Below are 72,089 nucleotides of genomic sequence, written 5' to 3' on the forward strand. Positions count from 1 at the left end.
TTGAAGTCACTGGCCAATTTCCCCAAAATTCTACTGAAGAACCGAAGACATTAAGTTCTTAAAATTGTCAAAAAAAGCAGTGGTTGAGTAGAGGAAAGACATCAGAATAAAACCCCACACAGGCAAACACCCATTTAAATACCTGCACTGGCTGCACTAGCTGGTACGTGATCTGAACAGTTATTTGTCTGGTTTGGGCTCTGGCTGGCCAGGGTCCCCGCGCACAGGTCTGCCTGGCTGCAGTGCAGAATAGCTAGGGAAGAAGGGCCGATCTAGGATAGAAGAGGGAGCTGGGGGCTGGAGGACGTGAGCAAAAGTGGGACAAAGGAACCAAAGGGTCTGTGAGATTACAGTGCCTCGGGACCAGGGACAACTCCAGGGCACGACAGGGCCAGCAGCCTGCACGGTGTGGGTAAAACCGTTTTGTGGAAGGTGGGAGCATGAATGTATATCAGACAGTCATTATAGCAGGCGAGCCTGTGGAACATGCATGAATTCTACTACATACAGAATCATTTTCAATGACTACGAGTAGGCACTAGAATTTGGGGACTTGCAGCTGCCCTATTGAGCATGCTTTGACCAAATCTATGCTGAGATCAAATTCCTAAATGCAGTCGGTGTAACAGCCATTCATTATAAACTTGTGTGCTGGGCTGACCTGGGCTGGCTGCTGGATGCCCACCCAGACGCCTTCTCACTCCTCCTCAGCAGGACAGGGGGAGAAAGTAAGATGAAAAGCCCATGGGTTGGGATAAGGACAGGGAGATCACTCCATTCACTGTCACAGACAAAACAGACTCCACTTGGGGAAGATCAATTTAAATTTTTTGCCAGTTAATAACAGAGTAGGATGGTGAGAAAAAAGACAAAAACTAAAACAACTTCTCCCCCTTCCCCCCTCTTCCCAGGCTCAACTTCACTCCTTCATTCCCGACTTCTCCCACACCGAGTGGTGCAGGGGATGGGGAAAGGGGGTTGCAGGGAGTTCCTAATATCTCATCTCTGCCACTCCTTCCTCCTCACGCGGTTCCCCTGCTCCAGCATGGGGTCCTTCCCACGGGCCACAGTCCTCCATGAACTTCTCCAACCTGGAACTCTCCAACCTGGATGTCTGCAGGGCTGTTTCTCACTCCTTTTTGTCCCCTCCCCCTTTTGCCCTTTCCTAAATCTCTTCTCCCTGAGGCGCCACCACCACCTTGTCTGCGGGGCTCAGCCGTGCCCTGGGGTGGGTCGGTCGGAACCGGCTGGAACCGGCTGTGTCCGGCCCGGGGCAGCCCCGGCCGCTCCTCACAGAGGCCGCCCCTGCAGCGCCCCCCACCGGCTGCCAGCCCCTCGCCACAGACACACTGTGCAATAAGGGGATTGAGCACTTAAATACACCTAAAGATCAGGGTTTAGCGGTGTAAGATTTTTGAACAATCCAAAGAACAGCAATACCGCACAGAAGTAAACTAAACACTTTTGCAGGCGGCTATCAGGCAAAAATTCATTATATCCACAGCTGCTAGACCAAAAAGTGGCTGGGCACGGACTTTCTGGGTTATGTTTAGGGGTGGATTTAAGAGATGAGAAAGATTACAATGAAGAAAGGAGGGCAAGTGTTGCTGCACATGGTGAAAATGTCCGTGTCTCAATTAATGGAAGAGGAACTAGCTGTGCAGAGGGAGGGAGGGAGGCAGGGAGGAAGGAGCCAGGGCCACCATGGAGTTGGAGGGGCTGTCCCGCCTTTGGCCCTGCCACTGCTCAGGCCTTCACTTTGCTTTGTTTAATAACCTGACTAATAAACTTGGTTTGCTTTTTTGTTCTTGTTGCACAGTGAATTACCAGCAAGGAAGTCTCGCTCATCCCTGAGTCTGCCTATGCTTCCTTTGCAAAGCCTGGGTAAGCCTTCAATTATTTTTCATCTTTGGATGAAAATCTTTGAAAACGAAAATTCAATATGAATGTCAAAAGCTCTGCAGTGTGTGAGGTGTGTTGTTTATGCACCATTTTGGTAGACGAGATGAGCATATATTTTACAGTCCTTTTCAAAGATGAATATGTTACAGGTCTCACATCACTGAAGAAGTTTTCAGTTCTTAAACTGATTATTATAACTTAACACTATGAATTTCATTCAAGGGAGAAAAGAAAACGGAGACTCTACAGAACTTTCTTTAAGGCACCCAGTTGTTGTTTATGAGAGGTATTTTATTATTGGAAATAATTGCATTTCTTAGCAGAGAACATTTACTACTTTGCATCAAATCTAGCACTGCAGAAAGCTCAATCCTTTACTAGCCAAACAGAACTGACGATGGCAGACACAAAAGCATTAAGTCAAGGGATTTCAAACACTGTTCACATCACATAGACAACAAATGTGGCTGAAAGAAAAACCTAAGAAAAATTACGAATTTTCAAAACACAAAGCTATCTGATTTCACCGCTGTGGACCTACCCAGTAAACTACACATTTCCCCAGAAATTCTGTAGAAAACATAGGATCCAAGCATGTAGAAAGGCCGCACATTTTGTGAAGGTGTTGCGCAGTTCTCAGTCTAACCAACAAAAAAATGAAATTGCTCTGCCAGATGCTAATGCTCTGAATGTGGATAGAAGCTGTCTGAAATACCTTGCAGATGCAATACTGTGTATTGCTAATGGTTCTTCTACATCAGGAAACCAGCCTCAGGCTATTGAATTAATGATAGATATTGGATCAGCATTTTCTGTACTACCCCAATTTACTTACGATGCTTTAGAAGCTTGCTGCTTTATGAGCCTAGGGTACATCTACGTGAGGAATTCAATACCCATGTTTGACTTTCTTCAGGTGAATCTTTGGTACATACTGTTGCCGACTACATTTGGAACTGTGCATAGCCATATTTCCATCCTGGGCAGAGGCTTCTGGATTGCACCAGCTGGTTCAGGAGTTGGTGACCACTCAATGTCTTCAACTTCCTCAGTGGGGGCTGCAGCATCTGCTGTTGTAAAAGGCAGTACAACCCGCACCACCGCGACTTTGCTTTGCAAAAGGGTTTGTCTGCTAAAATAAAAGACAACCGAATATGACATTTGGATGACAAACTCCACCACTTGCTGTTCTCCATTAGAAATGGAGAGAAGTTTTACTTGAGAGGTTAAAGCAGCACAGTAAAGCACCAGTGAAGAAACATCTTCTCCTAGTTCTCAATGACAGCTCTACCCCCAAAGCAGATGAAAAAAAAGACTAGGAGTATTAGTCTAGTTTTGTGGATATAGAGCAAGGGTGACTGAGAATCACTTACACATGTGAAATAAATCTTTTTAAAGCATTGTGGAAAAAATTTGTTTGTTCATTTCACTTCCAAGTTATAGCATTTGAACCATTATATTATTAGGACAGCAGACACCTGACAGCATTTGTTACACCAAACTGCTTGGTCTTATAGGTACTGGAGAGAGTTGTACTCCATACACTTTAAAATGTCAGTAATTGTTTAGTTTGGATCCAGTTTTATCTTGATGGTGTATAAGATTTTAAAAAGCTTACTATAACACAGAAACCACTGTCTGATAAACTATGCTGCATTAGTCCTTCTGTAACTTTGTTAAATGTCCTGCCAGAAAACTCGTTGTCTTTTTCTTAGTGACACATAACTTTTGTAGACTGCCTTGAAACCTTACCCATCAATGTCTTGCTGTTACACATATACCACTGAAAGCAAAGCATTGTTTTTTTGTCTTCAGTCTTTTATCACAGGATGCAAAGTTGATTCATAATTATGCTTCAATTGCTTAACTCTCTAGATCACCGATTTGTAAAATTTCAGGCTAGTCCTGGGTTGCTGTTGTGGAAACTCTGTTGAAAGAGTAGAGCTCAGTCAATAGCAAGTCTAGTACTATTTGTTTTGGCACCCATAGTTGGTACAAATTAATCCTCTGATTAGGGACTTCTTGTCCAGTGGTGGCAGAACCATTGCAATTCATTAAAAAATGTGAGCGAAGAGGAAATAGAAAATATGATGTCCCCAGGCTAACAGATGAATGGCATGGAGGGAACTTTTACATTCATTACAAGTATGCATTCAGCAGTACAATTTAGATTTGTTTGACGCACTGATTTAAGAGAAACTACAGAAATGCCTCACAGTCCACTGGCTAAATGTTCTCAAATGCCTTGATTGATCTTTAGTACAGTTCTTGATACTAAGTAACCAGTTTCTGTCACAAGGTGGATGTGTGATATCAGATGTTCTTTGACTCACTATCTTAAATGGCAAAATGTGCAGTAGTACTGTTGGTCTGGACTGGATGTTGAAGTTAAGGCTGCTCTTGAAGGCTGCATGAAGGTAACGTTATGGGACAGTAGACGTGTGTTGCACTGTCATTCCAATTTGTCCTTTTCCCTAATTCACTGTAAGAAAAACTTGTGAGTGATACCAGGGTGCCATTTCACCTTGTGGATCAGACCTCTGATAAATTACTTCAGGAAGGGATCAGACATAGTGCTTATGTTACCAGTCACTTTCAGCAGCCATAAGTGAATTCTCCTTTAGGTGTCCTGTGGAGAAGAGTTAGCGTCTGACACCAAATAGCAATATACATCCTCAGGATTTGAAGCTTTGCTGAGAGAGAAATATTGTATTGTAGAAGATTGTCAGTATGCTGTTTTTAAGATGGTGGAGGAATTGAACACTTCAGCATATGTTTGGAAGAGGTTTTACTGAAGCTAATGTAGGAAAGCCTTGAAAAACTTATCTGCTGATTTCCTCTCTTCTGAGTGAGAAAATTCAAAAGGAAGGATGAAAACTTCAAGGCTCTGCACTCTGGATCATGCCAGTTTTTTCACCTGACTGTCAGCTGCACAACTTCTTCTGGGAGTAAGGATAAGGACCACTCATTCCTACCCCGTCCTAAATGAGTGTCCTAATCACAAGGTCACAGTGCTGGCATCTTCCTCATTTGCTCAACTTTTGATCCCGTGACTCTTGCTGCCTGGTTTTATACTGACGCTGCTTTGGCAGGAGGGGTGAAACACCTCCTATTGTTGTGTTTGTCTTCTGGGGGTTTGAAACATGTCATCTGGAAGAGAGCCTAAAATGCGTTTTGTACTTTCTAGATGAGTGACCTAACCACAGTGCTATTCTGGAGAAGGCAGAGAACTGCACCAATGCCATTACCTCTCCTCCAGTCCTGGTTTCAAAAGTAGATGTGATAAATTAAGTAACCACTACTAGAAGGTAACTCAGGCTCCATAGAGGGGTGGGAGAATAAAGTCAGCTACGTCCTCATGCTTTGTTTTCGCAGTCACTTTTTGGCAGTACCTGGGAAGGATCTTACTTTGTAAGGGGCGTTTGAGGTGTCAGACTCCTGTAGTTTCCATTCTGCTTTGCTCAGTACTGCAGTCCTAAGGTTCAAAGGTACATAAAAGTCATGGAATATATTAGAAATGAAAGGTTTTAATTATGCTGGACATTCCCTAGCCTATTGCCATCAATGGTAGAGAAGTGACAGCAATATGCATGGGAATGCCAAATGTAATTAAAAATGTTGGTTTCAAGTAGAATCTGTGATTTTTCTGGCACCTGCAATGTCACAGTCTTTAAATGGATCTCATCCCACTTGAAGGATGACAACCTACCTGAGCCTCAGGAGAAGAGAATCAACTGGGATAAAATGAGAACTGTGCCAAGTTTTCGCTGTTTGAAATTCACACTGTACTTACTTTCTCTGAAATCTGAAAACGTTCCATTCACACATTCTGCAACTGGCAGTAAGCTGGGACTGTGTGTTTTTCCATGGCACCTAGATAGTGCTGGCTGGCCATGACATAGGCAAGAAAAAACCTGAAGGATTCCTTGCTCTTCAAGTGGAAATACAAACCAAAACCATTCTACAAAACCACTTCTCTAATTCTCCATTGACAGAGAGTTTTTGAATGGATGCAGTAGATGTCCCAGAAATGTTCCATGGGCATAACACCTGGTTTCAGAGATCAGTAATGTAGACAAATATATCTGATGTAGTCAGCCTTGACTCCCGTGACAGTCAGTAGGTAGAAATAGATGCACTTGCAAGTCTTAAGTTGTCTGATCTATTTTATGTGCATACTTTAGGATGGGAAAAGTCCCACTGCAGAAGAACCTATTTCCCCGTTATAAACAGTAAAATTTACAAGTCTAACATAACTGTAGATATGTACATTGTAAACATTTACGGGGTGAATCAGATGGATCTAACCCCATGTCTATGTGTGGTATCTTCAACCAAACTGGTGACGGCTCACCTGAAATCTCTGTGTTCGAACTGTATTAATCTACAACAAAGTCACTGTATATACTGGAATCCCTCTTCATCTAAAGTTACTCTGAGTGTGGTTTTGAACCCTTTGCTCTAAATTCTTGTATATCTTATATAAAAGAGCTTGGGATGATTTCATCGTCTTCCTTTCTTTTGAGAAATATTAAGACTTAGTTAAGATATTGCCAAGCTGGCATTGGATGGACTTAGCAGGAGTGAAAGTGGGGAATGAGGACCCACAATGGCATAATATAATCATCTGGACTTATGAACAGACGAGTTAGGATGGAATTAATGCAGCTACCCTTGCAGCTTGAATGCTGACAGGGAAGAGGCATCATTCTTCTTGGTGACTTGTATGCTGCTGTAGGAAGGTTAATTGCATCTTTTCAGTTTCAGCCCTGCAAAATGTTCCTCCAAGGCTGCCCCAGAACAATGAAGCCTTACAAAGACATCGTATCGCCTCCCATAGCAAAAGTTGCATTTATGCTGGTGCTCTGGTCATTTCAATGGCAATAAGTGAGGTCCTGTTTAATATTGTTCAAAATCAAACTAAACTGTGAGTATTTTTCAGTATTTCTGGGTTTATAGGCACTTTTTAACAATTTAAATATTGCAGGAGGAACTTGACTTGATTTTAATTATCAGACAGTTATATACACAGTAACTAGAATTATTTTTTTTTTTATTATTTTCAGGGGGTAAAATTAGCTCTTTAGCTGTTACTTGAATTGCATAACTTCTGCACCATCTGACTTGCTAACGAGCTTGTCACCTACATACATTAATGCCAAAGATCTGATGTCAAGGACACACACCATGTTGGTACAGGCTGTGCAGTCCAGAAGCTGATATGCTCACTCTCTGGGGTAGGCATCTGTCTAGCCAGTGTAAGCAGCATGCCCTGCTGTCATTCCAGAGGGAAAAAATGCTAAGTGACAGCTTAACAAGAATTGAAACAGTGAGTGAGGAAAAACAGAGAACAGCAGAAGAGAGAAAAACATAAAATATGGTTCTTCTCAAAAACTTATTTTGCAAGAACCCAAATTTAAATGAGTATATTTCTGCCTGCCTGCTTGCCAAAGAAAATTAAACTCTTGTCTCAGAAAACAGGTTTGTTTTACAGAGAAAACAGTGCTATTATTAATTCATTTCCTTCTTAGTAGAATGTGCCAGACAGAGATTATCATTAAAACAATACATTTATTGTTTCCAGAGTATTTCATCATTCTATCCAACTAGCTAAAGAGGTCAGCAGGTTGTAACCTACAAGGTATGAGGAAGGACTGAATGAAAACGTGGTCATTTGACAAAGCGGTGCCGGAGAGGGCTGACTAGTCAAAGAGAACAAGGAAGGAGCACTGGATTCCATGCTGGAAAGCATTTGGAGAACACTCTTTAAGCCAGATCCAGGTCCAAAGATGGAAGTGAAAGAACTGGCTAATCATGGTGCAGAATCAATCCAAATAGCTTAATGATGAAGGGAAAATAGGGCAGTTATTAAAAATTAATTAGGATATATCGGGGTTTGGTTTGGTTTTTTTTAAGGAAATCATGCTGCCTGGACCAGTTTCAGCTAACCTGGCGTCAGTAGTCATTCTAGCTCTTCTCTGACTTCCATTTGTTCTTCATCTTATTTGCATAGTTTCTTTTGGTACTAAAATTTGTTGATCATTATTATTTTCTTCTTGGCATCATGATCCTACAAAGCCTTTCGCTTAAGGCTGCAATCCAAGATTTACCCTGGTTTAATACTGCCCTCTTTTCAGAAAAGTTCCTGAAAGAGCCTGACTCCTTCCTCTGCCGCAGGTTTGGGCCAGGAAGCGGCGCCTGGGTCTCTCACTATCACTGTGGCACTCACTCCTTGGGGTCGTTTTGTGCAGTGCTCCAGCAGTCCGTCTCAAAAGCCTTTCCTGCAGGCCTTCTTCTGTTCATCACCAGCATTCTCACCTGTGTTCAGTAGTTTAATTTAAGTGACTCACTTTGGTGATCGTTGTCCCCATCTTTGAGCAAAACAGTTTATTTGTAGTGTAGACACAGCAATGCAGGCTTTATTCGAACGTTTGCAAAAGCCTGGCTGCAGTATCATGGTGCTCAGCATATGGAAGCAGGCAGAATTTGTCTGCTTTTGCTGGGAAAAAAAGCTGTGGTTAGACTGCCACCAATATTCGGGCTAGTTAGTTAGTAAAGTATAAGCTACAATGATGTCAGTCTGCAACTGCAGTGCAGACATAGCTAATGTCAGATTAACAATTCATGTATGTGGAAAGCTGAAATGCAATGCTGATTTTATTTGATATTATTGGTGCTCTTTGGAAATCCACCTCCTGATGGGGCATACTTATTTTTAAATAAATATCATGTATTGCAGAGAACTTGCACAGCAGGGAGTCACAACAATCTCTCTCCTGGTAGCTTTTGCTAAAAAGGCTGTGGGCACACATCCATTTCTTATTCACAGTCATATTTTATTTACTTTGTTTTCACTTGTGCCTATTCCTTATCCTAAGTTTTCTTTTATTGCTCATTTCCTTTGTGTCAGTTGTAATTTTCCAGGTCACTTTGTTCCGGCACCTTTTACCATATGCAAAGAGACTCTGCAAATAGGATACACACAACTTACAACTATGGAGTGGTTATTTAGTGGCTAACACAAATACAAGATAGCAATGATTACCATGCTATTTGGGTGAGCGTTAGTGGGCTCACCACAGAGCCGTTACTGGTCAGCAGTCATCAGTCATGTGTGGTAGGGCTGGACTTCACTGCTCAGTGGAGTGCATCCTCAATGGTGGTGAGTTTCTTCTTTCCCAAATCCATGTTTTCCTCTTTAAGATTTTATACCTTCCAAGGTTCATGTTTTTCCTTTTGAACTTTCCTCCTTGAGCTGCCAACAACCTGTTTTGACATCCCTGTGTCTCCAGTTTTGCCTTCCTTATCTTACCTGCTTCTGCACTACATATCTTCTCAGTGCTCCTTCTCACAGCTTCACAGGTTCCTCAACAGCCTGAGCCAAAGTTACAAGGCTGAGCTGTGTCAAGCTGGGCCTTTCATTGCAGAGTGCCAAATCCCTCAGAGGCGTGGGATTCACGCTTCACCACATCACTTCTCATGTTGGAGCATCTGGCCATTTCTAGGAACAGCTCATGAAGGGCTTTGGAGGTTTTCCGGGGCAGGTGTAGGCTTGTTAAGAAGATAGGTACTGGCTTTCAACAGGTTCTTTTCTGAACTTGCAATTCTTTGTGGTTTATTATTCACTGCTAACTCTCTTCCTTGGGCCCTTTTGCTTATTCTTTAAAATGATTCCAAATCCAAAGTAATCACAAGTATTCCTCCTTCAAACAAAACGGTTGCTTGGCTTATGTTCATTTATCACTGATGAGAGAGAGCGTATAGGTACCCAAATCTTCCCCCAGTCTTTGCAGTTTACAAGTCTAACATTTCCTTTACCTCTTGCTGGAAAGGAGAAAATTTTGAACTCCTCAAAGTACTTGGACTGCTTCTTATTTCCCTCTGTGGAGTGGAAGATGACTATGTTGGGATTCGATGAGATTGCAGGATGTCTTTTAATCAAGCTGAGGTACTTATCCACCTAACAAATCCAAATTCCCATGTAGTTCTGTGGAGGCCTTTCTAAAGCTTTGTGGGAGCACTGAACTAACAGGGTTGGAGCTGACTTTGGTATGTTGCACATCCTTCTAGATGTGGTTCTGACCTAATGCAAAGAGGGAGAGACTCCTTGGAGGCTTCCTCTCTGCTCACTCATGGTGGAGACAAGACAAAGTTATCCTAGATCTTGATCAACATAAAAATCAGTTTTCCTCTTTATCTCTCAGTATGTTTTATTTCAGGACTCAGATAGTAAATTTTAGGTAAAACAATTTTTTTCAGGTCTTTATGTGAGATTTGGGAAAGAAACTGTCTTGTGTCAGTGTATTTAGGACATGCATCTTGTGTTGTGTCTGTAAAGTGTCGTATTGGACCAAATAAATGGCATGTTGGACCAATTAGACTTGGTGGTTTCCTTCCAGAAGGAAGTGTCTTATATATTTGCTTGTAGACATTCAGCTTCCAAGAATCTCTAGTTCTGATTCCACTAGAGACAGGTCTTTCAAAGGATCGTAGAGATAAAAGAATATATATTTTCTTCATTTCTGCTTGAAAGACACAATGCAAAACTAAATTGTATTTACTTTATATTTAACTGAAATGGCACTTTCCTGACATGTATTGTAATCTATAGCTGCCTAGATTTAAGAAGTGTTCCATGTATTTCTTTTCACGTTCTTCTATTTTCCCAGTAATGAATTTACTCCAAGGGACCCATCAATTTTGCAAGCCAAAGAAAGGAAGGACTAACTCCTTTCTCAGCACATGCTATAAAAATGTAAGGAATCAGGTTTCAATAATAAACAACATTTGCCACTGTAAATGGGCCAAAGTGCCCGTACAGGTAAATGCTTGACAATCACATGAATCACCATGATTGAGTGGTCTTATGCAACCAGACACTGTGCTCTGGAAGTGCTTGGGCATGCATTCCCTTCTGAGACGGATTTGTAGTTAGAAGAATGGCTGGTTGCTACTAGTCATCAGCGTACACTGTCCATTCTGAGCAGTGAAGTCAGAGCTATTCAGCCTCAATGAATCCTGACAAGCAGAAATGAAGCCATATTCTATTTTCTGAAATGTCTTCTCTCATTACACATTGGTGCTCCTTTGACAGCTTCTCTTCCTGCTGTCATAACTTCTTCTGTCATCCAGCTTCCAATGGACTCAAAACAAAACTCAGAATTTTTTATTAACTAATGGCTGCTGATGTTCAGGTCTTCTGTACTCACACTATCAATGCAGAGTTCTCTTAATTCCTTTTTTATGCTATATGACGGCTAAGATGCAACTATTGCAGTAATGAGTTTCTTTGGATTTCCATAGGGCATATTGTATGTTGCAATGGTGTCCAGAATTCATATTTATCAGGTAAACATCACTGTGAATAGAAGCCAAAGCATTGCAGCAGGAGGTATTTGAGGTGCTACACCCAATCTGAGAATGACTGGCATCAATCATATCTCTGTCTTCAAGTAAATAACATATGGAAGTTTAGTTCATTAAAAAAGTAAACAGAAGTTGAAGCCTGTGTTTTATACCGGTTTCCTTAGACATTGTAGTATTGTGCTCTAAATCTGATGAAAAGATTGGAAGGTATATTTGACAGGGACTTTTTTTTCCACATGCTATCCTGGCAGCCGTATGATGTATCAAGATATGAAGTCACAATAACAATTTTCCAGGAAGATATAAAAATTAGTATTAAGCTGAGTTATGAGACAATTCCAGAAGTGCTGGTGTTGTCCTAACACTTTCCAGCTTTGCCATTATAAATAATCAGAGAGTCTTCACTTCTGGGGTTAAACTTCTTTAGTGAAAGAACATCCTGTAGTCAATACCTGAGAAATCTTTAAATTATTTTACAAATCTTCCTATACTTTTGAACCACTCATGTTAAACTGTTTTTTATGGATGCCAAACATTGCCACATATTTCTATTACTTGTCACCCCTGTACTGCCACTTCAGATCTAGTCAGCGGTTGACATATGACCTGAGGAAATACTGTGATCAGGAAACTAATCACCAGAAAATCTACAGAGTATGTTTAAAGATGTTGCTATAACCAGTATGAATTAAAGAAGCAAGCAAGTATAGGAAGGGAAACAGAATACTCTGCACTTAGATGTGGCTTGATTTTTCAAGGATTTCAACATTTGAAGCTCCATTTGGCTTCAGTAGGAACCAGGGTTATTCAAATCAGTGGAAGTCAATCCAGCAGAAACGAGACTGTGACAGTCAGTATCCATTTGTGGCTGATTACTTCCCAAATCGCGTTACAGAATAAAACAGTATTTAAAAATGAGTCATCTTTCATATTCAAGGAAATGCTTCATGTATTTTTCTCTGAAAAATTGGGAGTTTTCAGTCTTCCTAAAATAAAAAGCTATACAAAAGGTCCTCCTGAAATATGATTAATAGACACAAAATTCGGTCATATAAAAATAATAATTACTTCCGGCTATTGAATTACATAATACAGTGGAGTATCACATAATGTTTAGACTATGACAACTGGAAAACAAAGCTAAAGTTTGGAACCGGTAAGAGATATTTCATGGAAAGAAGGCATTGAACCAGCATCCTAGGATTTTTTGGAAGCTTGGGGTCACAAGGTGTTCTGCACCAACTCTGGCAGGGTGAGGTGAAGAAAGAGCGAGAGACACTGCAGGATCCTTTCTGCATCTTGACGAGAAAGTCTTGACAACAAATGGCTTAATAAGATAACTGCTTCAATAAAACAGAATGAGAAGAGATAGATAGTGAGTAAATCTACGTCCCTTCAGACACTGGGCACCCCACCTTTGTGCAGTGTCAGACAGAGGCCGGATGGATTTTCCCACAGTGCATGGATCCTGTCCATGGAGAGGAGCTCTCCCTTTCAGCCATTCAAGCTATGACATAATTTCCTTACAAGAAAACAACTCTATTTGTAAAAGATGTTCTCATGAAAACTTCTTGCTGCACTGCTAGGCAAAGGCAAGGGCACACAGGTGGCCTTGTTACAGTGAGCTGAGCTCATCGTGCGGCCGAGGATTTGTGCAGCACAAGGCTGGCCGGCTCCTGTGCAGGTTAACTGCTACGTGGGTCACTAGCTCCCAAATGTGTAACAGTCTCCTGAACAGGATCAATACATGGGGTTAGAGTTAGGTCTTTTTTGGTCAAGGAAGGGCATCTAACCTTTACCATCCCTTTTCACTATTTTCCTAGACTCAGTAAGGCTGGAAATTGATCAAAGGAACGTACAGGTTTGAATAAATACAGGTTTAAAGTATTAATCTAAGAATTTGCTTCTAAGCAAATTGAATTAAATTATAGCTGAAAAATTTAGAACAGAAAGAAACGGACATCACTTTAGCCAATGCAATTTTGGGTAATGTTGAGTAGTATGATCAACTACATCTGGCAAAAAAGTAGACTAAAGCCCTTTAAGAGAGATATGGCTGGAGAAAGAGACAAATAACCAGAGTCTTAATTGTTGGGATTGGAAAGCTAATTATATGTAAATAATTGGAAGAGAAAAAGTAAGTGTGCATGCAGGTACCTTTTGTATATCAAAGCAGAAGATCAAGAGTTTGTACGTGTCTCAGAATACAAACACAGGAGAGACTTAGTTGCTTTGTTGGAGGGTTGAAAGTGCTGAAGGAGCTGGAAAATGAGAGTAACAGAGGACTGCAGACATACTGGATTCACAGAGATGGCTAGAGAAAGCGGCACCTTTGAGGGAGGTAAGGTGCCTTGGTAGCACAGGCATGCTAAAGCCATGCTGCTGCAAGCTGTGGAGGAGGGGAATGTGGACTGCAAGAAAGTTAGGAGGCCCTGGGTCTGCAAAAGTGGTTGGTTCCTTACAAAGATTCCTGTGGTCTTCTGCTGCTCCCCTATGATGTTCTCAAATCCACAGGGGTCACAGGACTGGAACGGATAATGAGCATAGCCTACCTCACCCCCCTCCTGATGGTGATGTCGGGAGGATCTTCAAGAGATTTCCCCTAAGGTATGAGGAGGATCTTGAAGAGATTTTCCCTTTTCTCCTCTCCAGTGAGTTTTGTTAGTATTCTGGACTGAGGTACCTAGATGAAATAACACAATACCATTGTAAATGCTTGTTATACACAGGCACTGCAGTAACTCAGCTATCAGTTATTGATAGGATAGAAATAAGTAGGAGCTACTGGGATGCAGTTTAAAAGGGTGACACAAGTCCCCTAACTGGCTACTTTTGATGTGTGCAGAAGTCCAATTTAAAATGATTTACAGGAACAGAGAATGTGACATTGTTGATGTGACATTTTGAGTTTTTCGTCTCCATGTCTGTTCTGTACAATGATTGTTGAGTTAGTCTGCTTGCGTATGGTGAGAAAAAGCAGATTTTTTACTCTAGCTCTAAGCTACGCTGCAGGCAGATGGGAGTATTTTCTTGAAATAGAAAATGGCTGTAATAAACAAGGAAATATAGATGAGGCTAATCATGATGGCTTCCATCAGACCTGTCAGTCCTGCACTTATTGCCTGATTTATCAGAGCAGCATGGATGTTTCCTTTTCCCCAAGACAGCTGGCTTGCAAAATAGTCGGTGGGTAATAATTGATTTTGAAAGTTTAAGTTAATTTTTAAAGAGAAGAATTCCAGCCAGTAACATTTTGGAAAACTAAATTGTTTTCCTGACTAGCACTGGGGCGGTTTATTCATATCATAAATATGTCTAATCATTGATTGTTCTTCCATATAGATTCCAGTACTGTAATTATTCCCATTTAGGAGTCTTTTACCCTGATTTGTTATTGATCATAATGTTTTTACACATTCATTCCTCCCCCTTCATCCATGAATCCTTGAGTATTTAAATTAACTAGAGGTGGGGCCAAACCACAGATTTGAGACTCATATCTGAGTTTTGTCTCCTTTCTCCCATCCACTGTGAGAGCTTTTTCCATAAGGTTTTAGTTCAGCTACATCCCACTAACCACACATAATCATCATTTCGACCAATGCAGAAGCGAGGAGGAGATGTGATATAGGTTTGTGTTACAGGCAGCTGCAGAGAGAGCCATTCTGGTGGGGCATAGGATCTGTATGGATATAGATGGAGTGTCAGTAAGAAATACGTCCCTTGTTCATTCCATACTTCCTAGCGGTATGCCATGCACTGTTATGCTCTGATACAGCACCAATGAAAAGACCTGACAACAAAGGAACAGGTATCAAGACTTGTTTCTTGCCTCCAATAATGGTCTTTACTAAATGCTTCAAAGGAATGAGCAAGAAACCTTGAAGAAGAAAATCACAGCACAATCCATGCAAAGGAAAGTTTCTTCACAAAAATTACTAGCTTAAGGATGGCTTACAGAGAAAAAAGGTACTTTCAGTGATTTTATTTGTAAAGTAGAATTTGGATTCATAAGTTGTAACATTAATTTTAGGATTTTTTTCTCTAAAAGCTCTTTAAAAAGTGTATCAAATTTACATTATTAACATTGAGAAGAATTTTCATTCAATGCCCAGAATAAATCTTCTTATTAAATTTATTTTTAAAAGTTCCGTTCATGATGGATATTAATTTCCTTTGTTTAGAGGCTTTAAGTTTAATTTTAACTTCACCATGCATTTATCCCTCAATTTAGTTTTATATTTATCCCTCAAGTAATGTCTTTTTGTAACTTCATCTTGTATTATATAATCATATTGTTCATTAATTTCTAATATATACATTTCATTAATAACAAATCCCTATGTTTCTAAATGCATTATTATTATTCAGTATTCCAGATAAAAGCATCCCTTATTTAATAAATCATAATGATATTCTGACAAAGGCTTTCTTAATACACCTTATTGTATTTGCTATTTTTAGTGAAGAAACCAATATTTGATTCTTTTCTGAGGGAAGGTGAGAATGGGAGGACAGAATCAGTGTTATTCAACCTAGATTGTATACTGTGCTTATCAACATTGTGTCTGTAGCAATGGCTGTAGATAAAAGCAGTTGCATTTTGATTTATATCAATGTTTAAAATAACTGCAATGGCCACTGATTGATTTAAGCAAAGGTTCAGATAGATAAGCAATTTATCATAGTGGTAAACCTTATATTGCCAGAGGAACATGGAAGCAATTTTGTTGTTTTTCCAAAATCAGACTTTTCTCATGGCCAACGTAGTGTGGCGTAATGAGTTGCTGTGCGTTAGCATGCAACAGGTATACTTAGATCTCAGTGAGGATAGGTAATGCCAACTCCACGTACCTCTCACCTGCAGCGTGAAGAATTCTCTTGCTATATTCCTTCCACCACTCCATCCTGAAGCTTTTCCTGTGAAAGGAGATGACCTCAGACTATGCTACGCTTGATGTGACTACAGGTACTCTAAAGATATTAGCATGTCTATTCTGCCCTGCTTGTGGTGATTTGGAAAATTAAAATGAAGCAGATCATCACAGGAAGGCATAGATAACAGCACCAGTATTTTGGGATGTTTCTTCATTCTTCCTTTTTTTTTTCCCAATATAATTTTTTTTTGATTCTGAGCAAGATACAGAGTTGAAGTACCAGATAGGAGAGAAGCTATGACCACCTTAATAAAGACCATGAAATCTGAAAATCTTAGAAAATCCATTCCTGTATCATTTTCAAACAGGCTTTGACTGTATGTATTGGAGAGTTTACATAAACAGAACCTCAAATGTGCTCATTTCAACGGAATATTTTTGACAAGTACCTTGAAATTACCTAAATTCAGATGAATCCCAGTTCTTGTTTTTCTTCACAGGTGCTGTACTTGTGCTGGATGCCCAAGGGGTTAAATCATATTTTTGAAGTGCCTCTGTGTTCTTGTGATTACCTGAGTTTCCCATATACTCTATTTTATTTTCACTGAGTATAGGAAGAGCATGCCCTTTTTTCTGTCAATGGGTTTTGTAGGAGGACACTTAACAGTGGCATTAATGGCTTGCAGCTTGGAGAAACTTTCTCATCCCAAGGGCACTGAGTATTACAACGATTGACACAGAGGTGCTAGCATCAGCAACATTGTGCTTCTCACTTTCACTGCTAGTGGCATTGATGGCCAGCTTAGAGGGGGCTAGAGAATATCAAGTGAGGAGCCTGGGGACTGAAGTGGCAGCTTTTCTTCTTTTTTATTTCAGATTTATGCATTTTAAGTCACTCCTCATTGATGTCTGGGAAAGACTCCTAGGAGAAAAATACACAAGAGAAAAAGCAAAATTGTGGAATGCACCAAACAAGAGTTCCTGGTGGTGACAAGGTCAATCCAAGAAAATAGTTAATTAAATACTGCAAGTGCCATTTTTGTTTCCCATTCCAAGCTGGTGTTTTAACAATGAATTTACTATGCTCAAGAATGTGTCTTTGCAGAACGGGAGGATCAACGGTTCTCATTCGTTTCTTTTTATTCTTTGTAGAAAGCAGGAAGAGTCAGTAATAAAGTTATTCTCGATTCTCCAGTAAGGAAAGATCAACCAGAATTTGCTTATGTCTGTTTTTCTCGCGCTCCCTATATATACCACAACTTTTAAAAAATTGTCACAAATGACAGATGGTGGTGATAGATTCACCTATAGGCCAGATGGACTAGAGGCCTGGGGCGACATAAACTAGGACAGCATGGAGTAGTCAAAAGGGGAAAAGTGATTGCCTCAAGATTATAGCCAGCTTTGCAAAATTTCACTCCCCCAGTCATCTGGGGTGAGTGATTTATTTATCTTTTTTCCCTAAAGAGTGGTAGATTATCTTGAAAGCTTCTGCTTTTTGCCACAGTAACTGAACGCAGGGATAGTACGACATATTTTCCAGCACTGAAGCATATGATGCAGATTTTCAATTAGGAAAAGCAGGTTCTGTTCCCCTCTAAACACATATTTTGTTCATCATTTCTTTATCAGCTAATCATATGCATGATTTAATGTCTTGTGGTTCAAGAGAGCATAACAAATATCAAAGTATTACTTATTCTAACGATCAAAGAAGAAAAAGATGAGCATCTACGACTAATAGCTCCAGTTCCCCTTACCCTTGCTTGGTGGTGGTGTGTGTTTGCTACGAACCAGAACATGATTTTTGTCAGACTCTTGAGATTGGCAGCATCAAGTTGGGCTGCTGTGTTTACTGTCAGACCGTGGCAGGAATGATGGACATCCGTGGCTGCAACCTTATCACGGTGTCAGCAGGGCGGGAGTCCCGCAGCCTTGGACTCGGGGTAGGGCAGAGGACTTGTGGCAAGATATAGGACCTCTAGAGCTAAAGGAAGGCCCTGTCAGGGCTTGAGAAAAAGCATGAAGAATTAGGTATTTTGTGATGCAGATGTTCACCGCTGGGCTACAAAAATACCTGGAGAGTTAAGGGCAAATATTTTCAAGCTTTCAATAAACGGAGTAGAGATTAAGACAGTTTTTATTTCTCCTCTGGATGACAGAAAGTGTTATTTGATTAGCAAGCTATTTTCTTCATAGTGACTTCATTTAAAATAAAACAGAAGAAAATAACTCTCTTTAAATTAATTCTGGTTATTAATTAATAGCCAGTACTGGATATTGCTTAGAGGTTTTTCGTATATTGACTTTTCTGAAGTGAGGCATAAGATGGGTATAAAGCAGTTTGGGAATTATTTTTTTTTTCTGTTTACTGTAAAAATTCATACATGAGCCAAACTTTTATGTGGCTGCCACTTCGGAAGAGAAACGTGTTGTGCCTATTGACTGGTGGATCAGCAGCCATTAGTGCCACTAGCAATAAACTGCCACGAGAGGAAGCTCACTTAAACTGTCAGCATGCTGGTGATGGAGAACCTTTATTTTGTAAGAAAAAGTTTTCCAAACTTGCTTTTCAGATCAGCAATCCTTTAAAATGTTGTGAAAGCCTTTTTAGCATTCAAGAGCTTTTACATTTGTGCTATTCAGATCAAATAATGCAGTAGGTGTCGTTTCCTTTCTTCAGGTAATTTGCCTTGGAAATTGTGTTGGGTTGCGGTTGCCTTAACCTGCTTGGAGACAGGTGTTTCTAAGGTTAGCTACCTAATAAAACAGCATTGCTTACCCAGGAGCATGGCAAATCTGCTAAGCAGGACTCTGGAACATCCTAGCGAGCGCCCAGCTCCCCTGCACATCCTCCTTGGTAGCCAGAAAGGAGTGGAGGGAGCTGTGAAGGCACCATGGAGAGGTGGTACCACACAGGCCAAAGGAAGCAGAAATGTCCTCCAGGGGCCACAGGTGGCACTGGAGGCTCTCAGACACACTGTGACTCTCTACAGAGCGAGTGTTTCAGGTATGCTAATTGATGTAAAACAAAGTCTAATGGACTTTGCAGAAGTTCACAATGCAGCATGAGGGTCCAATCCAACCACTTTCTGAATCAGTGTAAAGCAGAGCAATTAAAGAACAGGCAGCATCATTATTATGGTGATCTACACTGCTTTTATGTTCTCATAACACTCCGTAATCATAGTCCTGATTTTACACAGCAGCACGCACTGTGAATACTGACCAGTACATTTTATGTCACCTTCCTTTTTCTTAATTTGTACTGGTTTATATGGGAGTATACTGTGACAAAATATACAGCGACCAGTGTAACAAGCACCTTGACCACAGAGCAACTTCTGTTGTGGTGGATGCGGTCTACGGGCTCTGAATCACGTTTGCTGAGCAAGGAGTTGTAGTGGTTCAGGACACGATGGTCCTGGGCAGTGCTAGAGGTCGTCACAGCAGTTGCGCTGGCTGCCGGGACGCAGCCCACTTGCCTTAGCTGGTCCAGTTTGCAAACCAGCGTCTCAGCATCCTTTACAGACACAGTTCAGGCTGTTAGAAGCCCTGTGCATTAGAGTGGCTGATGTGGGAACACACTGCTTTTTAATGCCTTTGCTGTGGGAGTGGTAGCTTTCAATAGAGGCAGGGAAACAAACAGCTGAGGGTGATAATGTTTTAAACCACCACAGTGAGTTACCAGCAGTCATCTGTTAGAGCTCAAGCCCCCTACAGACCACAGCAGATGGTGTCACAGAAAGAAAAAAATCTTCTGTGGGCAGCAACGTTAAAAAAGCCTGATTTTCTACAGATTTCTTGTGCTGTTTCCATTAAACACTCCTCCACTAGCACTTTCTTACTTTCTTCACGTGCTCCAATGCTTGTCTCTCAGCCCTCAGTATCCCCCCACAAGGGACCTTCTGGTCACGTATTATAACTGTGATTGCAAATTCTTCCAGGTAAAAACTGAAAAACATTTAGTGAGCAGGAAGAACATTGTATAGCCTGATTCTTCATCTGATCTGATAGCTTGATGCCTTTATTAGATTTAAAAAAAATCTGTTGAAGTGGCTTTTTCAATAGTGTTTTTAACTAAATGGAGTTGAAAGCATCAGCTAGCTACTGAATTCTGAGCAATCTGGAAGAAGGAAGCCTGCTATGATCACCTTAAAGTTTATCTTGGCAAAATAGCAGAGGCTTCTAGTTTATTGTAAATAACACTGTAGAAAAAATGTATTGTTTTTAACCTTTGACAGAAAAAATACTTTTTTTTTTCCAGAGGAAAAAAAAGTATTTCTAACTAACTCTACCCAGTTTGCTTCTACTGAAATAAATAAATTTAGGCTGAAACAAAACTAGGAAAATAAATGGGGAAGGATGGGGTCTCATGAAGTATCCTACATCTGTCTAAACACACTAACTCTCAGAAAAATAGTGCCGCACCTTTTGTAATACCATGGTAACTCCACACCCGCAAAAAGAAATAGACTTGAAGCGATTGGTTCCCCCTTCTCGGAAGCTTGTTTTATAGCGTACTTACCAGCATGCAATTGTTTCTGCTTTTCCATACTTGACTCTTCGGAGACCAAAAGCTGGAAGATGAGACAGCCTACATTTTGACCCGGTGAGACTGGCACAGAAACTGGATCCCAGTGCGTGTACTGCAGACCATTTACTGAAACAGGCATTGCAAAAATAGCTTATTTATTCCTGAATGTTTGCTTTTGTATTAAGGTCAAGAATAACTTAAGTTAGTTTCCATTTCTGGAGATGCAGCTGTTGAATCTTCCAAAAGAATTGGAAAAAGGAAGAAAAGACGGAGAGGGAGAAAGAGAGGCATAGAAGAGAGAGAAAGAAGGAGGAATGTAATGTAATGGAGACATAAATTAAGACTGGTTTGAGACAGATGAGGAAACAAGCACAAGGCAATAATGGTGGAAGAGATACAAGAAGAGAATTTCCTAAATGAAAGTAGACAATAATGTGAAAGAGAAAATCTATGGAGAGAAATTAGAGAGAGGAGAGACACATAAAGGGAATATGAAAATAAAGCTTTGCTTGATGGGGAAGTTTCAGATTTAGTATGTGTTGTCTGCAGCAACTGACATGATCTGTTACCAATAATTTTTACTTCTATTACTTTAGCTCACAGTCATTGATAGAACGGCAAAGTCTGAAGAGGTGGGAAGACACAGAAGAAAAATGTGTCTGTGTGAGAGTATTTGCAATCTGAAGTTAAAACAAAAGACAACATATGATACAGACAAAAGGAGAACACAGGGAAATGTTTAGACAGCAGTAACTGAAGGTGTTAAACAGGCCTAACTCATGTCAGGTGTTTCTAAATGTCACAGGAGGATTTAAGGGGGAGTTTGAAGGATGGCAATGAAGTAGATTTGAAGACAGTTATTGGAAGGTCTTCTCAAGCATAAAGGTCAATAAGGAAGAAAGACAGACCCTGGGTGTAAAAGTTAAGAGGCAGTTGTGAATGAGTGGCTAGGGGGTCACAAGGAAACCAGCAAACGCATTTTGACAGTGTCAAGAAAGTGGGGTGGAGAATGACCTTGAAAATGGAGATGACTAAATTGTGTCTGAGTTTGAAGAGAAGAACATACTAGTGGAGAAACAGAGGGGTGTAAGGGCAGAAGGCTTAGGTTGATATTTGATTTTTGCAGTGCTAATCTCAATGGACATGAGCAGCAAAAAAACTGCATTCATTGAGATCAAAGAAACAGGTACTACAATAACAGAAATGTAGAATGATGAGAGTTGGGGCAAGACTTTCAACTAGGTGGTTGGGTGAGACCTGTATTGAACGTTTTTATGTAGAAAGAAGTATTTAGATGTAGCCTTGGGGCCAAATAAAGGTATGAGTCAAGGATGGTACTCTGTTTATAGCCCTGAATGAGATGAAAAGGTGGCACTAGAGGAAATGATTTATGAGGAACATAGTGAAGAGAGATCAATGGTGAATGTATATCCGATGCTTGTACAGCTTGTCTAGGTCTGGGGCCTAGTCCAAACACTGCTGATGTAAAGACAGATTTCTGCATTGTCCTCGCGGAATGGTATGCAGAAAACACAGACTATTTTCAACAGATGTGCCACTTTCTAGTGGAGTCATTTAGAGGCGTACACTATATTACTGTGACAGATTTGAACAGCCTTTCCTGATTTTTATCATGCATTTGAATCTTAGCACAAGATGGATTAATTGAAAAAGTCTTCAATGAAGTGACCAGAAGAAAACATGTTCACAGCCATGTTGGTGTTTGGACACCCGAGATAGTAACAGACGGTAGGAGCAGAAGTTGTATCATCTGAGGGCTATGTAGGGACTTGCTGTAGCTGACCTTGAAATTCAGATCTTTTGTTCATAGAAACAGCTGCATAAAAAGACACTTAGGCCCAGGAATCCTGTTCCACTCTTTCATCATCAGAAGAGTGATGTTACTAAAGCTTTATCAAAGCAGCCACAGATTTTTCCCAGCAAGTGAAGCTCAGAACCACAGACATTAAATGATTTTAAGAACTGGGCTGAAATATGCTCTGGTGAATATTTCTGACAGCCCTAAACGGCATTAAACATCACTCTTCTGTGTGCAGTGAAGTCTCCTGGAATTTCACCAGCAAATTGATTTTCTCATGATTATCAGGGTGTGTCAGGAGTTACAAGGCAGAGAAACTTTTTAGGCTATTTGGGCAAAATATTCTCAAGCCAGCATCTGGGGGCTTTGTGTGGGCATTCCTGCCACTAGCGGTATTGAAATGAAAATTTATGAGTAGGAATTGTGTAGAGATATGGTATATATGTGAGGCTAGACTGGGAAAGTAAAGAGGAAAATGTAATATCTGATGGCGTAGAAAAATGAAACTTGACTCTCTAAACTTGTGCTTGTTTTTAGAAGCTTAGAACTATTTTACTCTTTCTTAGCTTGCATTCTAAATGCCAAAGGAAATTTTAAATCGTAAAGCTCTGTGTGTATTCAAAAAACAGTTAATTCACTGAACAAAGCAGAAAATTAGTCATAGTTGAAGTTTTTTTAATAAAGTTTGGTGCAAAATTTTACTGAAAAAGTTCAAATATACTTGACCAGCTTCTGTGAAGAAAATTGAAGGTGTTTTGTTCTGAAAACTTGTACCTGGCCTTTTTTAGTCTTCAGATATTCCTATGTATTGTGCATATGTGAACTGAATATAATGATAAGACTAAGCGACTGCTATTTCAGTTAAACATAATGTTCTCTTAAAGTGGATAATTATCAACATTGTTTTCTAGATGCTACTATGGGTTTTGTTTTGCACTGTCACAATAATTTTCTTTGCCTGTTTTTCACTGCTTGTTTTCTAAAAACATTTATTCAGAAGTGACATTTTTAAGCCTCATACAACTATTGTACGTCATCATGTGGTTGGAAAACAGAGGCAGATAGGCATGAATTGATCATCCTGAACAATTCTGCTGTTCACTGCAAAATATAGGTAATACAGATGTGCAAATTCTGCACATTTAAAAAAAAAAATATTAGCTGCAGAGTTGTGTCTCAGATCTTAAAAGACACATTTGCTTTGGGTCTGCCAGTCTTCCTTTTGTATTTATTTTCAGTAGACTTTCAAGTACTTGAATTTCTGTGCATGGAATGGTCCAGGATTGGTCTATCACATGCCTGAGTATTCACAAATGGAGAGGTAGATCTTCAAGATAGCGGGAGAACAGGCTCCTCAGGACTAGTTCTTAAGTCCAGTCACCGGGACTGCTAAAACAGCTGTATGAAGTTCCTTTAGGCATTTGATGGACAAAAATATTTTCTTAAAGAAGTCACCAAGTTTAGCGTAGCACCTTAAGACTCACAGACCTTTTTCTTGCCTTTGTTCTGGTTATGCTTATGTGTACCCCGGCGTGTGCACACTCACAGAAATGCAATCCTGCACTCACTCTTCTGACTTTTTGCAGGTGCTCAGCTGAGCAAAGTCGAGAGCAAAGAAACTCAGAGTTACGGTTATTGTAGCTCCCTAGAACAAATGACTCTTGGGTAACAAAATAAGCCCCAGTTCTTGTGTACACATGTTGATCAACGCTAATCTTTTTTTCCAGTCTCAGGATTGTGAAGCCAGTTCTTCCAGACTCTGTTGGTTTGTAGAGGAAGAACCAAATTTGTGACTCAAACCCCAGGCTCCTGCTTTGTATATGTATAAACAGACCACTGACAAATCAGGTAATGTTTCTTTTTTCCTTCTCTGATAAAGCCATATCATTGTATTGCATGGAGAATAAGATGAAGTAACTGCATTATCTGTCATTATTACTTGTTACCTGATTTACTGCTTATAATTTACATGATTATGTCTAGATGAATTAAATTTGATAAAATGAGTGATTAAAACAGCAAGTTAAGTGAACCAGCTGAAGGGGAGCAATGAGTGTTAATGAAAGAAGATAACAGAATGCACTGAAATAATTACTTCTTATTTTCTAATGAAATGTTATTCTTTTCTTTCCTTTCCTCTTATTCTTCTTTCTGCTGTTGGCAATACCTTATTTAAATATTCTTGAGGATCATTGTTTGGTTTTAAATTGAATAAGGAGACAGAAGTGGTAGACATTTCTGTAATTAATCATTTGTACTTTTTTGTGAAATCTTGGTGTGTAAAATGGCAACACAAACTCATATATCATGTCTCAATAAATAAAAAAAATGGCTGTAGTAAAACCAACAGAAAACCTGTTGTCATACAGAGATTGACAGCATCTAGGAACTGAAATATTTGCAAAGCTTCATTACTTTTACCTTTATTTCCCCAGTATTAACAGATACATGAACTCTTTGGCTACGATGATGATACTTTTGAAGCCCTCAGTTTCAGACTTTCTCACAAGAGTTTGTGGGGAACTGTCCCATTTCTTCTTTGGGTCAGAATTCCCTTCTGCTTTGTTTAGAGAGAGTAACCCATGTAGCTTCTGTCCATTCCCCTTCCTAAGTCCGCTCTTCCACACTCAGCATCTACCACCCTGATATATTTGTCACAGAGAAGAATAAAGAAAGTCTTTTTCCTTACTAGTGTTTGCAGCAAATCTCAGGATTTCGTGCCATTTGCTTTCCTGGCATTGCAGCCCAGTACAGACTTCTCTTTCCTAAAGGGCTTCCTCTTGCTAATTTTAAACAACACTTTCTGATATTTTAGGTTTATCTGCAAAGCTCTAATGTTACTGAAATTGAAAACTCCTTTGAAGACTGCTGCTCATTCTTCTGTTGGCCAGGAGATATTTAGGTATGTATATTCTTAGCAACAGAAAGTTATTACAAAATTTGTAAGCAGATACACTGAGGTCTGACTCTGTGTGGCTTCTGAAAACACAGAACAGAAAACACCAGATGAAAGGTAAGAAAATGTGCTTTTAAGCACTGCAAGTACCACCTCAGACTGTAGACTCGTTCACTCCTTAATGGGAAATAATATTCTGAATATATGCACTATCCACAGGGTTTATGGAAAGCAGTGTACTGAACAACCCACCTATCGTTTTGGACAGATACTTGTGGAGAGAGCATTTTTGAAATTCCTGATTTATTAAGGTGTTTTGCATAAGGACATGTTTATACGTGTAATCAGATTTCCTGAATGCGATGGTCAGTCATTATCCAGAAGGTGATGGGAGTATTTGTTACAAATGTGCCTTGCAGCAACAACTTCAGCTACATGAAATGAGATTCTTTGAACTGTTCCAGTGAATTCTTGCAATTCAGTTGGGCAATGGTCCTCTGTGACTACTCCAGCATATGCATGAACAATTGCTATTGATTATCTTGAATTCTGTGTAAAAAATGTCCCATCTTAGCTAAACACAAAACAGTGTCTTATGTGACCATTTCTGCATCTTCAGGAACAGTTGCTACTGACTATTTAAAATAATCTATATAAAGCTTGGTCAATTCTGTGGCAGAAACTGCCTGGAGGAGTCCCTGAGACTGCCGGTTTCCCCACCCAGGGAGTTAATCAGCACATCTTAAGCACAAAAATAGTGCCTGGTAATTGGACTAAGCCCAGCAGGAGCTGCCTGGGGAAAGTGGCTGTCCAAAATTCCCGCCTGGGGAGTTCCTGTAAGGGTCAGTCAAGTGCTTTGTTGTGGAGTTCAGTCAATCAGCTTCTCTCAAGTCAGTATTTGTATTAAATATGACCATTGAACCATTTGTCTCCCCTGTGCAGGGACCAGCTGAGGAGTTGCTGGGCCACCCAGGCAAATGATGCCTAAGTGTGCCGGGTGTGGACACAGGCACGGCCCTCACACCCAGCTACACCACAACCGGAAACTGAGTTTTTTCCTTTTATCACAATTTTAACTTAAATTCCATGGATTTATCACAATTAACAGAATTTCAGAGAGAAGGGAGAGTGCCTCGTTGCAATAATTGCGTTTTCACTCTTTCAAAAAACTCGAATCATGACAAATAAACTTACCAGTATTCAGTCTGCCAAGCACTATAGTCTCATCACTGAAAATGTATAGTTAGTTTAATATTGATTTTAAATGGCTTGTAAAACACATGCAAGCTCTTGGAACGTTGTTTGTTACCATCGGCAACACTAATGACCGATTACTTAACAGTTAACATCGTAATTCAAGGTATTTCCTAACCATGTTCACCATCACCATTCGATACAGATGGCATTATGGATCACACGTAATACCTAGGCCAACTACTGCTCCTGTGTCTTCCTGCCCAGTGAAAAGTTACATCCAAACATACCCAAATGTAGCCGCATACCTTTCACTTCCATAGGAATCTCCTTTCCTCATGAAGGAGCAATCAGAATTGGCACACCCAGGTTTTTCTAGCCCTAATTCAGATTAGGTGGAAGCTTAAAAATGTTGCCTGACACACCTACTTTCACATTCAAACCATAGAGAAAATCCACAGTACCTTAAAATTAAGAAGATTTAAGGATGTCTATTTGTTTATGAGAGATTCCAACTGCATTTCAAAAAGGAGATGTTATGAAAAGAATTGGGAATAGTTTATGTTTAAATATTGATAAATATGCTGTGAGATGTTGTAACAATAAATGCATGTTTGATGTTTAAAAGTTTTAGGGATTACAGTTGTTCATTTCTTGACATTTAATTGCTCCATTTTAATTGTTTCTGCTGCAGCAGTCACTGAGTATCAAATTCAAAAATCGTATAGCAGTTCAGTTGTCCTCTGAAGAATTAATTTATTAAATTTGGACATGAAATCTACTTCTTAAAGTGTGAAATAGTGACATTTAAATCCTGCAAATCTCAAACCATTTAACGATCAAGTAGCTACTGATGTCTTCGTAGTATGGAGTCTCATGCATTATGCTGTCTGCTTTAAAGACAAAGATTCAAACAAAGTTACCTAGCAGCAAGCGCAATGAAGTTCATGATAGAGTTGGAGGTACAAGGAAAAGAAGTTATTATACCTGTTGGGCAGAAATACAATGTTATGTGGATGTTGAAGTCCTGACATATTGAAGAAAGTGGAAATGTTTGCCTCGGAGGCTGATTTAAAACGCTTTCAACCATCTTTCAGATGGCCCGTAGCTTTTCTATGTTGCAGGCATTCCTAAGAGAGGTACTTGACATAGGCATAGGTAAGGTAGTCAAAGGGCAAGAAACTGTAATTTATTTCTTGTCTGCCATCAGTTTACCTGCACACAGATGAAATATTACGCTCACTGAAGTCAATAACAAAATCCTTGTAAAGGATGCATGTGTTTGTGTGTCTTTGTGCACACACTTGTGTATGTGTGTATATACTTGTGCACCAGTAGGAAAAGTTCTGATCAAGTAACTTTCCCCATTTTAACAAATAGGAGGTAGGATGATTTCTGCCCATGTAGTCAGTATTAAGTGACTGAGTGTGTGGCTGCATTTCAAGTTTTCTAGGCCAACACAGAACACGTGTGCAGCTTATATGTAAGGCAGATTATGTGTGTATGAATAGTGCATTTATAGAATCATAGAATGGTTTGGGTTGGATGGGACCTTAAAGATCATCTAGTTCCAACCCCCCTGCCATGGGCAGGGACACCTCCCACTAGACCAGGCTGCTCAAAGCCCCATCCAGCCTGGCCTTGAACACTTCCAGGGATGGGACATCCCCAGCCTCCCTGGGCAACCGGTTCCAGTGTCTCACCACCCTCACAGTAAAGAATTTCTTCCTAATATCTAATTTAAATCTCCCCTCTTTCAGTTTAAGACCATTACCCCTCATCCTATGGCGCCACTCCCTGATAAAGAGTCCCTCCCCATCTCTCCTGTAGGCCCCCTTTAGGTACTGGAAGGCCACTATAAGGTCTCCCCGGAGCCTTCTCTTCTCCGGGCTGAACAACCACAACTCTCTCAGCCTGTCCTCATGGGAGAGGTGCTCCAGCCCTCTGATCATCATCGTGGCCCTTCTCTGGACAAATGTGTTATATTTATGTGTATGTGGAGGGCTAACATGTTATAAATATATCACAGAGCGCTGCAATAAGAAACTAAAATGGTCAGCATGCTGCCAAGTGTCACTCCTGTTCTGAGCATTTCATCTATAAAAGCAAAGTCGTGTACCTTTTTACAACTGATAGCGACCACAGTGTTGCTTCGCAATAGTGATAACAAAAGTGAAGCAATGGAAAACTGTATCTGATCTTCCAAGAACTTGCCCTTATTTAGACACTTAATTCCAGTTAACTTTTATAAGTAAGCACTGTGCCCATGGGTATTAAAGCTGCCGTGTGTAGAATTTATACTGTAGTGGGCCTGTTGGAAGCTTTTAACAATATATGGAGATAAAAACGTATGAGGTCTGATTCTCATTTCAGATATATACCAATGCACTCACTGAATTCATTGGGATTATTTACAGTTTATGTCAGTGTAAACACAAGAGAATCAACCTGGTTGCAACCAAAGGTTACCATCTGCTGGCTCTTGGGTGACACGTTTTTCTGGAAAGCACAGCATAATCAATCCCTAGTCAAAGAAGGTCAGTGGTACTTTGAAGCATCTTTTTTTTTTTTTTCTTTTTCTGGGAGAACTTGCAGGGCAAGAGAAGAAGGTTATGAAGATCAAGTCACTGACAACAAAGGAAGGAGGTTTAGCACAGGAAGGAGATTTAGAGGGACTGCCAAGGAAAAGTAATTAAGCTCAGGCAAGTGTGCTTAGAAATAATTCTCCATTTTACCAACTTTGAAGGTTAACTCCACAAAGTTTCTGTGACATGAGTAAAGGAATGTTACTTGAGAAGAGGTCAAAGAGAACAAAGGAAACGATCTCACAGAAAAATAAACAAAAAAGGCAACAAAAGGAGAAAAGAAGAAAGAAAAAAGGAAGGAAAGGAATAAAAGAAGGAGAGGTGAAGGAAGGAGAGAGAGATTTTGTCTTTTCTGCCAACATCAGCATATCTTCTCACTCAGGTCTGGGAGTGCTGTCCAGGGAGCAGCTCAGCAAAGATGACAGGAGGTCTCTTGTGTTGTGTTTCAGGCAAAAATTTCTTGCATTTACGTCTAGTGCAAAACTTTTTGCTTTAAAAAGTGGGCACTGCAGCTGACATCTACAGGTGTATTTATAGTCCAACACATCACCAATTATTTACTTTACATTTCCATAGTAACAATTAACAGAATCCAGGCAAAGAAAATATGTGCAGCCATTGTTCAACAATTACACTGCCACATACCCAGTATTGTTGAGTTGTATGCAGCAGTTTAAAAATACACACCCATGAGGCTTTTTTCTACTGTTATTTCATTCTGTCATAGTAGCACCTGGAGTTCCTGGCTATAAAATGTACAAAACCATGGGAAAAGACTATTCTCCAGTTCAGAGAAGCAGCAGTCCAGATTTACACGAAGATGCAAAAGGCATGCAGATGCACAAGGGGTGAGGACCAAGGGAGGGGCTAAGGTGACAATAACCATGGGTTTCCTCACGTACATATAAATAGGCCACAGATGACACCCAGCGTCCCCCAAGCCATGAGCCTGTCAGCATTGTGGCAGGAAAAGCTGTGAGAGGGGTTTAGAAAATAAAAACTTGAGACCATGACGAATGGTGACATAGAATTTATTTCTCATAAACTTACATTCATGTGGAAGTTGAGGAATACTAGTGAGAATAACAAGCACTGTCACAAAGCAAAGTAACTATGTCCTTTTGCAAGGCTAGGAAAAATCTCCTTGGTCTTGTTTTCACGGGAAGCACAGACCAAACAGACAGGGGCACTACAGGAGTGGTCAGAGGAATAAAATTGTACTTTCAATGGGCTATTGGCAAGGTTTTAAAAGGGAACTTTGGAGCTCGTTTTGTGCTAACCGCTGAGGTGAAGAGTGTGTTCGGGTCCTGTTGAAGTCAAGGGTGAAAAATGGTGACTTTTTTATGCTGGAAAGTGTCTCTGCAAACATAAGTTCCTCTTTTCACCATCAACTATCATTTTCCCCTCACTGACCATGAAAAGAAGTGGTTGCCTCAGGTAATTATATGTACAGGAAGAAATTCTCACTGCTTTCTGAATATCACCAATAACACGTTTAAGTGATTTACTGTACCTTGTAATTGGTTTTCTGAAAATATGAATATTTTACTGCCACTGTGGCAACTCTCCACAGCATCTATAATAGTGACATTCTGCAGGACATGATTAATGAGTTTTATTTTTTGCTCTGTCTAGAAGTAAGAAGGTTAGAAGTTTTAAAATGATTTTCTTTTTGAGAACATGCAAAAAGATCATAAAGCTGCATCTGATCAATGCATGAGAGCTTTTCTGAAGGGCCAAGCAACCAAAATAATCCAGCAAATGTTAGGAACAAGCTAGAGGAAGCCCATCATGCATAAAGTAATGCCATCTTAGTATCATACACTTCATTATAGCTAATTTTGGCAGCAGGAATTAGCCTATCTCCAAGTACATGATGTGAGAACAGGAAAGCAGAGAATAACATCCGTGAATGTTGAAGCCTACTGTACTGTAGTGGGTGCCTTTGAAATCCCTTAAAAATATATGTAGGGTAAAATACTATAAAGGTGAGGTGAGCCTCTTGGTATTCTGCACAAAAGCAAAAGAAAATCAGCTTTGTAAAGTATATTGGAACTGAGATGATGCCAAATGCCAAATTTGACACTTGCCCTGGAAGGTTTGTAACCTTTAGAAGATATTTTCCTGTCCATTTCTCCTTGCTTACAAGCAGGAAAAAATATATGATGATAAAATAAATGCCTTTTGTTGAACTCTATGTTGTTTTAAAGAATATGGTTTCTAGATCACATTAGGAAGGGTTCTTAAATGGAAATAATAATAATAATGTGAGTAATTTCAGGTTCCTTGGCACTCAATACAATTCACAATCCAGGGTGAGGCACCCATCCTCTCTTACATAATGTGAGGAGAAAGCCTTAAGCCTAAAAAACGGTTTTATGAAAGCAGAAATACAAAGGAGAATAGAAGAGTTTGCATCCTGCCTTTGACAGGCAGTTAAATTCTCTGAGCCAGAGATGGGCAGCTCTTTCATGATAAGGAATTGAGCTTATTTTCAGCATTCAAAGTGCATTTTTTTTATTCCAAGAGATGATTGGAAGAGCAAGTCCTAATGTCCTTTTAACCACTAGACATGTAGCTAGGGTCCTTATGAAGGTGTAGGAGACTTAAACCCTGACCTTGGGGCTTTGTTTTAATAACAGCAGGAGGTGGTCTTGAGTTGGCTTTACCACTAGGCCCCATGGAAGTAATCTGAATTCGCATTTGCTAATTATTTACAAGCTAATTCATAGTCATATATGCCTCTTCTACTATATACCAGGTATTCTGATTAGAATAGTCTGTGAAGCTTTAGCACATTTGGAGGAAAAGACAAAGAGATGGAAAGTAGGTAAAAAAGGTAATGCGGGGATAATGTATGACAGATCATGCTAGACCAACCTGATCTCTGTCTTTGGTGACATACACAAGCATTACAGGCAAAGAAAAAAGAGCAAAATCTTAAAGCCCTAAATAGAATTTGCTAGGGATGATAGAGCACATAACAAGAGCTGCAAAGCAGAAAAAAATCTTGCTAACAGGGAGCCTGCTAAAAAGGGAACAGTGTTGCTGGAGGAAGGTAGCTAGTGTAATTCCTCAAGGAAAGGTCTTGAGGCCAATTGTATGTACTGTTTTTATTGGTGACCTTGGCACAAAGAGTAACTGTGTGCTGATGAAACCTGCTGATGACACAAAGCTGGGAGCAGCAATCAGTGCAGAGGAGCATCAGAATATCATACAGGAAGAGCTGGATGACCTTGAGGACTGGAGTAAGAGGAATAGGAGGATAACATGTAGTACCAAGTGCAAGGTCATGCATTCAGGGACTAAGAAGAAGAATGACTGCCATAAACTGGGAACGCAACAGGTACGAATGAGAAAGGACAGCAAGTTTGCATGTGCAAGTCAACCACAGAATGTCTGAGAGCCACTTAAAAGACATGACTGTCAAAGAAGTACATGCAAACTATTTCCAGTAATGCTAAAAATGGACAAAACCATTACTGAAATGATAAAAACCCATTTTTTAGAGTATATTCAAGTATGTATGTGAAAATCTCCCTAAAAAATTAAAACTGAATAGATGCTGCAATGAAAGAGGAGTCTCAGGATATGGATATGTGAATGAGTTACTGCAAATTTGGGAAGGATGCAGGTTTACTAGTTACCATGAAATAGTCTCTACTAAGTGTTTGCCTGCCTGCACTTGTCTCATGGTAAATTCAAGGTAGTTTTTCTTCATTCTCATTGAAGGATAAGCTCTCTTGAACTTACCAAGGAGAAATATTATGGCAACTTCCATGAGGTGGCTGCTGAGATATAGAAATGCGTGGGTTCTTGTTCAAGTAATCATACCCTAAAATAAATTACTTTGCCCAATCTGGCCAAGGAAAAGATGAAAAGAGACAGGATTGTGATTGTAAATATGCAAAGAAAGTAGGTGATGAAAAGTTCTTTGAGTTAAAGAACAAAGTAGCCTCAAGATTGAAAAGTATTTAATTGGCTATATTTTGCATGGAAATTATCAAATAGTTTCTGATCATGAGAAGAGTGGGTGGTCAGAAGTTTTCAAATAAGCATATTGAAGGCAAGAAATCTAAATGGTTTTGGAGACATAACTTGGAAATATTTTCTTAATGACTGCCAACTCTGTGTCTGTAATTCTTGTTAGCAAAGTGTTTGATGTGTGGAAAAGTTATGAGATGGATATTTAGGTTGTGAGAGTGTCTTGGGGAGGAGACAGTTCTCTGGAAAGCATTCCTTCCCTTTTGTGCTTTTCTAGTACTTGATTATGACAAATAAAGACCCAGTGCAATGCACTTCTGTGTTGTTCTATTCAAACTTAACTTGCAAATTTTAGTTACTTTAATGAGAATATCTGAAAAGTAATCTCTATTTTTACATGTTTTTATTACATTTTCATAGAGTTATATAATATTATGGAAGATGCTGATTAGTAGAGATTTAAAACTGCTTGTATTCCCTTCAAGTTCAAGTTATTTCTCTCCCATTTGTTTTCTAATGAAATAGTTTTATAGCACAGTTTCCACCAAATCCATTTTCATAAACATCTTTGACCAACTACAGGTAGTAATAACAGTTTGGAGCAAAATGATGAGCAATTTAGCTTACCTGCTTTAGAAATGAATTTTCAGGAGCACAGCTGATGGGTTTCTTTATGAATAAATCAAGAGCAGTCAACTTCAGAAACCGAGCAAAAAAATATTAAGTTGCATATTTTACTTTTTTTCCCTAAATTTTTTGTCGCATTATTTCTGTCTAAATCCTCGTAGTCTAAAACTTAATACTTACACTGATGGGAATATTACCAAAATAAGGTCAACCGCACACAGTTTATGACCAGTATATTTTTAAGTGACGAATGTTAATCTGCCAAATCATGTCTGCAAACAACCTGATTATTAAAAAATGCTGCGTGACTGGCAGTTGTTGGCACTACTGAAAATCATGCAATATGATTCTATACCTCCTTTTAAAAATTGCTGTCTCTATAAATTAGATTCTGGGCAGGTGGTACGTATGATGTTTTTGCTATCAAAGTACAAGTTTTACTCCTATATCTTTGTGTTATATAAATCCACAGAACTAATACATGAAATAAGTTTTCCTAAAGGAAAAGATGGGCTGTGCCTGACAAAAGAGTTCCATTAAATGATATTTTTTGGTTACTGAGCTTTATGAGATAATTCTAGTGTTTTTTAAACCCAAATTGCCCTTCTTTGCAAAGTGGCTTTACCAATAAAGTGAGGTGACAGAATACGCTATAAATCAGTTGGGCCTAGACAAAATTTGACGCTGTTTAAATTGGATTGACTCGTAAGCCATGGAATAATTAACAAGAAAAAAAATAGAGGATATTTTAGTTCTATTAGTTACTGAGTTATTTACTTTCCAACAGTTGTGAACTTTTCAAGGTGTCTTATTTTGATAATTAAAAGAAGGGTGTTTTTTTAACCATGAGAAGATGCATGGGGACAGACTTTTTAGTAGGGCATGTTGCAAAAGGACAAGGGGTAACGGCTTTAAACTAAAAGAGGGAAGATTTAGATGAGATATAAGGAAGAAATTTTTTACAGTGAGGGTGGTGAAAACTGGCGCAGGTTGCCCAGAGAGGTGGTAGATGCCCCATCCCTGGAAACATTCAAGGTCAGGTTGGACGGGGCTCCGAGCAACCTGATCTAGTTGAAGATGTCCCTGCTAAGTGCAGGGGGGTTGGGCTAGATGACTTTTAAAGGTCCCTTCCAACCCAAACCATTCTATGATTCTACCATTCTGTGATTTATTTCTGTTCAGAAGCCCATGAATTAATTTATAGATTTAAATTGTGTTAATCATCATGATAGAATAGGAAAGAACTTGCTAGGGTTTTTTTTCACAGTTTTCTAAGATTGCAGCATTGTCATTGACCTATCAGTAGAATTTAAAATCTTAATATTCTCACCTGCAGTATGTCCGCTGTGGTCAGTCCCTGGCATGCTGGGACTCCCAAAGCATGCCAGGGACTGTCTGGGAGAGCGTGGGCTGGCACAAGTGCAGCCGTTCCCGAAACTGCTGTGCCAGCTCCGTGGTGTGGGCACTGGCACTGCTCAGTGCAATAGCATCGGCGTAACCTCGGCTCCCAATCTGTTGGTGAACTAAATCCCATCACTGCAGCTGGTCTTGCGTTGTGGACAGAGTAAATGGTCTCTAAAGGTCCTTTTCCAGCTTCATAGTGACATGCAAAAGCCTTATCATGATATAATATTAAAAACTGTTTACTTTGCTAAGATCTTTATTAACACAAATTGAATTAACTCATTCTGGCACTCCAAATTTCAAGCATTTGAGTCCTGGACGACACTTCCTTGAATGTCCATTTGTGATGATTTAACTTCTTATCACTGCCTGTAAGATTTTGGAGCAGGGGTGGTCTGAACGTGTAAGAAATGACCGAGGCTTCCTCCTTGCCACATTTTTCTCATTTTTCCTTTTGAAAATTACTTATTCCACACCTTGAGAATCACAAAACTAGGACAATCAAAGCGCTATTTGCATCAAATACACAAAATCACACAGGATTTCAAGTTTCCACTGTAAGTCAGCGGGGGATAATTTTGTTTGGGGGACTGAGGACTAGGCTAGCATTCAAAATTGGTAATTAGAGGTTTTTTAGAAAAAAAGCAGTGACTCTTACCAGTAGGCTGATGTCACAGGCATGAGGAGTGCTGAGCCATGGATCCCAGGGAGGGAGAGAGCAGGTCCCCTAGGATGCTTTAGCATTCCAGTCACAAGCTTATTTCGATGTGTTTTGCATACTCCCGAGCTCCTGTGCGGAGTCAGGCTCTCGCCGGCCAGGGGGGGCCTTAGCTCCTACATTGGTGGCAGCTGTTCCAAAAACGTCCTTCCTCGCATTTTAAGAAATACTTGGCAATATTGTACTCCTGTTTCTGAGGTTGATGGGCATTTCAATTTTACTATGAAATTGATACAAAGATGGTGTTTTTGACAAGAAAATGAAGACCAGCAATATCTGATCAGTCAGGGCTCTGCGAAACACAGCTGTTGGCTGCTCTTTGTCCCAAATAGGAGGATTTGGTTTTACATCTGGAGGACAACCCAAAGAATAGGAAGTGTCAGGAAAGGGGCAGTTTCCTCTGCGAGGATACAAATCACCACTCATAGTGATTCTAAAAGAGTGAAGAATACTTTTTTCCTAAAAATATTTGGAAAATAGTACTTTTAATGCAAATATATATGTCAGGTATAAGAATACTTTGAATAAACTGTTTCATCTTATGTGGTATTAAAGTTCTAAAAAGTCATTGCTGCAGTTTTTTCTTTAATATGACTTTTACCCAACCGGCTTTAACCAAGGTTAACCAACAGACCAAAAGAACTTCTTAATTCAAGTCCATGAGTCAGATTAATATTGCAAGGGACCCGAATGCCCTCCCCTTCCAGGAGTTTACCTGGAGTTACCAGCCCCCTGGACGGAGGCTGACCCAGATCCCTGTCTCCAGACCTGCCCTGCCCTGGTGCTCAACCCTGGCTGCTGCCGGGAGCCTGGCCCCAGGGCTGCATGAAGCCTTGTCCCCATGGCTCCCCACAGCTCCAGTTTGACCTCCAGACCCTGCAGGAAGCTGTGGTCGATGTGTAGGTGCAGATCCCGACAAATATTAGCTCTTATTAAAAAGTTGGTTGAATAGGTACTCCTTCAAATGGTTTCAGAAGATCTGCCTCTTAATGCAAGAAATTAAATGTTTCTCAAATGTGGTTGGATCCAATAGTCTGGAATAGTTGAAAAGGAAATTTTCTTATCCCTCATAAATTATGTACCATTTGAAGTTCTTGTATGGATTAAATTATAATTCTTTCATGCAGGAAAATTTTAAAGATAAATAAAAAAGGTGAAAATGTTGTATTCAAGTTTACTTCATAAGTCTCTGCTCCCATCCGTTTCGTGAGTTCATGTCACTTTTCTGATTCAAATTAAGCACAGTAGGGCTTACAGTTAATTTATGTTTACGTGGATCATGGTCATTAAAATACCAAGCTACAGCGTCTACTGAAGATCTGCAATGAGTGACTGCATTTATTATTTTTAGAACACGATCCTAAGCTGGCTTTGATTGAAATTCACCTGTCTGCAGGTGCTTGCAAACATATCTAAACGGATAAGAAACACCAACAGCAGGATGCGCATAAACAGCTCACAGCGTTTATCCCCTATCTCTGTTAAGACAAGAATTTCACCTCCTAGGTACAGAATTCCCATGGAAATCAATCTATGGATCCAGTAAAAATAACCTCTCTCTGCTGAATACAACACTGTTTAGTTATACAGCTAAAAATGTGTCAGGTCTCATTCCTTTCTATTTTAAGGGTCCTCTAAGTGGAACCTTTTGAAGATTTACCAGGACGAATTTTGCAGTCTAAAAGACAATGAGCCAAGTTTAGTTCAGACTTGGGTTCTTCTCCTTACTGGAAGGGGAAGGCAGGACATGATGAGGCAAGCGCTGGAGGAAAGAGACCAGGAAACCAGAGCTGCTGATCAGCTTGCTTTAGGGAAAGGCAGCTCATGGGCCACCACCGCTGCGCCCTGCACACCAACTGCTCCATCAGCAACAGCAACCAGGGACTTCCCAGTGCTCTCCCCCAGACAAAGAAGGCACAGGAAATTCTGCAAAGACTGTTACACTAAGTATTTGTGAAAAATAACACCACTCCTTAACATTTAACAGCGTTGTGGTTAAGGAAACTCAGTTCTACCACCTATTTTTAGATATGCAGTAGTTGTAGTTATTATTCCAAGTACCCGTAAGCCGGGAGCTGCATTTTTCTCCTGGCCAATGAAGAGCCCACTGATGTTGTAACATATCTCTTTTCACTTTAGAAATATCCAGTTCAGTCTCAGTACTCCTCAAAGTCCTATAAATCACGGCACCTGTGTGCTCCAGCTTATTGGTAGTCAAAACACCCAACTTAATCACAGCATTCTCTAAGCATTTGCCCCTAAATTTTCAAAACGGGGAATGTAATACATCCCACAGCACATTTCAGAGCTATCTAGTCCAGTAGGAGGATTTATGGGGACTTTATGTGGTGATGGCATTAAACACAAGCTATTCAAGATAGTCTGAGAGCTAGGGAGCTGAGAGGAATTACTGAGATCCACCATGAAAAAGAGTGAGAATGAAGATTAACACTGGATTCAATACAAAGGATGCCTCTATATTCTATATTCTGAGAGATCATACAGGAATGTGGATTTAGCAGCTCAGTTCTTATGAAACTAAATAGGCGTTGCACACTGCAATGTCTATGTGTTGCTTGCAAATGTAGTTTTAGGTACTTATGACTTGGACTTGCAGCATATTCCAGATGTAGCATTACTAGTGGTGTATCTATATGTCTGAGAATAAGGGCAGTTTGAGCAACTAGAACATGTCAAGATAGATAATTATTCATTGAAAAAAAAGCAAAAATCTGCAATGGGTGTTATTTATATGATATTGTTTAGCCGTTTATAGAGCTGGCTTAATAAAGGACTGTGAATAAGTGATGCAACAATTGCCAAAATTTACAATGACTTCTTTATAAAAGATATTTTCCCTAGCTCTAAATAGAATTTGGATCTAAATAATTACCACAAAATGCAACATGAATACCGAAAATGAAGGGCTCATTTATATCCACTGCCCTGATTTTATCTCTTGAGTACTCTAGATAAAGGACCGAATATACTAAAGGAGCAGGTGATAGGTATCTAAGGAGGAGTTTAAGATGGCTTTATATGTTTGTGTTTCTGGCTGTAATCCTTGCTCCACTACAGTCACCTCTCTGCCTCCGCAGGTACTATAAGTTTCATTTTATTGTGTCCCAGGAACTATAGTTTAGTTTCTGAACGTGCCAAAAGCTGCCCTTGTCTTTTTGAAATAAAACCTTTCATTGCCTGGCAAAGCAATGGAAAACGAGGTATTCCACCAGACTCCCAAATGAACTCTGTCAGCCATTCTCAGTATAATTAATGGAGTAACACATGTGTAGGTCCAAGTAGGTACAAAAGAAGAAGAGTTATGGTGCTGGATAACTTTTATGTAATTAATTCAGGGTGCTAAATGAGAAACTTTCAGGCTTCAGTCCTTCCAGGTCCCAGGACCTTCAATGCATTTTGTTCAAAGAACTGTGTTTCTGGTGCCCGCAGAACTACTGTGCTGCCTTACTCTGTCGGTGCATCTTGTTGGCGGGCGGGCACACAGACACTAACAGAGACTCTCCTCCATGTTAACTGGTTCTGACTGTGCTGCAATCCCTCAGACTGACGGTAAAAGTGCCTAGTTGAGAAGAAAAAGCAAAGGATATCTGAGAGTCACGGCGTGGCGTTTCACACCCTTACGCATCTTAATTTTGCTCTAAGATTGTTAGCTTTTCTATTCCAAGAGGATGCATCAGCTATTAATTATTCCAGGATGGTAATTTCTCATCCTCTTTTACTGTAGCTCTTCCACTTTAATAATATTAATCAGAGAGGAACCTGAATTCGCTTATCCCACAGCCCTGGGGGGACCATAACTTTAGTGTTACCCTGGGATTCAGCTATCTGAGACCAAGAGTCCAAGGTGCAGCTCTGATATGGTCCGTATGCATAACCTTGGCTCAGACTTCAGAGGGAATTGCAAAATGAGAAAGATGTGTAAGAAAGGCCACAGAGTCATGCTGTGCAAGGCTAAAAGGAAAAACTGCAGAGAGAAGTGAGACTGTTGAGGCTGGGCTCATTAGCAGCTTGAGGGTTCAGGAGGAGAAACCCCAACTTGGAAAGAAAAATAATTCTGAAGAAAAAAAAGCCTGGATTTTGAAGATAGGAAGTCAGTAGCATGGAGGAGCTGCTCTTAGGACCAGTGGAAGTCAGCTATTCCCCATCTGACTGACGCCTACCTGGCCAGCAAAGACATGCTATTGGGGGTGTGTGAACTCATTAATCTTAGATACTTTTTGTATGCATTGATCAATAAATAACTGTTTTATACTTGACCTGGTACCTAACATACTTGCTTTGTACATGGAAAAAGGCACTTGAATGAAGCAATGTCAGGAGGTTTGGTTATAGTGCCCTGATTCTTACCCAGGAAAGTCAATGAGCCTCTCTCACATCCCTTCTATATTTACCTCTGACAATAGCCCATGATCATATTGCCATTGTATGAAGTGGAGCAGTGCTAAATAGAAAGAATCATAGAATTATAGAGTGCTTGGAGTTGGAAGGGACCTTGAAGATCGTCTAGTTCCCACCCCCCTGCCATGGGCAGGGACACCTCCCACTAGACCAGGTTGCTCAAAGCCCCATCCAGCCTGGCCTTGAACACTTCCAGGGAGGGGGCATCCACAGCTTCCCTGGGCAACCTGTGCCAGTGTTTCAACATCCTCATTGTATAAAATTTCTTCCTTATATCTAGTCTAAATCTCCCCTCTTTCAGTTTAAAACTATTACCCCTTGTCCTATCACAACAGGCCCTGCTAAAAAGCTTGTCTCCATCTTTCTTACAAATCCCCTTTAAGTACTGAAAGGCCACAATAAGGCCTCCCCGGAGCCTTCTCTTCTCCAGGCTGAACAACCCCAACTGTCTCAACCTGTCCTCATGGGAGAGGTGCTCCAGCCCTCTGATCAACTTTGTGGCCCTCCTCTGGACTTGCTTCAACAGGTCCATGTCCTTCTTGTGTTGTGAGCCTCAGAGCTGGACGCAGCACTGCTTGTGGGATCTCATGAGAGCAGAGTAGAGGGGCAAGAGGGGAAAGACTTGAGCTTGTGTCTCTACTTTGACTAAGGGAGAAGATTTGAAATCCACTCCTAAGAAAATGTACAAGCTGGTTCACGGCTCAAAGGACTCTCACTTGCTGTCTTTTGTGGACACATTTGCAAGATGAGAGTCAGCTGCACAGGACTCCAGATGGAGAAAGATTTGGAGAGAATCAGCCAGACACTGCAGCCAAGCGTCTCACTCCCTAAGCATACATAGCTCCTTATTCATAGGGCTTTGAGGATCTTCTTCTCATTCTTTGTACCTTCACTCCAAAGTGCCTTTGAGGTTTTTTCTCCAATCGAGTAAGTTGTTTATATCTATTACTTGCCTTAAGCATGCAAGGAAAATTCATACATTTAAGTTACCTACATGACTAGGATCTTTACTAAATGAGAACCGCCATAAAATGTAGTTGTTATTAAAATAGGGCATATCTTGGTCCCTGGGTCCTGTAAACCTATTTGAGTTTAAATGTTTGGTCTGTAGTTAACCTTTGCTTTAAAAGCATTTAGTTTGCATCTCTTAACCTAAATACTGTTAAACACAAGATTTCTTTCCTTGTATTAAGGCACATTCACTGGTCTGAGTCACTGTATTTCTTATTTCAACGATGAACTGGATTTGACAGCCAACTTGCATTAAATCTCTAAAAATAGGACTGCATAATGAAAACGCCGACAGACCCTTATCTGTAGTAACATTAGTGGGCACCACTTTAACCAGGAAAATGACTTTCAACTTATTTACTGAAAATGAGATCAGGTGACCATTTTTAATTCCAGTTAAAATATGCGGTCATGCATGGGTATGAGGCTCAGATGGCCTTTTAATAAGTTTGTAATTTGGTTATCTCTCTGAGCAGACTTAAGAATTTATCTCAAACACAAAATTTATATTAATTTTTTTAATGTTGGAGAAGCTACTTGGAAGGACTTTTTTATTAGTTAGAGTTATAAGTGTTGGGTTTATCTTGAGAACTTCTCAAGTTTTCATTATTGGATTTTAACTTATTATATAGCTAGGCTTCATCTAAATTGTAACCTTTCATTATCACTGTTACATTGATTTCTACAAGCCTTCAAGGCATAATTGACCTTTGTACATGAAGGAGGCATTTCTTTTCTCTATATTAAAAAGGTGATCCATATGTGTTATTAAATCATTAAAAGACAACATTCACTGTCCTTATATTCACTAAAGGAGAAAACAGATCACCAAGGTGGAACCATAGAATTATCTCTACCTTTTTACCACAATTTTTTCCATACAGCTCTTATACGTACGTTGTCATTGTATGCTCTTGTACTGAACATGGATCAAATCCTTATCTGCGGTTTGGAGAAAAACAGCAGAGATGTCTTATATCCTCTTATATCATGGCAGGACCTTAATAAAGATTTATAGAAAGAAAGTCTGATTTTCCAGTACTTATTTGATTCAAGAGAATTTTTTTTTTCCATTTCAAAACTGCTGGTGTATTAATAAACTGAAATGAGTATTGTAAATTAAATTGGTTTAAACTATTATTCTAAAATGTTTTTTAATTATACAATCATTATAAATTAGCAAAACAAAACATATTGTCTTAAACCTGTGCATGTCTTTATTCTGGGTACCATTTCACATTTTTTGTATTAACTTCTGGTCAGTAACCAAGTTTCCTTATTAAGGAACACTATTTTGGTTACATTGCAAAACACCTGATAATTGGAAAATGGCTGCTAATAATTTGTATGTAGAAATTTCATTTGTTACCTGTGAAAGCATATTATGATATGGTCATTAATTATGTGATAAGTGATCCTGTGGGAAAATTATATTTTATCTTTTTTTACCTGTATTCTTCTTCCCTTCCCCCTGCATTTTGTTACATGTCTGGATTGTACTTTAACTCCTTCAACCCCTTCAAATTTTGTTATAAAGAAGAAGAAAAAAAAGTATTAGTATTCCTTTCTTATTATTTTTTTGTTCAGTTGTTCCTTGTGAGAGCTTAGGTGAGCATCCGAAGCTTTTGCGATTGCTTTTAAGCAATCAAGAGTGGATCGAGATCACTTTCTAAGGATAACCTCAATGTCCTGGCCAAGGCTTGGACGCATGCCAAGGAAGGAGTACCACATACTTAGTCTTTTCTGATACTTCTCCTCAAGCTACTGGTCACTGTCAGAGACGGGAAATTGAGCAAAAAAGTCCTTGGACTGGAGGTTTTCCAGAGATTTATCACTTGGCTGAATCTGAGTAAGTTTTCACAGGTTTGATAAAATTTCATGTGAGGGGTATGAATTAACTCTTCTGACCGATGTCAGCTGCTGCCTTGGAAGCGTGAGGTCAGGAGAGGTTTACAGTAAGACTGCCAGGCTTCACGTAGGTAAAGCTGTATATTGCATCTGCTCTCACTTTTAGGAATGACTGCATCATTTCCCAGAAAAACTAATTGGACGCAGGCATCACCCAGCATGAAAAATTTCCTAAGATGAGATTTTTCTTTGCTCTTTCTTTATCTGTGGTGCAAAGTGAGCATGACAGTGCTGGCGGGAGCAGGGGATGCCACAGTCTCAGGGTGCTCACTGATTAGTCACACTTGTCAATACAGGATCCAGTCTCCTTTGATGGTATCTTCATCACAGATGACAGCCTAGGTAACACAAAATCTTTCTTAGATGAAATCTGAAGGTCTATGTGGTCACCTCAAACCAATTTTCTGCAGACGGAGGGTCGGGTTGCGTGCTTTGACATCTCCCTGCCTGTTGTTGGGCTGCATGAATTCAGCATCCGCAGCTCCTGGGCTGGATGAATTCAGAGGAGGTACTATGGATCTGTGCCCCTCCCTAATTGCGGAGAGTAGCTCAGGACTAAGTGCTGGACCATTTGAACACTGGACCCTTACGCAATGCCATATCAGCTATTGCTGGTCTCCTGGCAAGAAAAGACAGCAGTTGTATGGAGGCCTCCTGTTGCCTGAGGCTCATGTGACTCCAGTTTGGCTCGCCTTGGATTTGGGGAAAGTATGATATATTATTTTTATACAAACAGGCTTGTAAAAAGCAAAACACATAGTCATTCAAACTATGCAAGCCCTTTATTTCATTAAAAACATGTATGACTCATGGAGAATGTTCACCATAGATTCCCTTTTGTATTCAAGGCCAAACTGAGTTTCTATTAGATGTATTTCATTAGCAACATCTGACTCTTATGTGAGCTACTCAATTAAGAAAGAATTTCCCCACCACCATCACCCTTAGGTTAATTCTGTTTTCCATTGCATTTAAAATACCATGTTTTTGTTATAATAAGCTTATGTTAATGTTCTGAAATTCAGATCAGTTAGTCCATGTCAAAAAGATAATACAAATGGAGCATACAAGATTGCTTCTATTTTCAAGCAAAGTATCAATTAATATAACTAATCATCAGTAGCCTGTACTCCAGAAAGCTTTTCAGTTTCCAATTCAGAATTTTCTAGATGGGTTAATAGGCAATGTATGGGATTCATATGACGCATGCATGTATGAAAGAGAGAGGGAGCAAGCAAGCTCTTTTCCCATTCATATATTATTTCTGGTTCTAATGGCTTCAGTTTTTCAGATGAAAGCTGAGAACCTTTGAACTTCTCATCATATGCACAAGATTGTTAATAAATGAACCATCAAAAAGTCACATTTCAGAAAATAAAGGTCAAATAAGCAGTGCTAGAATGTTCTGCACAATTTGGTTTAATTTGGGGGTAAATTTGGATGTTTTAGTTTGAATCTAGAACACACAATTTCTGCAAGCATTTAAAATGTTGCTAATTTTTTACTGAATAGTAATAGTGTTGAAACAAGGCTAGAGTAACTAGCTCATCAGTGGTAAGCTATTTTGTGCATGGTGCCACATTTTACAAACTACATATAGATACATATATATAAAACACATATATAAATATAGGCATAGACATATAAATAGGTGGTTATCATTAGTGTCAGTTCAATTTTCTGTCAAAATCAAGCTTGGCACAGATTATTCTGGGTCACTGTCACTAGAAAAAATAATTAGAAGATACAAAAAAAAATCAAAGGGAAAGAAGCATTAAAAAATCAAAGGGAAAGTTGCCAAATAATGAGATTAGTTTTAAAGTCACAATAGTTAAAAATATTATGTTTTTCTGTGAACTCCTGAGAACTAAAAGTTTACATTTTTCTAATGAAACCAGAGACTCTCAGGTAATAACATAACTCTGGGAACTGAAGTTTCGGGAAAGAGCCGAACATCTCCAGATCTACAAAAAACCTTGTAGAGCTGAACACTGCCATCTATCTGTCTGTCTGTCTGTCTGTCTGTCTTTTTGTGGCTTTTCAGTGTCTGTGTACTGGAGATTAGGGGACACCTCTCTTATGAAGAAAGGCTGAGGGATTTGGGTCTTTTTCGTCTGGAAAAAAGACAACTGAGGGGGGATTTTATCAACGCTTATAAATACTTAAAGGGTGGGTGTCAGGAGGATGGGGCCAGGCTCTTTTCAGTGGTGCCCAGTGACAGGACAAGAGGTAATGGGCACAAACTTGAGCATAGGGAGCTCCACCTAAACATGAGGAGGAACTTCTTTACTTGGAGGGTGGCAGAGCACTGGCACAGGCTGCCCAGAGAGGTGGTGGAGACTCCAACTCTGGAGACATTCAAAACCCGCCTGGACGCATTCCTGTGCAACGTGCTCTAGGTGACCCTGCTCTGGCAGGGGGTTGGACTAGATGATCTCCAGAGGTCCATCCAACCCCCATCATTCTGTGATTCTGTGGCATACTCTAAGGAGGCAACACAACTGTCCATTGACTTTGCTCAAAGGTGTTGCTCTGCAGTACAGCCCAGAGTGTGGGAAATGGTATGATGAGGCCTGCATAAGCTTCAAAACTGAACTACTGTTTCAAACCAAAATATTAATCTAGATGTATCCAATGTTGTGGTGACTATTTTCTCTAATCTTTTCTTGCTATTACTGTAATGTACAAAATGACACAACAAGCAGAATGGAAGTAATGCTGCTAATAAATAAAGCCACATATTTAATGGCACATATTTAATTTCTCTAAATTCTGGTCTTTAAACATCATACTAAATGTAAAACTATATGAATAGTTATATATATTTTTTTATTATTAGAATTGGGCATGAATTAGTGTTGTCTAGTGACGTAAGGGTCAAAAAAATAACCTGTCATTTATTGGTGAGGAGTTAGGAGATTGCTAAGTGCTTCCTCACGATCAAGCCCTCTGGAGGCATCTCAGTCTCCTCTGACCTCTCTCCCCTTGGATCAAGTTAATCCTTCCTTAGCAGGCATGTCGCTCGCTATGGTAAGTACCAATTCCACCCCGCTCCTGTCTCTCCAGATTTAGTAAAGCAAAGACTGAGATACCCCGTATCCTGTTGTGGCCAAACCAGACTTCACTTCACAGAATTTTCTTGCAGACAGCAATTTCAATGCCCACAACCTCTAATTTCTTCACAGATAGACTTACCTTGCCAGTATGTAGATATTACACTGACAGGTTTATTGGGTATGGCCAGGATGGTGCAGTGGTAGTGCAGGTGAACAGCGTTTCTGGGAAGATGTAATAAGAAGGTCAGAAAACAAATACTATTGAAAGAGAAAGCCGCTGTTTAAATTACAAAACAGTATTTTTAAAGTACTGTTCTGCCACAGTCTATGCTGAGGCAGCGCAGCCTGTGCCTTGCACTTTCGCGGCAGGAGAAGCAGGCAGTGCAATGGCCCTGTGTCCACATGCAACTGCTCCTGGGGAAGAGAGCAGAGCGCGAGGTCTCCGGAAAGGACAGAAAGAGAGCATAAATATTGCAATCTGATTGAATCCTGAAGAGGTATGTGGGTATTTTAAGAGCCTGAAATTACAGCTGTCCCCAGTCTTCATGGAAATCATGCACGGATCATGAGAATGAGACAAAGGGCTCCAGTTGTTGGCATTTATATAGGCTTTAAACCCAGAATGAGGAGGTAACCTGAATATTTGTATTCTCAAAGGGAGAGGAAGACCTAATGTGGTTCTTTTAGCAAAGAGAGAGAAGAGAAAAAAGAGGTGAGAATGGGTGGGCTAAGGCAGCAGAGAGGGCAGTGTTGGCTGCCTGGGAAAAGCAAAGTGCCTCACCGCCTAGACTGAAGGGGAACAGGGTGTTATTTGTTGCTGCTCATCGCTGTGTGACGTTGCCTTGTGCTTGTATCGAACTGCAAATTGACTGAATATGCAGCACAGCACCAGAAACGCTGTGGAATTCACTCTCCTGACTGTCAGGAGACAAGATCAGTCTGTGATATTTCTGGCAGATCCAATATTACACTGTGGCACGATTACAGCATGCCAGTAGTAGCCCGATGGTGTTATTTTCATGCAGCCACCCCAGAAGTATGTACAGACAGGAATGACTTCCCAGAGCTGAGATGCTGAGAAAGGAGGTGCCATTTCTCCATCTGTCTGCCCCTATCGTGTTACTTGCGTTCCATCACTGAAGATCAGGCTGCCATGAGCTAGCATCATGTCACAATTACGCTGCTGTAAATGTCATTGCACTGGTTCACGGCAAGATTCATTGAAGACAAACATGTAGAGAGACAAGCACCTAACTTTTCTTTGTGCCTTGGAAAAAACTTCCTCCAGTATTTAATCTTTTGAGCCAGTTTGTGCTCGCTTACCTTCAAAAGGATCTTAAATCTTTTTATATAAAGAGATATGGGTAAGGCAGTAAGTTTGCAGGCAATAACGAGCTATCTGCAGACATTGTGGAATTCCTGTTGTGTGCAGGATAGTCACCAAGTTGTTAAAAACCTCATTGCCTGAGGAAGGGTTCTTGCCTTCGCAGGCTCTTCAGGATGTTAACTGAGCTGCTTTAGCTTTGTGAAACCTTCCTGCTCTGAGTTCTTAATCATATATGTAAATTGGCCAAACTAATTTTGCTCATAGCTGAGCCAGGTTCAAACAGGGTTTCGGAAACGCTTCTGAGACAATGCTATCCTGCTGGTGTTGGTCACCTAAATCTTGTCAAAAGCGGGGAGTATTATTTAGATTGCAGATTCATGAAGGAGGAAGCAGTTTTGTTATGAATTTGGGCATATGAATTCAATACTGAACATAGCAGGATCTTATTCAGTCATGGAGGAGTACAGTCAACAGTGCAATATGTACATCATGTTGTAGACAGCTATACAGATTGGGAAGAAAATCGCAGTTTAGCTCTTAATTATTAAGGATCAAGTGCTTCCCTCACTGTAAAGAATGGGTTGGTTTGCTGTTATGCAGATGTGCTCTATCTGGATCACCTTCTTTTTTGGTCTTGTTTCCTTTGAAATTTATCTTTAAATAAGATTTTGATATAATGTCTCATATTTTGCTGACATTTAGAAATTGCATCCAAAAAAAGAAAGTTTCTGTAATGTCTTGGCAGGTTTATAATGTTTACTTTTTTGACTTGTTGGTCTCATTAGTAAGTTTGTGCATAAATATATATGATATATGCAGACGCACAATATATTTATATTTGGTCTATAAACTGTTACTCCTGCAACATGAAGGCTAATTTGTGTAACATGTTCTGTGTGCCTTGCACCCAGACTTTTCGTAAGCCTGCCTTAGGTAAAGAAGGTAGTGAAATATTTTTTAATATCTGCTTGATTAGCATAGTTACATAAAACCAGTAAAACTAAGGTTAACAGTACTGTCCTGCAACTGCTTGAAGGAATCAAATGTCTGGCATCCTCCCTGCAAGCAGGCAACATCTGAAGAGACGTGAATGGACTGGCAGCTGGCAGGTCATGCCCACCTGAATAAGCTAGAACAGACTAGTTCTGACGTATGGAACGAGGAAGCAACTCTTTGAACCTAACTGGTCTTGAACCACAGGGAAAGTACATAGAAAAGCAAAAGTATATAGAAATTTGCAATAGAGCTTAAGGAAGAAAGAAGAGACCCACTTCTGTTCTGGCTGCCTTTATCAAACATCTTGACCTCAGAGACCAAGAAAGATAAAATTTGCAGTCACCAGAGCCTAAATCATGGCATCAGGCTTGACTAATATGTTTGATTAATGCATGACTCAGTTGTTAACAGATAGATTGCCCATTAGTAGCACATAAATAAATTAGTGTTTGATGTTGGTGGCTGTCTCAGAATAGTCCCACCATGACTGTACCTAGTTACCTAACAATAACAGCTGCAACACTGCCTTAGCATCATATCTGGCACTTCAAATGTAATCATTTAGCAAAAGAACCCCAAACTCCAAACTTAATCAAAAGTCTTAGAACTTCCCTGAATTCATTAAGATAGTCCTTTGCTTTATGCTTTTCCCCCTTGTGGTTTGACTTTGGCGGATTTCAGAGAGGTACTAATAGGAGGCTTTCCCTTGGTGTCATCAGAATAGTCACAAGAGGTTTGTCATAACTCATATGTTGCTAAAAATCTATCAGCAAATGTAACCTTTCATTATGTCACAGCTGAATAAAATATTAGCATACTTTGTATGTGTATCTGTCTAGGTATGTGATGCTCATTTGTGACATTTATCTTCTCTTCTAAGAAAAGATAAGAACTCTCTTGTGAAAGCAAATGAGGTCATCTACCAGATACTGGTTATATCTTAAATTATTTCTTCATCATTAACCTTTTGTAAGCTTAATAAGTAGGATTTGCACACTGGTCTGCAAAGAAAAAATTGCTTTCAGGAAAATTGCTTATGAACAGTACGCAGGAGGAATGTGTATGTATCAGTCTGGGAAGGGGTTCCAGTCTTCCAAAAGAACCACACTACTGAGTATGGTCTAACACTTTATAATTAGATATTATACATGTTTGTAAGGTTTGGTATAAAACTTCAGTATTTCTCAAATACTACCAAATGGAAAGACATCAAGATGATCTGAATAACAAACTCTATTGGTCCTAGTATGATATTTTCCCACTGAGCTATTCAGTAAGAGTACCTCAGAGCAAGTTTATGCAGAACTGATTTGTGAACGTATCATTCGAAATCTGCTAGAATTGGCGATGGAAGATTTTACACAGAGCCCTTCTTCCACATTTCAGTCATGATAGCAATGTGTCTGAATCTACTCGTACCCAGAGTGAGAAGACAGACATCCAGTTGTGTGAGATTTAAAAGGGGCTTTTGTCAACAGATTTAATCTACTGATTACTTTGGGCTTTTACTGAAGCTAAACCAGCCACTTCCAGTATTCCTGATGCAGAGTTAAATTTGGTAGGTAGTATTTCAGTTTTAATACCTGAATATGCTAGTCTTGCTGCAGTCATATCTAAGCAGCTTTACACCTGCATCTGCTAAACATCCGTTCCTCATTTGCCTCTAGTATCACTGCCTTCGTGTACTCAGTAGAGCAGAGCATTAAAATTACAAAAAAAAAAAAAAAAAAGAAAATGACTAAAAATACTTTACTTCTGTCTTACATTTGAAGTTACACGTTCCAGCGTAAAAATAATACTGAAATAGTAAATATGAAACATCAACCTTGGCAGAATTTTTACAACTGCATTTCTTGTTTTGGAGAAAGAATTTTGCAATTCAGATATTTTGGCACAGGTAGTAATGGAATTATGACTTGATTGAGACATATGGCAGCAAGGAAAAGAAGAATAAATAATGTCTTGAATGACTACTGCTTGAATAAATCTTACATACATCTTTGCTAATTGTAGCAGTTGCAGTGTATCCATTCTCAGTTTATTTGCTTTGTACACATAGCCGTAGCACGTCTGCCCAGAGAAATTTTAATTGATATTTTGATTGGAAGTCTTTGTGAAAGTTCTTCATGTAGGTAGGTTAGTGTCTCAATATGGGGTCAAATGTGCTCAGTCCAGCCAAGATTTTTCTGTTCTGCGGAAGGGCATGGCACATGAGCAAGGAAATTGAGGCAAGCATCCCGTCTTTCTGTGCTCTGCTGTGGCTGCCACAGGCATAAGGATGGCTCTCTACTGCAGGCTGGAGGATCCAAAGTAGGAAAGGCAGGGACAAGGGATGTGCTGCGTGGGTCAGGGTTGCTCTCTAGCAATTCTACTGAAATTATTTTTAATAAAGAACTTACTCCTGAAAATGGCCTTTTTCTCTCCAAACTGATTTATGTTTGTGTGAAAAACTATGCCATGACTTCTTGTTTACTAGAACCCTTATTTGCTAGGAAAAAAAAAGTCCCCTTGTCTTTCCCTTCTTCACAAGTATTAAACAGCGTAGGAAAAATATCCAAGTCAAATAGCCGTTTTCAGATTATTTTTTTTCCCATATAAAAGTAGTCCCAGTTAAAAGAATTTTTAAATTCTTCAAGGAAGTGTAATTCTCATTTTGCCTTTGATCCACAGGGATGACACTGGGTGAGAGAGATCATGCACAGGGTTTGTGGGCTGTGAGAGAAGGGAAGAGCTAACTACCATTGCTAATGGCAGCCAGCATAGCTGGGCCCATTCTGCCTGGCTACCTATGCCTGTAGCAGGTCTGCACTATTTCCATTGACGAATTATTGTGCCTGGGGGGAAGAAAGATGCCCCCAGGAGTTCTGGCCAAAGTAAGGTTCTTCTAGACGTTGCGTTACTGAAGGCCTGTACATTAAAGTTGCAGTTTCCTCCTCAAAGTAGTTTAACATCAAGGAGCTTAATTCATAATCTAAAGAGAAAAGCCAAGGTCCTGATCCCATGCTCATTAAAGCCCGCAGGAGTTTTGCCAACGTTCTGAGTAGGAACAGGTTCAGGTTGCGAGTGAGTCTACTTTCCCGACGACTCCTTCGTTTCAAACATCTGTCCCCCTTTTTATTCAGCTAGGAGGTTTCTGTGAAGACTGCTTTTGAATGCTGTCTTCCTTGTAAAAAAACCTTAAAGAACTCACCCAGCTAGGTCAAACTGCAGTGAAGAGCTTTTTGAATTACCAAACTTGGGGGAAAAAAAAAGAAAAACTAGCTAATTTTGAAATGGCTTAATACCCTGATACGTGCTAAATGAAAGTAATACGTGAACGATTTCTTGATATACAAGAATATTCTGAAAGTTACTTTAATGCAATGCTGCCTTTTCTTCCTCTGTAACACACTGATCATAATTCAGTTCCTTTAAAAGAATTTATTGTTCCATATGACTGCTGTATTAGACAGTTTTACACTTCTATTATTCCAACTGGAGCATCCAACTTGGTGCGAGATGCAAGAATTTTGAGCCAAGACTCTGTCTTTTCTTATTTAGACATCAGCAGTACTGTGCTGTGCTGCTCCCATCGTTCTAAGGTTAAAGCCTGTTTTGTGAAGGTGGCTTTTCCATGCTCTTTTGTAATCGTTCTTTTCTTGGTTGTTATGGAGATAAAGCTTATGCAGTCCCTTTTCTGCTTATTTTATCATGCTCCAGGTCCAATAGCACAGTAAACAACCTATTAGGCAACCTATTTATCTATGTCAGTGCTGCAAGTTCAGACCTCTATTATTTAAGGTATGAATCCTCTTCAGGTACGTTTGTCTGGAATCGATTCAATTTTTTATTTTCATTTTTTCAAATTGCGCTTGCTTTTGTGGGATTTTTAAGAAGATCAGGAAAACTGTTTTGGTAAATATGTCTTTTCCCCAACACAACAGTGCCAGTTGTCAGCTGAGCTCGTGTTTCAGCTATTAAGTACAACATTACCCAATCTAATATTATGCACATAAAATAGTTGATAACACATAAGGTAGTTCAGATTTTTTTCTCATGAACCTCAGTGAATTAGGATGTTTCAAATCTTTTTGTTTTCTACTAGCTGGTCATTTACTTGAAAGCGTGTCTATGATTTTAAAAAAAATATGTTAAAGGATGTTACCTTCCTTCTCTGCATTTCCCAATTTCCCACTGAGAAATTAGATGTGGTTTTCTGACCAACTAATTGCTCAAATGTGCTATATTCCATTGGAGAATCAATTCTGAGTAGGTCCATATTTCTAAATATTTTTTTTCTTTTTTTACTTTAGACGACATTAGCCCTGAAAAGTACCTATGGAAGTGTCATGAATTATCTACAGGGATTGTGAATCCGCCTGTGCTTCCTAACTTGCAGAGAAATGTCCCGAGTCAGAAACTGCTTGATTCTTGAAGGTTGCCCCATGGGAGGTGCAGCTGAGCGGTGGTCTTTCCTGCTGGGCGTCACCACCCAGCGCCCACCGTGGCCACCCCACCATGCACCCTCTCACCGAGAGGCTCCTCCATCCCGGGAGAAGCAGCTGCACACCGCGCCCAGCCTACACTGGGGAGTCAGGATTAAACCAGTTTGGGGATGTGTTTGTGGTGAAATCTTAGCTCTCTGCGGGGGAGAAATTAGTTCTCAAACACTGCTTTGGAGGCAGGTTTCTGTTGAAAACCTGAGGTTTATAAGTTCCCTATTTCCTCAGTCGCGCGCATAAAACCTCTGCTGCACTGAAATGTCTGAACGTTTAAATGCATTCGTAAATTGCTGGGGAGTCTTTGTTCAAGAAAAAAAAAAAGTCTTTCTGGCAGGTATAAAATAAGATACATAGAATATCTTCATAGCTGTATTTTGCTCTTCAGGGACCACATTAAGCATAAAACATCAACCTTCCTCACTTCCTGAGATTCATTACATATAAAAAGAAATGATCCTGGGAAATGCTTTGGGAAAGAACTCTGCTTATGGAAACATAGCATTAGATTGTCTTATTATAACTCTTGGGAAAAAAAAAAAAACACAAACAAAACACAACCTTTTTAGCTCTCTCGTTTGCTCCATTCCTGTAACTTCCATCATGGATTATTCTATTGTGAGACTTAATCCTGTAGATAAAATGACTCCTCTTACTGCTGTGCTGACTTGGGTATGTTGCATTATGTAGTAATTTTCTTTTAATCCTTATCAAATAAAAGACATGCTAGGACAGTTTAGTTAAACCAGCTATCTGTTATAGCTTTATTTTTCTTCCAGTCAGTATCAGCAATGACGATTTTAGAAAACTTTTCCATGACACCTCAACAAAGAACATGCAATATGTTGTCTTCTGTTTATAACTTAATTTCCCTTTTTTTTTTTTTTTTTTTCTCTAGAGGAATTTAATATAATTTGTAGATACTAGCCAGACTGTGAGGACACCTATCTTTATTTTTAGTATCAATTTTTCAATCTCCATAATGTCAAGGGAGGGAGTTCAGTCTTGGTGTGGGATTCAGTGGAATTGTGCCTGAGTAAATCAAGGCTGAATCTATTGTAATAACGTTTAGTATTATATTGCATTGTATTATATTGTAGTTTGGGGGTGTGGGGTTGAGTTTAGTATTATATTGCAAGCTTATGGGTGTTCATAGGGGGTGTAGTGCAGCCAGTCCTGCTCTGCCACTGCCACATCATGAGATGGTATGAATGGAGTATAACACAGGGAGAAAGGTACAGTCCCATCTACACTTTTATAAATTTATGTCTCTATACAACATACTTACATACATATGTGTATGTATATATGTACTTGTACATGCACTCTTTTTTACCCCTGAGATGAGAAAACACAGGCTTTTTTTTTTTTTTTTTTTTTCAAATTTGAGCCACGGTTAAGTCCTCGTTCCCCTGCTGAGGATTTTGTGGTGGGTTGACCTTGGCAGGGTCACCTTGCTGCTTAAACCCAATACAGATATAAAATAGAATGCCATTTCTTTAACATTTTTAAAGTGGTTGTATTACTCATATAAGGTGCCAGTCTGGGGTTTCTACATATTAGTGCCCAACTTATGCTCCTCTTATGCTATCCCAAAAAGCACGCTTCAGCCTTAACTGGGTGGCACTGTCTCTGAGAGAGGTGGCAGCTGGTCTTTCTGCTCGTATTCAACCCTTCATGCCTCTGCAGAGAGTGGTGCCGGCAGAGCTAATGCTGGAGTTGTAAGCATCAGCCTTAGTGATAATGAACAAACTCGATATGTTCTGTCTGTGTTTTCCTGTGGGCACGGTCTATGACTCCACTTTGTCCTCTAGGGAGTCAGCAACTCTTAATAAATATTAGCCAGTAATAAGGCATTACCGGTCAGGGCTCATCGTTGACTGGCATTGAACCAGAGGAATAAATGCAAGTTGAAGCTGATTGATAATGACTAATCTCAGCACCATCTGTCAGTGGTACATCTGTCCAAACCCTGTGGTTCTGCATCTTGTCTAGCACCACTTCGGATGGGGCTGAGCTGCCAACTTTGCTGCATCTTGGCTTAAGAAAAGAACCCTTTAGGAATGAGCTGCGGTATTGCTAAAAGGTTCCTGCTGTTGAGATGCTAGTGCATACCATATACAAGCATTTCAGCAAATTCCAACTTTGTTCTCTATCAACAGTTATGTAGAAATATTTCACTGAAATGAATTGCCGTACAATACATCAGCCATGTCATATCTCCTAGAGTCCCTGACTGCACAGATTAATCTTGGAGGGAGAAGCATATTTCCCATGCATTTACTGTTTGTGGAGTCTTATGAAGAGAGAATGCGTGATGGTAAGGTATACGATTTAGTCATCTCACTTGGAGGGGTGCATATTTCTCAGGGGTGATGAAGCAGTGAATAAATTAGGTTATATCAAGTGAATACTAATAAACATTACCCCACCACCACGTATGCAGCATAAGCTGTGTCTTACAGAAAGTATTTAAGAAATACTTCAGAATTCTACAAAATGCTCTACTTGAATTCTTCAAGTTACGAACCCAGGTTACCTTAACGCAGCCTAGGAAAGAGAAAAATAACTATGCTTAAAATGCCTGTGACAGCTTTCTCATACACTAGAGTGTCACAAGCTTAAATCTGAATTGCAAAATCTACCAGAAGAAAAAAATGTTGTATTGCCATCTCTTGTTAGAGCTGATTTTTAAAACCTACTGATAGACTCATCTATCCAGGCTTTTATCCTGTGCAGGGAGAGCACGTGTTAGCCCTCTTGTTCACTTATCTCAACCATCTTCTTTTCCTACCCTTTTCCACAGGCCAGCAGCATGGCCTGTCTCTCCTCCCGTAGACCAGCTTATGGGGCATCAGCGATCTGCAGGTGGGAAGCATGCCAGGCTGTGGAGCTCCTCTGAGGACCCCACCAGGGAACAATCCCTGGCTGCAGAGCTGTACCCCAATCTTGCTCCTGCTTGGCGTCAGGTGTGGTGTGGTCACTGCAACCCACTGACCAGCTGTATGCAGTGCAGAGAGTCAGAAAGCAGAAGAAAGCCACAGGGTCATACCACAAAAGCATCCAAAGATATCTTCCTCGCTGAGGGAGAAACATGGAGGAGTCGGCTGCAAGTCTGAAGTCAGCAGCAGGAGTCTGAAGTTTGATGTGAACTTGTTAGTCTTCATATTTGGGAGAAAAAACTACATGTGCACCAGACTAATGGAAACAAAGGAAAAATATCTGCATTTCTAGTTGTCTAGAGCAGACATTTTCTACCTCCAGCTGCAACAAATGTCATTAACATAAAGCTACATTTAGCTTTAATGTGAGATGTAACTTAGCCAGTTCAGGCCGCACAAAATTAAATGTTGAATAGGACACAACTCTCAAAGAGTTGCTTAGCGCTTTTGAATAGATTTCAGTGTTTCAAGGTAGTCACTTAAAAACTAAGCCACCTGAGTACACTTGTCTTTCTCTGAAAATAAGTCTAGATTAATGAGGGAGAAAGAGTGCCTTTTTTCATATCTTGGTTCTGGTAAGTGCAAATATTCCGAGAAAGCACAGACACAGGAGACCTATATGCACATTTATGGGGACTGTGAGATCTTCCATAATTTAACGATGTTATCAGCAAGACTGCTGCAGAAAAGGTTATTTTTATGGAAAAAATATTTTTGCTGTTTCAGCACTCTGTCACTGATCCATGAACTTCTTTTTTAACAGGAAAATGTAGTCTTATAATTGATCCTTATGCTGATAGTTTAGGGCAGAAACATGAAAATAATAAGACATAATGAGGCAGTCCTGAGTGAAAATATTCAGATAAACAAATACGATTTTAAACAGCTCTCCCTTAATTCTAGATTTCCACAGAACCAGCATGCAAACACTTAATTGCTTCTGAGCCATAAACATCTTCATAGCAACCAAAAGTCAAAAGAACTTTTTCATTTCACTGTAACTTTTTTTCTCCTGAAGGCTTTTTGCAATAGCTCGCTTTCTTTCCAAGAAAAAACAACATATGAACATGGGTTTAGTTCAGTTAAAATGAAAAACAGCTCATTGCCTTCCTTTCTGACAAAGTTTAGTTGTCTCCATGTACTAGTTTTTCAGACTCTAGTTGAAGTGAATGAAGGTCTAAGTGTAATTTGTGATATTTTGATATCTGTGATATCCCTATGAGGCTTGCAAATATAGCACAGAGCCAATGGAAGGTCTGTTTGCTTGCAGAGTGGTGGGCAGAGACCAGGAAGACCAATTCTAATAGCACAAACCACATTGGTGTGGACAACTGAATGGAATCCATGGTGTCAACTCTGGAGAAACTTTTTAGTCTCCAAGGAAAGATCCCCTATCCTCCCACCCCCCATGCATGCCATTGGCTCAACATAGGAGACTAGTTTCATTTAAGATGTCCTAGGATATCCTACCTTCCCCTGACTGATACTGCAGAAAAGCACAGGTCTGCTATAGGTCCTTGGGTCTCTTTTGTCCATCTCATATGGATATGCACCTCATATAGCATTAGACACCTGTGGTCAGGCTTTTGATCTCCTTTGCCTATAGTGGGAACTTACATATTTGGCCATCTACCACATATAGAGATACCCATATAGAGACATCTATATTTGTGTGTCTTAATCACAAACTGAATCCCATTATTTGAGATTGCGTCATTTGTTCACACATGGCTGTCTAGTGCCACTTCAGACAGGCTGTGCTTTCACACCTGGCTCTAGAAGCTGTTCCAAAAGGTCATGAGTTTCTCTTAAGTCTTCTATCTTATTCACCACTCCGGTGTGCTTCTTGGGTACCTCCAGGTATCTCAGATGTCAGTAGATGCTTATGTTTGAGCATTTGAATTGAGCCCTGTGCTGCATGCATGAAGCAGGAGGTGTTTTAGTCTTTTTGTAACCATCTTTTCACAATTATAGAGGCTCTATCTATACAGATATAGACACTCTATGTCAACAAATTACCAGAGATTCCTGAGAGACTTTACAACAAGCAGTACAGAAATTCTCCTCTCCTTGCAGTCAGCCATGCCATTCTTTATCTGGGGAGTCTACAGCCAAGTGTCAAAGTAACGGTAATGAAGAGAGCAGACAACACTGGTCATAAAGGGCAGCTGAGAATCCAACTATCGACATTTTATATTAGCGGGGCTGTTTCAGTCTCCACCCCATCTGATTTAGGGTAGTGTGCACAAATTCAGACTTTTATGACATCATATCTATCAACTTCATACTCTTCTTTGTGTTAATGTACACGGGGCCCATCTGCGGCAGTGGAACATTGCTGCTCCAGCTAATGGAAAGGAAGTAATGCTTGCTTCAGAAAGCATGCCTGGATGAGGGAATTTAATCCAGAACCTGGATTACTGCCATGGATCTTACATGTGCCTTCTCTCTCCTTTCCTTAGTACAGTGACTCAAATCTCCTGCATTTTAAGTTGGTTGGAAAGAGCACAATGAAACTATCTCTTCATCTTGTCCCCCTAAATTCCTTAAATGTCCAAAATAGTTAAATCATTTTGGTAATACATGCAAATTCGGAGCATTATCCCTGTCAAAACATGATTGGCTGACACATCTAAGATTGCACTTTCTATCATAAATGTAAATACTAACTTCCTTCTCCTGATTCTTGAACCTTGCAAGGCACTCTCCCTAGAATGAGATTTTCGACTTTGCTTGAGTTTTTTCTTGTGGTATGCTTGGATGTGTCATTTGGACTGAAGAATCGAACACCTTCTGGCTAAATATCTGCTTTCATGCAGCGCTACCTCCAATTCTCCACAATTCACTGTCGTTCCACTGCTTGGTCATCCTCAGTTTGCCATTGGATATAACTAGCTTCTGCTTAACATTAAAAAAAATATCACCAGGACATGCTGCAGAATACAATTTACAAACAGAAACGCTGCTGTATCTTCAGCTAAAAGTCCTTGAACTTCCATGGTGGAGTCTACACTAGTCAAAAGGCCTCCTTATAAGCAAAATGGTTGCTACTGCTCTGCTTTTCTTACTACCTTCCCCTTCTTCCCCTTGCCCTTCACTCTTCCCTTTCTTCCTTTTCCCTTTTCCCCTTTCCCCTTTTTCTCCTTCCCCTTCCCCTCGCCTTGCCCTTTCCCTTTTCCTTCCTTTCCCTCAGACTAAAAGGGAGGATAGTCATGTGATTCACAAAAAAACCCCCAAATAACCTACCCAAAACCCAGGAGTTTTAGAGCAATATGATTCCCTTAACTGTTCTTCAGCTAACCACCACAGTAGTCTATACCTTGGTGTTTAATTAAGTGGTTGGCTACATTAATATTTAACGCTTGTTCAAAGCTGTGTGATGGGTGCACACGGTTGAGTTGCTCCGCAGTTAACGTTAGGTGGCATTACTGATGTGGGTGGGAGTTGCAGGTTAAATTCCCTTAGTGCTTTTTGACAGCTTAGTAATGTTAACTACTGAAAGGTTAAAAAAAATAAATAAAAGAAGCTATGAAAATCCCAGAGGCTGTCTTTTTAATTTTGTACAAACAAGCTGAAGTAACACTGGGCAGGTTGGGTTTTTTTTATTTTATTTGGCAGTGCGGAAAAAAGGAAACAGACGAACAAAAATTAAAAGAAATTGCCTTCTTTAGTTAATTTTTATTCACCCTGTAGCTTGTTCTGCATGGGTCATCCTGGCAAACGCTTTCAGTAAGAGCTCAGACAAAGTCCTTACGCTACTCCAGCACCAATGAGTCCTGTTCGCTTGAAGACAGCTACGCTGAGGTCCTGCTCAGCCATATTGAAGCTTCACCTGGTGAACAAGGGACAGAGGGAGATTTGTTATGAACTGTAGTTAGAACAAATTTTTGCAACTCAGCTTGTTTCAGCTGCCAAAATTCGTAATGAACAGGAAGAGATCCTCCTGCTTTGGTTGTGATTGCAAAGGTGCCCACTATTTTTCCAGGCTTCGACTACAGTTAAACTGGGATTTTCCCCTAAGCTTTCTGAGGCAGAGCAGTATAGCTATATATACATACATACTGCATTTATACACAATTTTGGAAGTGTTAATGAGTCTGTGGGGAGTCCCTGCTACTGACCACGACCCTGCTGTGTTAAGTGCTCAGATTCAAACAGATGGCTCAGCTCCAAAAATAGGCATTTCTTTTCATGTCAGAGCAGAGGTGATGAGTAGATAAAGGGGGAAAGATCAAAAGGTGTAACCTACATGCTTTGGTATTTCAGCATTTGAATTTGTGCCACAGAACAGAAGAAAACCAGTTAAAAAGAAAGGTGGATCTTAGCTGGAGTATTCTGGTTCCCTACGCGCATGTAGAGGGCGGGGGCATGCAGCTACGAGACCCAGACAGAAAAATCAGGAAAAGAAGCATGGTAGTCACAAGTCATGCTTAGGAGCTTTTTCTGACACTATCTGAGGAAGATTGCGGTTGATTATTCCCTCAAGCCATACATGCTTACACTCCAAGAGCTTTTCTAGTCAGACTGCAGAAGATTGTAAGAAAAAAAAAAAAAAGACTTGAACAGTGCAGAACCTAAATGAATTTGCTGTAAATTCTGTTTTCTACCTTTACCACTTTCAATACATCTAATGGCTTCATTTCTCTGCTCCAAGGGAGCTTTGATCTACCACAGGGAGTTATATGGACCAGACAGAGTGCATAGCGAACAGGTTGTCATCTCCACAGATTACACATTGCATTTTGATGTTCACTACATTTAATCTGGGATTTTGCTGCTCTTGAGAAGAGAATGCAGGCAGGTGCACCTGAGGTGCTGGTATGCCTGTGTGGATATCAGTATTTTATCTACCTGGGTTTACAGGAAGACGATAATACCTCGTAGCCCTACAAACCCATGCACAGGCAACTGAAATAGGTTCTCGAGTAAAATCCTGTAGATACGAGGAAGAGATCTTGTATTTGATGAACCCAATAGCTGTCCTATTTCTGCGTTAACTGTTAGCTGAAGTGTTATCAGTGACTAACCTGTGAGCCAGAATGTGGAGAATTAAGAAAGTTTGTTGCCACAAGTCAGGAGGACATTGAAAGGACTGAGATGCTGCCTGCCTTTCTCAACTCTGGAGCCCAGGTGACATACAGAGGGGATCAGGGATATCTCAGGGTATCCTGGAGAGACCAAGAAACCACCTCTTAAAGAAACTTGTGGAGGAGTGCGTTTGCATGGGCACTACATTATTTTAGTGTTAATGCAATATAAATGCTACATAAATGAATATTGCAGCTGAAATCCTATTAATAGAGGTAGGAGAAGAAAAGAGCCATATCTGTGTAGGAAGAACCGCAGTATCTCTATTAGCTAATTCCATCTTATTTTTAGTTGCGCAAAGCTTTCCAGATAATATTTAATATTTTACGTTATTTCTAATATTTTCTCTGTGTATTTGATGTTTCCTTCCCTAGGAGCCCTTCCTCTGAATGCTGGCTGGCAACCATTAGCATTTGCTTATCAGCATTTTAGTGAAATTTCCCTGCAGCCCCATGCCATGTAATGCTTTTTGAGCAGATAGAGAGCTCTGGCTCGCACGCCGGCAGCGAGTTAAGCTGAGGGGCAGGGAAGGGAGAGCTGCAGAGGAGGTTGCTCGGCAGCCCCCTTCCACGTCATATAGGCGCGAGGAGACAGTCAGACTAGACTGGGCAGCACAATCGGTGGCTGACACAGGCTGCCAACCGCCTGACTGCTGCCATGCTCCGGCGTCAGGAGAGGAGGGGTGTTATCCTTTCACTGCGTTAGCACTGTCAGAAAGCATCCCGTACAGTGAGGTGAGTGTCACTCAAAACGTATTGCACAATCCCCACCTTTAATATTCTGCAGGTGCAGCCTTCAATTAGGCATGAGATTGGTGCGCCAGAAAACAGTAGCAAAGGGCAGAGAGGAGCCCAGATTTTTTTCTGGCTTCAGACCAAATTGTTTTTATCGCTGCAAGGAACTAACATTGAAAACTAACCCCAAATGCTCTTGAATTTAGGCATGTGGGAGTTGAATTTTGAATTGAAATTCCAGCTTTCTTCACTTTAGGGCATTCAGATTCAGCACATTAGAGCAAAAGAGGCTTGAACTGTCAGAACTCATCCTTTGAATATTGCACCAAGCTGGTAGGGGACATCTGCAACACTCACTGAGATATATACTTTCCCTTCTTGTTTCAGCTGACAAAGTCCAGAAAACTGCAACACATTTAGGAAAAAGACCTCATATTTGATCAAATTGAACATGTTAAGAAATATTAGCTCTGATCGTGGTTTGGAGTTTCCAGATCACACAGGGACAATGAAAGAATGGGAGTCCCAGGAGGAGCCCTGGTCTGCATAGACTGAACTCTCCCTTCACCTGCATGATAGTACATGCTGTCGTGGCAGCTCCTGTCACTCTTAAATAAGCATAACATGCGCTCCCATCTATATATACAGCAAACTAATTCCCTGGGGCCAGAACCAGGGAGCAGTCCTGCTTGCACCTACCATGAAGCAAGTGTTGCTGCAGGCACTAACTTGTAGCTGGCTGGGCTAAGATGCATGTTTCTTACCTGCATCGATGCTGGCTACTGCAGTCATTTCACTCGCTCTAGATACAAGATGTACCTGGATGAGCACAAAAGTGCTTGCTCCTCTACCGTTTCTGAGGCCCGTGTTAGTCAGAATAGAAGAAATTAAAATCAGGGAGTTGGAAAAATCTAGCGAAAATGATGTGGCATCCCAGGTAAGAGAACACATGTTGCATGGATCTCTGGTAATGTGAAAGGATGCCATCATATCAGCCAGCAGTGTGCCCAGGTGGCCAAGAAGGCCGACAGCATTCTGGCTTGTGTCAGGAATAGCATGGCCAGCAGGAGCAGGGAAGTGATGGTGCCTCTGTACTCGGCACTGGTGAGGCCTCACCTCGAGTCCTGTATTCAGTTCTGGGCCCCTCTGTGCAAGAGGGACATGGAAGTGCTGGAGTGTGTCCAGAGGAGAGCTACCAGGCTGGTGAGGGGTCTGGAGACCAAGTCATATGGGGAGAGGCTGAGGGAGCTGGGCATGTTTAGCTTGGAGAAGAGGAGGCTGAGGGGAGACCTCATTGCCCTCTACAACTATCTGAAAGGAGGTTGGAGAGAGGTGGGTGTTGGCCTCTTCTCCCGAGTGAATAATGACAGGACCAGAGGAAATGGTCTGAAGTTGTGGCAGGGGAGGTTTAGATTAGATATTAGGAAGAATTACTTTACTGAAAGAGTGGTCAGGCACTGGAACAGCCTGCCCAGGGAGGTGGTTGAGTCACCATCCCTAGAGGTGTTTAAGAAACATCTAGATTTGTCACTTCAGGGCATGCTTTGAAGGGCAGAGACTGTAGGGGGTTTTTTGTTTTGTTGTTTGTTTTTTTGGTGGTTTTTTGTTTGTGTGTGTGTGTGTGTATGGTTGGACTCGATGATCTCAAAGGTCCTTTCCAACTGTGAAGATTCTATGATTCTGTGATTCATATATTCTGAGTAAACTGAACTGTCAAAACGAACGCAAGAGGACCAAGTTATAATGATAATAAATATGGTAAGAACCAAAATATGAAGGGTTTCCTCTCATGGCTATCAAGTAGGACTCTGCTGCTACAGCAATTTGACTACTGAATGTGAAGATAATGTCAATAGGGGCTCAGGACAACTGCAGCACATTAAAATGATAGTGGCTTGTTCTGAAAGTATGCAAAGAATATGCAGGTGATAGTGGAACTTCAATAAAACTATCAGGATACCCTTCACAGCTGGTCAACCTATGCTCTAAACAAGATGCTCAATAAAGTTACAGTAAGGTTGTAATGTAAGCACTGAAAAGTTACTGAAAAGAATTAAGCTTTCCGTGTATCTATCTGAATTTCTGTCTGTACGGCCCTGGGCTGTCCCCTTGTTGTGTATGAATTGTGGCAGTTTGACTGAGGATCACATACTGTTTTTTCTGCAGGACTGTCTCATTCAGTGCCCTGGGTGGACAGCACTCAGTGATTGAGTGGCTCCTCAATATTTTTGTTTTACCCTCATATTTCAGCACATGGCCCATGGACACATTTACTTTATGCTACTCAAACCCTTCCATCTGACAGAATCACAGATGTCCTCAGGGAATTTTCTATGGTGTTACTCATTTTAAATTTTATTCGTGCAGTATTTTTGTGGCATGAGGGGTGATATTATCTACATTTTATATGTGAAGACAGACAGATTAAGATTAAAATTAGCCTTTAATTTGGGCAGATAGTTTGAGGCACCAAAACCTATATATTTTGTAGAGTATTTAGTGCAATGACTACTCTAGCTTTAAGTAGGAATTTTCTGGCATGAATAGGGATAGGATTATTGTTAGACTGTCTTAATCATAAGACCACTCCTATAGAAATCCTGTCTTTCTCAACACAAGCCTTACAGCCTCTGTTGCAGATGCATTGAGGGACCTTACATCGGAAACCGGAGTCGCCCCAGAAAATGGTCCACCTCATACAACTTTTATTCTGTGTTTGATTCCACTGTTTGGGCTAAGGGAGAAACTGGGGGATGATGTTATGTCGACATCTTTCATGTGGTCCAGTGTTAGAAGTAAAATACAAACATTAAACAAAACTCAACACTGACAAGTCCAACCTTTAAACAGTTTTGGAAGTTCACCTTAAATGTAGCTAATTTGTGGTATCGTGCACTGAAGGCAGAGCCCTGTGGGCTGCCGTAGCATAAGCAAAGCAGTGCACAAGTCACAGTTGAAACAGATCTACCCCAGTCTCCCTGATGGGAACAGCTGGAGGGAAGCAGATGGCACCAGGTGTCCAGCATAAAGCCTTGACATGATCAGGAGGAAAACTAATGAACAGTTATTGTCACTCACCCATACTCCTACATCTTCCTACGTCCTCTTGGCATTTCTTAGAATAACTGTAGATGCCTCATGGCAGCTGTCATATTAGCCCTTCACCAGACAAGGAGACGGGAAACTAACTGTTATGGCTTTAACTGGTTGCAGGGTTACATTTCTCCTAGCAACTTTTAACCTCAAAGCAGAGAGCTGCTGTAGATCTTGTCAATATGTGTTCCCCTTAAGATAAAGATAATTAAAGTTTATATCAAGTCAACAGTTTTATTGAATCTGTTTCTTTCTGTGCCTTTACCCCCTCCAAACACTGTGTTCCTCATCACATACCTAAAGCCTTGGGCTCCTCCCATGGGCTTTTCAATGCAGGTGCTCACTGCCCAAACCTGCTATCCCCTAGGGACTCGGTGTCTCTGCTCCCTTGCCATGTGCAGGGGTTCTTTCATATTCAGAGCTGGGTTCCTTACACCAGTCTTTCCACCTCAGTTCTGTCTCCTTATGTGATATACGAGTACCCTCCTGCCAGTCCCCTTCCTGTCTACATCCCAGAGCCTTGTTTAATCTCAGCCACCCTCTGCTAGCAGCCATGCAGGTGCCAGCATCCAAGGCCTCTTATTTGCAGTGCCTTTTCCTAAAACCCTATTGCTCATACTACTCGATTTTCCTCCTCCTTATCCTCAGCCATGCTCATTTTAATCCTTCATCTTGCCTTGTGTCCGTGCCGTTCCTGGCTGGGCAGGAGAGGTGGCCTCCCTGGCTGTGGCTCCTACGCCCAGTGCTGCACAGCTGGGGCCGGCAGTGACGGGGACAGCCCTCCTCTGTCCTCTGGACAAAGTCCAGCAAAGTTATGAGCAACCGCAAACGGGGGTTTATAATGCGAAGTGGCAGATGAGGTTAACTCGGCGTCACTACTCACTCTGCCAGTGACGGTGCTGTCTGTAGCAGTCAACAGAGAGCAGAAGACAGCTGATGTGTGTCACTTGCATTACCTGTCCTTACACAATGAAACCATTTGCTATTTTTGTCTACCCAAGAGCTGGCTAAATTACAGAGTTCCTTCTGCTTATCTCTGTCTCTGACATGCAGCTCATATAAAGCTAGTAATTGGTAAAGACAAAAACAATGGACAAGCTCCTGAAAAAGTGCTCAAATAAGATATAAAATACCCTTTTCCCCACCAAACAATCCACGATTCTCCGCCAACACAGAAAATAAAATTAAGGCTGTTAAAAACCTGATCTTGTTTAACATCTTTGTCAGTGCCATGGACAGTGGCATAGAGTGCACCCTCAGCAAGTTTGCCGACGACACCAAGCTGTGTGGGGCGGCTGACACACTGGAGGGAAGGGATGCCATCCAGAGGGACCTTGACAGGCTGGAGAGGTGGGCCCATGCCAACCCCATGAAGTTCAACAAGACCAAGTGCAGGATCCTCCGTCTGGGTCGGGGCAATCCCAAGCACCGATATAGGCTGGGGCAGAGACTGACTTGAGAGCAGCCCTGAAGAAAAGGACTTGGGGGTCCTGGTGGATGAGAGGCTCAACATGAGCCGTCAGTGTGCATTAGCAGCCCAGAAAGCCAACCGTATCCCGGGCTGCATCAGGAGAAACGTGGCCAGCAGGTCGAGGGAGGTGATTCTCCCCCTCTACTCCACTCTTGTGAGACGCCACCTGGAGTACTGCGTCCAATTCTGGAGCCCCTACTACAAGAGAGATATGGACATGCTGGAACGTGTCCACAGAAGGGCCACGAGGATGATCAGAGGGCTGGAGCACCTCTCCTATGAGGACAGACTGAGGGAGTTGGGGTTGTTCAGCCTGGAGAAGAGAAGGCTCCGAGGAGACCTTATAGTGGCCTACCAGTATCTTCAGGGGGCCTACAAGAAAGCTGGTGCAGGACTTTTTAGGATATCGGGTAATGATAGGACTAGAGGGAATGGATTAAAACTAGAGATGGGACGATTCAGACTGGTCGTTAGGAAGAAGTTCTTCACCATGATGGTGGTGAGGCACTGGCACAGGTTGCCCAGAGAAGCTGTGGATGCCCCATCCCTGGAAGTGTTCAAGGCCAGGCTGGATGGGGCTTTGAGCAGCCTGGTCTAGTGGGAGGTGTCCCTGCCCATGGCAGGGGGGGTGCAACTAGATGATCCAACCCTAACAATTCTATGATTCTATGATTCTCTATCAAAATTCAAGGAGCCAACTGCCTACCTGGACCTGTCTAAATAAATACCAGTGTATTTATATGACAGCCTCATGAAATATCTAATCTTCAAAGAATTCACACTGCAAGACGGCTGTTCTGTTTCATGAACAGATGCTGCAACGATGCAGGATTTGTGCACTGAGATCTTTTCTTTAATTGATTTAAAATCAATCAAACGGCAAATCAAATTGGCAAAAGGAATTAGTCAAGTGAGCTGAGACTGACGAATGTTCAGCTAAATGGGAGCATCACGTGCAGTTGAAAAAATGTGGAGCTTGCCCGCGAGCATTACACTCTTTGAACTTGTCCTTGTATCTTTTAGGGAATGGCCTGTGCCTTTCAAAAAAGAAGAAACTTGGGTAGGAAATCATGGAGGAGCAAATATATAAAGAAAATTATCTAGCTGGGTCTGGCAGTTTATAATCTAATAACTGTTATGATTTTGAGACATTTAAACTATGATTCTTGCACTCTTAAGAAAGCTTGGAATATTTTGAAGTACGAAGCTGCAAGACAAAAATGTAACAGGTTTGGACCATCAAGACAGTGACTGATCTAGTGTCAGAGCCACATCTCAGCCCAGGTGTGCTTCTTCAGACGAATGAGCTCAAATCACTGTAAGCAACAATTGCGGATTCATCAGGGAAGGTTTTTTTCCCAAATCTCCTCACAGTTAGTAGATGATTTATAGATGTTCTCCTTCTGTAAGTGCTTATCCTTCTTAATATCCTGATAAACTCTCAGATGCAATGATAACCAGTGGGAATGTAAATATGATACACTAAAAATAAACAAGAATCAAGAACTTAAAATTTCCTTTTATTAGTTATAACAAATTGCTTTTGATTTTCACTGAATAGTTTAACTATACTTAGCTCTTCGTGGTTCATTCCATTCATAAAGCCAAAGAAAATAACTTCCATATAAAACTGGGGGTGAAAACTTTAGGCTGGAAATGGTCATTGTGATATGTTCTAATTTTTTACACGGTGCAAATCAGATAATCTGAACCAGAAGTCCCTATGAAGGAGCTGTTTTGGAGTAGGACTGTCAATACTGAGAGATATGAAGTTGATTCAGACAATAAAGGCTATTATGCTCTCCCCATAATCAGGTCTTCTGGTGGTTAATTACTGCCACTATTAAATATTGTCATATAGCTTCCATTCCGAATGCTTTTAGTTTAAATTTCTAGCCATTTGATATTGGATTTGCTTTTTTTCAAGGTTAAAGATTTCACAAACATTTTGATGAAGGATTTAATGGGAAACAATTTTGGATACCTTCAATAATTCTTTCTTACTCTCACGGCTCTTCTAAAGTTGAATAACAGAAAAGATCCTCCCACTGAAGGCACTGCAGACATTAGGCAAAAATCCTTTAAAAAGAATATCCGGGATTCTAGGACAGCCAATGATGCACTGGGATAGAAACCATCTGCCTGTAGCGATGCCACAGGATGTGTACACAAGAATCTGTTCCTCAGTGGACACCAGGGTGCAAAATACTGAGAATAAAAAGAAACACAAATGCAACTGACAACATCCAGGAGGACAAAACAGCCTGAAGAGCCTAAGCATGAGATCTGCCACGAATCTTCAGTACTACTGCAGAGCACTCCCCAAAGGGACAGATGGTAGGAAATTCTGCAGTCATATCTGGTTAACCTGAATCCATTTCTAAAATCAACATTACATATCCTTTTAAACTGGTTATCACCTTTAGAGCGGCTATCATCTTTTAGAGACCATGTTCAGATAATTGAGAAATCAGACCTGTACTACCATTATCTGATTCTTTCCTAGGCAATGAAACTGTGTAAAATGTCCATTTAATCACACTCTACAGACATTCTAATTTATCGTTTTTATTACTGGAAGAAGTAAATGAGAGAGAGGAAGGCTACATTTTTAGAATACATATTTTAAATATTATTCTATATTATTTTTCTTTTAAAAGGTGTTTTCTGCATTAGAGATTTTTGTTTCAATTTTGCATGATTTAAGAGGGTAAAAGCCAAGTGTTGTTAAAGGCAGAGTATTTAATTGTGTGTCTACAATAGCTGGATGAATCACAGATACTTCCAACTCACGGAATTCAAGGAAGAATCCCTTTCGGCCAGGCTCCTGGCCCTCCTCTGGTCTGTGTTTTGCTGTGTCTCACTCGCCTATAAACCACAGATCAGGAATTATAATGGCACATACCACATCACTTTGCCCTTTTTAATAGACGGTGGGATTTTTGCTCAATTCAGCAGGAGAACGGCTTTCCAGACAATTATGCGAGTTAGGTGGGAGTCACAGATCTGCAGCACGGGTGTACAAGGACAGGAATGAAGCCAAGAGTCTGCACCCCTCTCACTAAATCCTACATCAGGCTAAGATTTTTGGGAATGAGAGCTCACTTGTGCAGTCCGGAAAACACAAGCTTTACCTGTTTATGATACCTGTACTGCTACGACCTGTGAGTTTTCCGCTGCCTGGTGAGTCATAGTCATGTACGCATAAAACTGAATCAACACTGTGACCTTACTCACTAGTCACAGGTACTGCATGGATATAATGGTTTATCTCACATTTACAGTGCAGAGTTTAAGAAAAAAAAACAACCCAAAACCCAATTAAATTATGATTCACATCCCAAAATTTGATTAAAATAGCACTGATCCCAGGACCTGTGGTTCCCTTGCAGAAGGGTGATCCAGTTCATTACATCAGTTATTTTATTCAGCCCTAGATGTGCAAAAGGTCTCCGATGTCAGAGCACTGAGAGCTGCAGTAAGTCGGGATTTCCAACATGTAGCTTCTGGTGTTGTGGGAACTCCTTCAGGAGTGGGTAACCAGGTTTTTGTCCTTGGTCGAACGCTATTTCTTTGTGTCGAGCAGGCTTAACGTGATAGCATTCTGAAAGAGACTTGGAAGCAGAAACCAGAGCCTGATCCTCTCTCTCTCTGACTTCACCTGAGAGTCCTGATCCTCGTGTGAGTCACACCTCAGTAATATGAGGGAAACAGCTTCAGCGGGTGGGACAAAATAGCCGTGCCTACGGTGACAACCCGGAGACTTTCCTGGGAAGGTGGAAACGGGCTCCCCTGGCTCCAAGCTCCATGGATGAGAGCCCTGGCTGAGCCCAGTGCTGTGCCCTCCCAGCCTGGACCAGCACCCCGGGGGTCACCGGCTCCCCCATGTGCCTGGAGCGCCGTCTGGGCAGGCTGAAGGGAAGGGTGCTGGGTCTGTGGGCTCTGAGGGAGTTTGTGTCACCACCGTGGTAAGAATTGGGGGATTTTATTCATTAAAAAATTAGGTGTCTACAGTTTTCAAGCATTGACGGAGTCAGACAGCAGCCGAGCAGAGTTTTCAGGGATCTATATTTGGACTGGAGTCCGGAGAGGCAGTTCGGTAGGATGTCAGCGTGACAAATGTGACAGGCTTATACAAATCTTCACCTTCTCTTCAGAAAGATAGTTAACGGGGCTTGGAATTACGGAGGGCGCAGATGCAAGATCCATTTCACGCCGTGACTTAGGCTGTCTGACTCTCACACTGCTCCGGGAGGAGAATCCAGGTGCTCTGTGCTTCACCAAATTTGTCTTCTGATGCCATCCTTTCCTTGACACTGCCAGCAAAGCTCTTCCCCCTTCCTATTCCCCTCCCTGAGCCAACAGGCATTTTAAATATACAAGTACAGCTAAAACTTTCATTTAGATTCCTGACGACTGGCACCACAGTTATTATATCCCCAGACTGACAGTTCCTGCTGATTGGTGCCACTCAATTCAGAAAGCAATATCGCTTTGATATATCAACCTGGCAACTGCCTGCAGGAAGCTATTCTAGTCCTTCTCTCTGAATTTCACTCTAAGAAATATACTCCTTTCAACAGGATTTTTCAGGGAAAGAAAGGCAGAACATTTAAGAGAGGGGATGGGAAGCTCAGTATGCCCCCCATAGCCTTAAACAAGAGCACCTTTTTTCTTATTGAGGAGGTAGTAACTCTACAGGAGGTAAAGACCCTAGGAAGAGCCTTTACTCCAGGATTTTACACAACTGAGAAATCCAGGTCTTATTCATAGAAAAAGGAAAGGGTTTGAAAAATTTACCGCTGACCTATACGTCCTTTATGAAGAATTTGACATGTTGGTGTTTCAAGAATATGTTGTTTGATGTTTCAGTTCAGGCTTTGTTGCAGAGCACGAGGGTCAAATAGTCAAGATGTTATGGAATGAAAACAGTTGGGAGAGTTGTGCTCAGCAGCACTTTGGCTGGGAGGATTAGGAGAGAGTTCCCTGGGATACTTACAGTACTCAGCTGCCGCCAAGTCAGGGGACAGTCCATTTGCCCAGTGTGGGAACCTGCCCGTGTTAATACTTATAGGTGAAAAGTAAAGACAAAAGCATAATTTTTAAGTGTTCATCTCAAAGGTGGAAACTAACACAACCGGAATATAAGAACCAGGTAAATGATTTTTATTTAAACTTTCTAGAAGGAAGGGGATCTGAAATCAAGGAGTAGTAGAACCAGAGTACAATTAGATGAAAGTTGATACATATCCCCATATATATTCCAACTCATGACCTAGTACAAGGCTAATCATGTTCTTTTGCCTGTGACTGCCAAAGTGCTTTCTGTTTTTTCTGAAAGATGTTATCAAACAACCCCAGTCATGACCAGCTCTTCCCAATACTATTTCAAACAGTGGTCTCAGGACAGAAATTTTCCCTCTGTCCCATAGGACAAGCAAAATCTGAACCTGGGTTCCCTATGCAAGCAGCTGGGGCTGGCCTGTTGGAGTACCCTGACATGCTTGGAAGAGAGTCTTGTGATCCATCCCTTAGCTCTCCTGAAGTTCCTCAGCTTTGTTTTTTTAATGCTTAAGAAAGTTTCGCTTCCGCTCCTGGGGAAGAATTGCCTGGCTACTACTTATTTCTAATAGTTTTTCCTATTCCTAAGAAACCAC

The sequence above is a fragment of the Chroicocephalus ridibundus genome, chromosome 1, assembly GCF_963924245.1.
Source record: "Chroicocephalus ridibundus chromosome 1, bChrRid1.1, whole genome shotgun sequence".
Lineage (NCBI taxonomy): Eukaryota > Metazoa > Chordata > Aves > Charadriiformes > Laridae > Chroicocephalus > Chroicocephalus ridibundus.